Source organism: Erythrolamprus reginae, chromosome 1 (assembly GCF_031021105.1).
Source record: "Erythrolamprus reginae isolate rEryReg1 chromosome 1, rEryReg1.hap1, whole genome shotgun sequence".
NCBI classification, from domain to species: domain Eukaryota; kingdom Metazoa; phylum Chordata; class Lepidosauria; order Squamata; family Dipsadidae; genus Erythrolamprus; species Erythrolamprus reginae.
The window spans coordinates 140,553,229-140,617,715 of NC_091950.1; the positions used below are offsets into that span (position 1 = coordinate 140,553,229).

The 64,487-nt window shown below is 41.2% G+C and overlaps 3 protein-coding genes across 3 annotated transcripts; all 3 read right to left on the reverse strand.

The window, feature by feature from the left end:
* Positions 1–14,905: 14,905 nt before the first annotated feature.
* Positions 14,906–20,413, reverse strand: CCDC86 (coiled-coil domain containing 86). The gene is made up of 4 exons (XM_070735956.1): positions 20,127–20,413; positions 19,396–19,525; positions 16,831–16,905; positions 14,906–15,355 (listed from the first exon to the last, which is right to left on the reverse strand). The coding sequence occupies exons 1-4, from the start codon at positions 20,348–20,350 to the stop codon at positions 15,236–15,238; spliced, it is 549 nt and encodes a 182-aa protein (XP_070592057.1). The 5' UTR covers positions 20,351–20,413; the 3' UTR covers positions 14,906–15,235.
* Positions 20,414–23,894: 3,481 nt separating this feature from the next.
* On the reverse strand, positions 23,895–37,746 carry LOC139175965 (membrane-spanning 4-domains subfamily A member 6A-like). Its single transcript, XM_070767391.1, has 7 exons — positions 37,537–37,746; positions 35,180–35,361; positions 33,974–34,090; positions 32,982–33,038; positions 31,270–31,416; positions 27,925–28,041; positions 23,895–26,695 (listed from the first exon to the last, which is right to left on the reverse strand). Exons 2-7 carry the CDS (start codon positions 35,357–35,359, stop codon positions 26,687–26,689), a joined length of 627 nt encoding a protein of 208 aa, XP_070623492.1. The 5' UTR covers positions 35,360–35,361; positions 37,537–37,746; the 3' UTR covers positions 23,895–26,686.
* A 19,812-nt stretch (positions 37,747–57,558) lies between these two features.
* Positions 57,559–58,500, reverse strand: LOC139158640 (olfactory receptor 9G4-like). Its single transcript, XM_070735966.1, has one exon. The coding sequence runs from the start codon at positions 58,498–58,500 to the stop codon at positions 57,559–57,561; it is 942 nt and encodes a 313-aa protein (XP_070592067.1).
* Between the last annotated feature and the right edge of the window lie 5,987 nt (positions 58,501–64,487).

Genomic DNA, 64,487 nt, shown 5'->3' on the forward strand with positions numbered 1-64,487 from the left:
CAGGTCAGTCAGTCCCCCTGGGTAAACCAGACAGGAAACCTGACCAGACAAGCCACCTATAGTTTATTGTAAAGCTATATTAACAGAAACCTGAAATTCTAAAAGTACAAATCCCCTTACTATTTGTTTGTTTAGACAGTCAGATTAATTTAAGGTGTGTCCTTCCTAAGTTTATTTGTGTGACTGTTCAACAGCTTTTATCTGATATGGGTTTTGGCAGCCTTTCTTCCCCTCCTCCCTCAAATTCATTCCCACATACCATTATAACATGAAATACAAGAACAATGATGCTGAAATAAAAGATTGTTCTTATTGTGTAAGAGCCAATTTGGTATAGTGGTGAAGGTGTTGGCCTGGGAGACTCTTAACTCTAATCCAGCTTTAGGCATAAAATCCAGCTGGGTAACTTTGGGCTACTTACTCTGTCAGCCTACCCACTTCACGGAGTTGCTGTTGTGGGGAAAATAGGAGGCATGTCTTAGATGGGCTTGCTGGGCTTGATCTCAACTGGGTCTATAATTACGGTAACCTGATAAAACAAATCTTAGCAGCGGAGTTGCCAACTGAAAAACTATGTGTAGAAAGCAATTACTGTTAAGACTGGGAGAGCCAATGGTAACAAGGTCAGTCAATGAATAGGCATAGCAAGTAAGTCAGCCAATGGGAGCTGAACACATCTTAGTCTGTGCAGAGAACCGAAACTGAAAATTTAAGCTTAAGGCTGGGCATGACTCAGTCTACTGTGTATTCTCTGTCCACTCAGCCCACTTTGTGTCTGTCTGCTCTGCTGAAATTAAACTAACTATCCTGCTAGTATTTACTTGAAGAAATAATCTACTTGTGGTATTGTATATATATTACTGTTTATAAATAAGTTTATGAATCCAGCTGAATCAGTTATCTGTGTGCTTCTGGAATTGATTTTTCTGCAACGAACTCTGATAATTACTTCTTTTTCCTAATTAAAGGGGTATTCTTGTTCTTGTTATGACAACATATTAAAAAATCTTAATATGAAAAGAAGCAAGAAGTTAAACCGGTTATCACTTGTACCTAATAGATTGTGTGAACTGGTGCCAGGTTTCCAGACCATATTTTTTAAAAGTCTGAAAGGTACAATTAGCATTTGCTTCCATGCAAGAACAACTTCTTATTTTATCAGGGAAACAGTTCAATAATCTGCATTTTTATATTCTCATTATCTTTCATTCTTCTACCGGTAGTAAAAAAAGGTGCTACACTTCTAGAACATGTTATATATGTATGAATTCATTCATATATAGCTTGGCCATTCTCAGACAACAATCCAATCTTTGTGCAACATCTTCAGATACTCAAAGAAATCGCCTTCACATTGCACCCTCTGTTTGTATGAAACTTTGGCCCAGTAGATAACATTGTCACAAAGAGATATAACTTTATTCTGAATAATGTTCTACCATACAGGTAATCCTTGATTTATAATTACAATGGAATCCAAAATTTCCATTGCTAAGCAAGACAGTTGAGTTTTGTCTCATTTTACTTTTCTTGCCACAAAGTGAATCATTGCTGTAAAGTTAGTAACCGAGTTATTAAGTGAATCTGCCTTTCCATTGACTTTGCTTGTCAGAAGATCACAAAAGGTGAACACATGACCCTGGGATATTGCAAGTGTCATAAATACATGCCAGTTTCCAAGTTTCTGAATTTTGATAATGTGACCATCGGGTTGGTACTATGCAGTGATGGGCTACCATAATTTTTACTACCACACTCTGGCCGTGGCTTATGCATTTTGTTTCAATGTCTTTCAGTGCAAATTGGGTGCTCTGGGGTGGAGCTCCAAATTTTGCTACCGGAACTGCATTCCTGACCATTCCCGTAGGAGCCCATCACTGGTACTATGGATCATAACTGTGGAAAACAGTCACACACCATTTTTTTCAATGCGGTTGTAACTTCGAACAGTCACTGAATGAATGGTTGTAAGTAGAGGACTACCTCTAAAAGGAACAATCCTGAAAGTAATTATTTTAGTATTCTGTCTCAAGAACTTGCAGGGAAATTTCAAATGCTGTGTATCTCATTGGCAAAACCAGAAGAAACATCACAATATGCTTTATATACATAGATTCAAATTAATATTAAGCAATATAACCATAATTACTTTTTATTTTTTTTAAATAAAAACAGGCGTATACTTCTACCTTTATACAGCAATGGTAATAATCCAGTATATATTTTGCTGTAGATCTGCTTCTTTGGTGAATAGCTAATAAGGAAGTGCAGGATTAAAAAAAGAAGAATGTGATCTGGATTACATCTTCTCACAATACTCAAATGTCTAGTCTTTAGAAAAAGATTCATTTGCAAATGTATTTCTATATCAGATTTCCCTTATGTATACATTCTTCATATTTTGTTATACCTGCTATAGAGCAGAAAATGTTGAAAAACATTCAAATTTGTATATAAATGCGACCAAAAGCCTCAACTTTCCCCCTAGACTCCCAGTGTGCCAGGCTACTGATCGTCAAGGATCCAGGTAACATCTGAACCAAATCAGGATCAGAGTCGAAGTACTCCTCAAAATTCCAATTTATTTCCAGAGCCATCCTGACACCTACACGTGGAAACCTGGATCTGAGTTTCCCACTCAATTGAAAGTTCACATCCCTTGTCCCCCACCCACAAACCTGTCACGTTGTCCACTCAGTTTGTGACAGCGTGGCAAGCTCTCCTTCCGCTTCCAGCCCTGGTGGGTGGGCATAAGGTGTCCTTGAACCACTCGAAATAATTCTTTGTGGCTGCATCTGTTCCCTCCTGAAACCCCCCTCCTAAGTTCCCATAAACATCAGATCTTCTATAGATAATATGGCAAGCTGTTAATTTATCACCAATGTCTGCACTGGCTTGACAGTGAGACAAGTGACATATACCATTCTCCATTGCTTCTGGAAGGAGAGTCCAACATGGGTTAAATCCAATCCTATTGGTAGAGACTGAGTTATTCTCCAATGCACTGGCAAGGAGAGTCCAATGTGGGTAGTATTCTCTAGTCTTATTGGTAGGGACTGAGTTCGATTTAAATATTAGGCAGGCCCCGCCCCCTGGCCCCTCAGTCAAAAAAACTCAGTCGCAGTATAGGGACTTAGAGTTTTCTTCTCTCATACACAATGTGTATTTCTATGTGTATTTCAACTAATAAAAATTTTCTTTTTCATGTATTTGCAGGTAAGATATTCTACAATCAAGATATATGGTAGTATAGGGCTGACACCCTCCGTGGGGGTCGCCTTCCAGACTACCGCTCCTCCCCCCATTAGGCCCTCAACTCACGGAGGAAAAGAAGTGGGAGAGAGCCACCGGGTTCTGCACCTCAGTGGTCACGCTCGGTTATGAACATCATGGTTGGCATCGGAGGGGTGCGCTCCTCCGTTGTACACACCGTCATCAAGATTTCGATCAAAGAGTCGTTTCGGAGCGATTTAAAGTGGAAATCATTGGGAAAAGAAAAGGAGGAGATAGCAGATCGGAGACACTCGGTTGCCGATAGCAGATGGCCACTCGGTTGCCTAGGCGACGGGACGCCAGTTTGAAGGCAAAAGGGCATGCTCTCGGAATTCACCCGGTTACCACGGTAACCGTGTCGGGCGCCATTTTGGTGACTCGAATACTCGATCTGCATAGGCAACACGCACGCGCGTGATTGCCTGCCTGTCATTTAGCCGTTTCTGAGGTAAAGATCGGCTGTTAGACAGAGAGTTATTCAACTGTTCTCCAAGCGTGAGTTAAAGAAGTTTTAAGATAAAACAACATGGCAGAACCTATAATGCCTGTAACAGAGGGATCATCATCCTCTAAGCCTGATACCCCTAAGGGGAAAATTCCTTCAGACAAAGGAAAGGCAAAGCCATCACAAATGGCTTCATTGAAGGAGGCAGAAAAAAAGATTAGAGCCTTAGAAAAACAATTAGAGGCACAGAAACAGCTTTTGCCTCCAGCATCAATTGCAGGATCATTTCTTTCACCAGCCTCCCCCATGAACACTGAAGGGGTAGCAGGCTCAGCTAATGAGAAAGATTGGTCCCCAGAGAGAGCTGTTAGATCAACACCTGTGACAAGCTCAGAGCCACAGGATATTCTAAAACAGGCACAAACATGGCCCAATTACTATTCTAATATACAGATGGGACAACTACCACAATATGGACATTCATCAGCAGCTACATTTACCCCTGCAGCTGCTGGTTTGCGTGGAGCCCAAGATACATGGCAAAGTATGCCTCCAGCACTTCAAGATTTAATAACTAGTGCATATTCGCAGGGCATGATGGAGGGAACACAGCAATATTCCACACAGCAGTATGCCCCACAACAATATATTCCACCACAATATGGGTCTCAAGTAGCCACTAATAAAAGGTCTAGAGACCTGTGGTCAGTTCCATCTCCTCATTCAAGGCCAGAGTCTTTAGAAGAGGACAGGCCTTATAGAGAGGAGGACAGTGAGGCAGAGAACGACCTATCAGGGGATGAGCGACCACCTGAACCACCAGTTTTTGCAGGCCTTTTTAAGAATTCATTATTTAGAGTTCTCCTTAACAAAGCAAAGTTAACTATTGAACAGGCTGGAGAGGGAAAACAAGCTGAAGTGTGTACATGTATATGGCGATTTTTCAACCCAGAAGTACAAACACCATCTGCGCATGCGCGCCCTTTTTTCTATGGCCACGCATGCGTAGATGGCGCCGGGCAGATCAGCTGCTGGGCGGCTTCCCTGGGTCTTCCCCCTCTTGCTGGCGGGAGGGCGAGAAGCCCCCCCAGCACCCGTTCGCCCGCCGTTCGCCCGGCCACCCGTTCGCCGCTCGCCCGCCCTTCGCCCGGCCACCCGTTCGCTCGCTGCTTGCCCGGCCACCCGGGTTCGTTTGGCTTCGGGACATGCCGGCGGCGACGTTTTAAAACAACCGTGCGGCTTCCCAACTGAGTCCCGAAGTCAAAGGCGAACTTCCGCGTTTGTTGGGAAGCCGCACGGCTGTTTTAAAACATCGCCGGCTCTAAAAATTTATATTCGTAGAACTCATCCATTCAGAAAGTCTGAGTCGTTGTTTGTGTCGTTTTCTCCTCGAAACATGGGTTCCAGAGTGTCGTCCCAATCCATCAGCAGATGGATTCGTGACTGTATTACAGAAGCTTATAGGGTCAAGGGTCATCAGATCCCACAAGGGATAACCGGACACTCGACACGTAGCTCTGCAATATCAGCAGCATGGGCTACTCAAGCTTCACTTGAAGGCATATGCAAAGCGGCTACGTGGGCTTCTCCGTCCACTTTTATAAAACATTACCGCATTGATTCATTTGCCTCTTCAGAAGCGGCCTTTGGGAGGTGGGTATTACAGAGGGTGTGCTCATCTAAAGCACCCATGGTCCAGCCTGATCCCTCCCGATAGATGAAACTTGGGTATATCCCACATTGGACTCTCCTTGCCAGTGCATTGGAGAAGAACCGTTGAAACTTACCTGAACGGTCTTCTCAATGTACGGCAAGGAGAACCCAAATCCACCCAGGCATGGGAAGGACCACTTGGGTTTCCTGTTGGGTTAAAAAGTTCTTTTTCAAGTTATCTGATGTTTACTTTGATGATTCAATAAAAATAGGTTGTATGATACTGCTCCTTCGTTTTGTCTTTGACTGAGGGGCCAGGGGGCGGGGCCTGCCTAATATTTAAATCGAACTCAGTCCCTACCAATAAGACTAGAAAATACTACCCACATTGGACTCTCCTTGCCGTACATTGAGAAGACCGTTCAGGTAAGTTTCAACGGTTCATTTAAATAATTAGCAGGCACCGCCCCCTAGTAACCCCCAAGAGCTCAGTTTTAAAAACTCAGTCCAAGTGTAGAGACTGTAGTTTTTTCTACTGAGTTTAAAATGTGTCTAAAATGTGTTTTAAATGGTTTAAAATGTATTTTAAAGTTAATAAATTGTACCTGTTTAATTTTTTTCTTTTTTTGTCTTTGCTACAGGTTATGAAGATTCTTCAGGGGGTCTCTGCCCTCCATGGGCACCACCCCATTGAGATCTCCTCGGGAGCCTCTTCCCTCAGAGGGTACCGTTCCGATCGAGGAGCAACACAGCCTGGGGTCCCTGGCCTCCGAGGTCATACCCGGCTGCGAGCTGAAGGTGGGGGGGTCCGTCCCCCCCACTGGGAGGCTCGGTGAGCGCTTGGAGCCGCGGAAAGAGACTGCTGGCAAGTTGCCAGCAACTCTCAGCTGTTTGGCGGCTGTGCCGCCGCTGCCGCCGCCACCGATTTTGCCGCTTTTTTGCTTGCTGTCAGCGATGCCTTGTGAGCCGGATTCCAAGGGCCATGGGAGACCTGGAAGAAGCGAGAGGCTCATTTTTTTCTTCACTGTGGAAAGGTAAAGCGGGCAAATGGCTAATGCCTCAGGGCGACGCCATTTTTGGGTGGTCTCTTTTGCGAGCCGCTGTCATTTAAAGGCGGGAAAGTTCCTCTCTGCCCAAATGGGCGCGAATGAACATTGGGCTATTCTGCGCTTGCGCAAGCCCCTGTGGTGACAGCAACCATTTTTTTGAGCTGAGTGCGAGGAGAGAACGGTTGCTGGCTTATTCTGTTGGTTGGACAATTAATCTGTGAGTACAATGGAGGATCACGCCGCTCCGGAGGCAGTGTCTTCTCCTGCTGCAAGTTCCAAAGAAAAGGTCAAGGCCAAGGCCAAAGATAAGGCCAAGACATCTCACGCCCCCTCATCTTCTTCCCTTAAAGAGGCGGAGAGGCGTATCAAGGCCTTGGAACAGAAGTTGGAGGCTGCATTCCATGTTACTCCACCCATCCCTTCACTGTCCTTGCAGCATTTGGGCCTGGTCAGAAAGCCCTCAATTCCTCAGATCATCTCCAGACCTTCAGAGGCCTTATCTGAGAGGGATTGGTCTCCAGACAGGCAGGCATCATCCATGCCTCAGGTTCTTCCTTCTCCAGGCCTCAGCATACCTAGGCCAGGATCTACATCTCACTCAGTGAGGAGCATGCAAGGCCCTACAGCAACTTTCACACCTACAGTGGCAGGGCTCCGTGTACAGCCAGAGGCCTGGCAGCAAATGTCCCCCACGCTACAGGACATTATCACAAACGCCTATTCGCAAGGAATGGCAGCTGGGATGAATCAACATAGTCAACCAACTCGCCCAATACAATCTAGGAACTTGTGGTCTGTTCCGCCCCCCTCGGGTTTGGAGTCTTGGACTGAAGAGTCTCCCTTTGAGGAAATTGAAAAGGAATACGACTTATCTGATGATGAAACGGCCCCTGAACAGCCTGTTACTGCGGGGTTGTTCAAAGCATCAGTTTTTAGAGTCCTGCTCCCTAAGGCCAAACAGGCAGTAGACTTACCTGGACCTTCTAAACCAGCTGAGACCACTGGCGAGGCCAAACCTTCTGTTGTCCTATTTAAGGAGCCTCAACCCGAGTCAGACCACATTCCTTCCTCGGAGATTTTCTTGTCAAAGCATAAAACACCCCTGGCAATACCCAGCGGCTGCACAGGGCCCCTCAGCCATGGAGAGGAAATTTTATACCTTTGATGAGGAGGTGGAAAAACTTTTAGAATTTCCCCCCATAGATCAACCAGTGATGCAACTGATTTCCAAGGCCTTAGTACCTTCTGAGACAGGTGATAGCCTTAATCCGGAAGACAAGAAAGCTGAGGTTCTATTGCACAAAACGCATCAGATGGCGAGCTGGGGGTTTCGAGCAGCGGCGACTGCATCGTTTTTCAACAGGGCGTCAATAGTGTGGTTGCAGGAAATGCAATCCCGCCTAGGACCGGAAGATGGCCGTCTACGTCAGGACCTAGGGAAACTGTTGGCAGCAGCGGAATTTTTAGCCGATGCCACCCTCCATACGGCCAAGTTTTCTGCGAGGAGTATGGCGACCACGCTCTCTTCCAGGCGTCTCCTCTGGCTGAGGAACTGGCCGGCAGATTTGAAATCGAAATGGAATCTGGCCTCATCGCCCTTCCAGGGAGACAAGCTTTTTGGGGAAGCCTTAGAACCAGTCCTCATTGAGGACAAGGACAAGAGGAAGACGCTCCCCAAAGCTTACAGATGCCAAGAGCGTAGGGCAGCCCCTTATGCGCGCAGGCAGCCCTTTCGGTGGGACACCTCGTCAAACGCAGGTCAGAATACAAGACCTTACCCTCAGAACCAGTACAACCAAAATATGTTCAGAGGGGACCGTGCTTTCTCTCAGGATAGAAAAAGAGGGTTTCAACAGAAGCGTCCCTTTAGAGGCGGTCAGAGGGGCTTCAAGCGTACCAAATGACTTTGCTCCCCAACCCTTAGGAGGCAAACTCCAAAATTTCAGTGCCTCCTGGTGGACCACGTCCTCCGACAGATGGGCGTTGGCCACCATATCTCAAGGGCTGCGCTTGGAGTTCCTTCAGCCCCCACCAGCAAGATTTATTCAGTGCCCAATTCTTTGGGATCCACAGAAGAAAATTCAATTGCATCAAGAGATCGCTCATCTTCTAGATATTCAAGCGATAGAAAAGGTGCCAACACCAGAGGAAGGTACAGGTTTCTACTCGATAGTATTCCTGGTACCAAAATGATCAGGAGGTTTCAGAGTGATCCTGAACCTGAAACATCTAAATACTTATATCAAGTACAGAAGGTTCAGGATGCATTCTCTCCAAACCATTCTGGCCTCTATCCATCATCAGGATCTTCTGACATCAGTAGACTTAAAAGAGGCTTATTTGCATGTGTCAATTCTTCCAGCTCATCGCAGATTCCTTCGCTTTTTCCTGAATGGATCTCATTATCAATACCGAGCCATGCCGTTTGGCCTATCATCGGCTCCTCGAACATTTAGGAAGCTGCTGGACATCTTGACAGCCCATCTGAGGTCTCGATCCATCAGGCTGCTGGCGTACCTGGACGATATTATCATCCTGTCCAGGTCCCACTCCAAGGCACTAGAGGATCTAGCAATGACCAGACAAATATTGGAGTTCCATGGCTTCACCATAAATGAAGAGAAAAGTAATCTTCTCCCCACAACGAGACTGCTTCATCTGGGGTCTATCATAGATACAACCGAAGGTATCGTAACCTTATCCCCAGAGAGGATAGCAAACATCCAGTTGTTGGTCTCCAACATCCAACACCAAAATCGAGTGTCTCTGGCCCTTCTCTCAAAGGTGTTAGAGACCTTGGTGTCGTCCATTGGCATAGTGCCTTGGGCTCGACATCATATCAGGCCCCTCCAATGGTTCCTTCTTCCTTCGCAACGGGCCAGAGTGAGTCACTCAAACAGACGGGTAAGGATTCCACGAATAGTCAAGCAATCGCTGAAATGGTGGACCTCCCCAGCCTTTCTTCGGGGTTTGCTTTTTCGCGACCAAGACCGCCTTATTCTCACCACGGAAGTGAGTCTGTCGGGCTGGGGGGCCCACATGGGCTCTCACTTGGCCCAGGGACTCTGGACACCAGAGGATTTGAGTCCGGTCAATATCAACTACCTCGAACTCAAGGCAGTTTTCCTGGCCCTGCAAACATTTGCACGTTGGGTTCAGGGCAGACATGTCCTGGTATTGACCGACAACGTGGCTACCAGGACTCACCTAAACCATCAGGGAGGAACAAAGTCTCGATGTCTCATGGCCGAGACTATGGCCTTGTTCAACTGGGCTGAACACCGCTTAGCCTCGCTGACCGTGGAACACATTGTGGGGACCAGCAACATCCAGGCGGACTGGTTGAGCAGATCGGTTCTGGATCCTTCGGAATGGAGACTGGACCCTGAACTATTCCAACAAATAGTTCGTCGCTTCGGGTCTCCATTGGTGGACCTCTTTGCGACCAACGTCAATACACAACTGGTGAGATTTTACTCCCGTTTTCCGACACCGGGAGCAGAAGGAGTCAATGCTCTTTTGTCACTCTGGCCTCAAGGTCTGCTATATGCCTTCCCTCCAACATGCCTCATTCAGAGGGTGTTGGACAAGATAATTCAGGAGCGGGCAGAAGTGATCGTGGTGGCACCTCACTGGCCTCAACAACCATGGTTCGCAGACCTGACGGCCCTATCGCTGACCTCTCCTTGGAGGATTCCAGATCAAGACATTTCTCTCAGCCAGGGGTCCATACAACATCCGGACCCTCAATGGTTCCAGCTAGCCGCCTGGCATGTGAGAGGGATAGACTGAGACAGCAGTTATTAACCAGATACAGTCATCAGCACAATGCAGGCAGCCTGTCGCCCTTCAACGACGAGAGTTTATCAAGCAACATGGACAGCGTTTTGTAGGTTCTGTTCAGACCATCATGAGGATCCGAAAGAGGCGTCCATAATTTTAGTGTTGGAATTCTTACAATCAGGCCTTGACCGGGGCCTAGCTCCTAACACACTGAAGAGGCAGGTTGCCGCTCTTTCAACTATCATTCAATTGTCAGAAACCTGCTCCCTGGCTCAACATCCGTGGGTAAGGGATTTCATTAAGGGTGCCATCAACACACATTCACCTCCGATACAGAGATTTCCAAGCACTTACCGGACCTCCCTTTGAGCCCATGAGGTCAATTCCTTTGCGATTACTCTCACTTAAGACATTGTTCCTAGTGGCAATAACATCGGCCCCCCGAGTTTCTGAACTATCCGCTCTGTCTATTCGGCAAGATTTGTGTATTTTCCATCCGGATAGGGTTGTGTTAAGGTTGGATCCAGCTTTTATTCCAAAAGTGAATTCTGGGTTTCACAGGAAACAGGGGCTTGTCCTCCTGGATTTCTGCACACATGGTCAATACCCTTTGGAGCTCAGGTGGCACAAAATTGATGTCAGGAGAGCCTTGAAGCTCTACGTTAGAAGGACAGCATCATTCAGGAAAACTGAGATGCTATTTATCTCTTTTGCCCAACATAAGATGGGCCTGGGAGTTTCTTCACAATCCCTCAGTCGTTGGCTTAGAGATTGCATCGAGGAGGCTTATAGAACAAAGTCCCTACCACCTCCGGTTGGAGTGACAGCGCATTCGACCAGGAGTGCGTCCACTTCGGCGGCCTGGTCGACACAAGCCTCCATAGAGGACATTTGCCGAGCAGCGACTTGGGCTTCTCCTTCCACATTTATCCGCCACTATAAACTGGACTCCCTAGCTTTGGCGGAGGCTTCATTTGGCAGACGTGTCTTACAGAGAGTGTGTACCACTCCAACGACCTTGGCACAGCCTTTTCCCACCCAGGGGATTTGATCTTTGGTATATCCTATGTTGGACTCTCCTTCCAGAAGCAATGGAGAAGAACCGTTGTACATACCTGAACGGTCTTCTCAGTGCTCTGGAAGGAGAGTCCAAACCCACCAGGCATGGTTTCTGGGCCAGGTCGCCGGAGTATTTGGGTTGTTTTAAGTTATATATTATTAATGTTCTAATAAATTCTTGTTGTTCTTACTTTATCTTCATTTTTAAAACTGAGCTCTTGGGGGCTACTAGGGGGCGGTGCCTGCTAATTATTTAAATTAACTCAGTCTCTACCAATAGGATTGGATTTAACCCATGTTGGACTCTCCTTCCAAAGCACTGAGAAGACCGTTCAGGTATGTACAACGGTTCTTCTCTATGCAGGTAGTCCTTGACTTACTATTCAGTGACCGTTATAGCACTGAAAAATGTATGTTTTTCAGACTTACAATTATTGCAGCATCCCTAAAGTCACATAATCAAAATTTGGATGCTTGGCAGACTATATCCATATTTTGTTTTTGTAGGTCTAGCAGTATGTTTTCTATTAATAGGTGAGTTTAATCCATTAATGTTGACTGAGAGTTAATTTCTTGTTCCTCAGTTTTATTGTTTGATGTTTGCTTTTGAGTTTCCTTTTGAGCGTACCTGTTTGTGCTCTTATTCTTGCTCTTTCCCTTTCACATTTTTCTTTCTCTTTTCTATCGCCAATTCCCTGTTCCTCATAGTGCTTTCCAGACATTAGATCTTCTTGGCTCTTACTGGTTATCTCGTTACTGTCTTTCTCCTCGTCCCTGGTAAGGAAATGCTCATGGAACTGCTGTGCTTTTTCTATTGTGTCAACTTTAAATTTCTTGTCCCTCCAGGTTACAAACATCAATTCAGGATGAGCCATCTAAACTTATTTTTGTGTCTGATTAGTTGAGCTGACAAGAAGTTACAGTTCTTTCCTTTCCCCCTTATCCTTCAGGAGATCTTAGTATTAAGATTTCCTTCCCTTTATATATCAACAGATCATCTCTTGTAGAGCTAAAGATCTCGTCTATCATTGTTCGCCTTAAGAACCTAATCTGTATTTCCCTGGGGTGTTTGTTTCTGTATATTTCATCAAATTCTCTTAAAATCTCCTCCATTTCTGTCTAGAATTTGTCCTAATATTTCTGCCATTACTTCCAATAAATTGTCATCTTTTGTTTCAGTGACATTTTGGAAGCTATATAAATAAATATGTAAATGTTTGTTTATGACCTAAAATATCTGAAAATTCATTAATTGCTTTGAACTTTTGCTCTAAGAATAGGTTTGGCTACAAACCGTGGGGTTTGCCTCCTAAGTATTGTATACTTGGGTGGAACCAAGAACCCTGTCAGTTAGGCCGGTCTCATCGTATCAACAAAGCTCAGGGCCAATCTTTAGAATTGTGTGGTTTAGATCTACACACAGATTGCTTCACACATGAACAATTACATGCTCTAGAGTCGGCAAACCAGACAATCTCTGTGTCTCTACAGTGGAACAACAAAAAATATTGTATACCAACAAGCATTGGGAAATTAAACATATTACAAACATGCACTTTCTCTTTTCTTTCTTTTCCAGTTAACCACACTGAGCCACAGCAACGCGTGGCTGGGTACGCTGGTCGTAAATAAAACATTAATTTCTCCATCTTGAGATAAGAGATAGCTTCTTCAAGACTTTTATTCATTTCCTCTAGTTTGTTGCCAGTTCTATGTAATCTTTTTTCCGTCAGATCTGTTCTTTCTGCCACTTCTATTTGCTGTTCTTTTTTTACTAGGGCTGCTTGAATTGTTCCCATTATTTCCATATTCCATATTGTTTTTAACCTCCATCATTTCATTTTTCACATTAAGCCCTTTGTAATTGTTTCCTGCAACTAATTTAGATGATTGTAACATTTGCATATTTGCACCTGAACTTCTCTCTGCTTAGCATACTCTCTATCGATCTCTGATCCACTAGGGCAGTGATTTTCAACCTTTTTTGAGCCGCGGCACGTTTTTTACACTTACAAAACCATGGGGCACATTGAGGGGGGGGGGGGGCGGCTAAAAAAAGTTTGGACAAAAAAATTCTCTCTTCCTCCCTTTCGCTCTATTTCTCTCTCCCTCTTTCTCTCCCTCTTTTTTTTCTCTCTCCATCCCTCTTTCTCTCTTCCTTCTTTCCTCTTTTTTGCTCTCTTTCTCTCCCCCACCCTACTTCCCTCTATGTCTTTCTCTCTCCCACCTTCCCTCCTTCTCTCTCTTGCTCTCTCTCTTGCTTTCTTTCTCTTGTTCTCTTTCTCTCTTTCTTTCTCTTGCTTGCTTTCTCTCGTTTTCTTTCTCTCTCTCTTGCTTGCTTTCTCTCTCTTGCTCTTTCTTTCTTTCTCTCTTTCTTTCTCTCTCTCTTGTTTTCTTTCTCTCTCTCTTGCTTGCTTTCTCTCTCTCTTGCTCTTTCTTTCTTTCTTTCTCTCTCGTTTTCTTTCTCTCTCTGAGCTTCGCGGCACACCTGACCATGTCTCGCGGCACACTAGTGTGCCACGGCACACTGGTTGAAAAACACTGCGCTAGGGAGGTTGTAAAAATTATTTGCTTTTTACCACCATTAGTTATTGTTGAGGTCATAGTTGTCATTTGAAGTATCTTAAGTATGTTATTCCACTTTATCATATATTTACCACTATAACTAATATCTAATCTAATTATATATATATCTATATCTATGTGATTAGATATTGTTATAGTGGTAAATAAATCAGTGTAAAAGCAAATAATGTGTGCAAACCCATTAGGAAAGAAATAAAAGCTTGGAATTTGGGTGGGAGGAGGAGGAAGAAGAGGACAGTCATTGCTGAAGGAAGAAGGTGAGGTGAGGAGAATCAAAAAAAATATCCAAAACTTTAAGGCTTAAAAAAAAATAGGGACTCTGAGGTGGCGAGGAAGAGCACGCACTTCCCATATACCCAGGGGGAATTGCAGGAAACTGGCCGGGCCTTTGTGCCGCTCTAATTTCCTGGGGAATTTTTTCCAGGCAACTTGCAAAAAACTGATAAAGGAATAAAGGGAGACCAGTATAGATCTCTTTCAAGCTTTTTAGCTTTCGTCAGGCAGTCATACCCTTCTAGGATTCCAACTTGGGCTGCTTATGCCTTGCTAGGCAGTGGTTTTTCCTCTAAGCCACAGGCTCTCCTCCCTTTTATCAGCTGAGCCAGGGAAAGATGACATGATTTTCTGTCGAGTCACCTGGCATACCAAATATGGGAGGGAGCTCACTGCTCCCTTTTGCCTTTCAGCCCCACTCCAGGGGCCATCCACAGTGCCAGGCTGCAAGTTGAAGCTGACATAAGTGACATCCACCATTCTCTATGCAGGTAGTCCTTGACTTACTATTCAGTGACCGTTCAGTTACAGCACTGAAAAAAGTGACTTGTTCTTCAGACTCACAACCACTGCAGCATGGTCACGTGATCAAAATTCAGACCCTTGGCAACTGACTCATATTTATGATGGCTGCAGTGTCCTGGGATCTTGTGATCATGTTTTGCAATCTTCTGACAAGCAAAGTTAATGGGGAAGCCAGATTCACTTAACCGTGTTTCTAATTTAACAACTGTAGTGATTCAATAAACAATTACGGCAAAAAAGATTGTAAATGGGGGCAAAATTCACTTAACAAATTTAATATTATTTTCTTTTCATGGTTAAAGAAGAAAGGTAATTACAAATTATCCGGAAGCTGTAGATTTTACAATAATTCCTCTAGGGCTTTCTCTCATTTTCAAACAAATATTCCAGCTGTCCTTTTTCATTTAATACCAAAATATGAGAAATTATTGGGGTAGATATTTTGCAAGGAAGGTCCTATTGCTGATTGCAAGAGAAGCCAAATAAAAAGTTGTAATACAGCAACGTCTCTTCGTACACCGGATCCAGTCTCTCAACTTTTGCATTTCAAGAAGTCTTTCAATGTGCTACAAAAGAGATTTCTGCTCTCTTATTGCTTGGCTGCTTTACGTTGTGCCTGGGAGTTCTGCAGCAAGGCCAGTGTGTCTCGCTTCTCAATGCGCCGCAAATGTTTCTTTTTTGCACGCTTCAGTTTCAAGGGATTTCGAATCTTTTAAAAAAGAGAGAGAAATATGGTCTTATCTCATGGTCATCTAAGACTTAAAAACTTTCTGAACAGCAATCAACCAAGCTAGAGGCTTCCAGAGCGTTATTGCTATTAGTTTACAAAACTCCCACAACAGAACCAAACACAGCTTTTCCACAGAAAGGAATTACTAAACTTTGCCAAAGGAGCTTAAATCTAAAGAAAGCAATAGATTAAACTCTATACATGCAAGAGGAAGACAAAGAAAATGTAGAAGTTGGATTGGCACATGGCCTGCACCAGCACAAACAAGCTTTGTTGTTTTGTTATCTGGCTATAACATATTATCAACAGTAAATGGAATAACAAGAAAAACAGCCAGCCCATCATCTCCAGTTCTTTTCCTGAAATGAACTCCCAAAAAAGCTATTATAAGACTTTGTAAATAAAAAGCAGGTCTTCTTTCTTTTACTTCTAACCTTTTATGCAGAAAACAAGAGACAAATCATTTAAATATATATGACCCTTAATAAAAACTGAAATAGATTTACAATCCTGTTCATACGGTAACAGTATATGACAATCCACTTGTACTGCTATCTGATTTCCCATGTTTGTATGCCTCTGTGTCCATGTTTGCAAAGTTGATATTTATGATCTTCCAATAGTATGGAACTTGGTAGTGAAGTATTAACAATGAAACAGAGCTGCTGGCTTGGACTCTGGAACTAGCTTTTACTTGGATTGGAGCCCAGGGCCAGGTGAACTCCAGTGACACAATATCATTACCAATTAAATTCAATTTGAGAAGCAGATGTTCTATATAATGGATCTTATCAAATGCCCTTGAAACTCCCCTATTCATGGTTTGGTCCAAAACCTAGCATGCATCTCTCACCTTGGCTCATTCTCAAAAGAAATCTCTGTGGCAGAAATGTGAACTTGGCTCATTTACATGCAAAGTTAACAAGTCATGTTTCCATTTAAATTCAGGCCAGAGGATAAACCTATCCTCCAGGATCCTATCTACCTTCCTAATGCTTTAGGCTGGAAGGGAGAGAGGCAAAGTCCTTCAATCATGACTGCCAAAACCCACCAGCACTTCAATATCTTGAATCCAAACCGGAAGATCTATTTACATACAACTATTGTAAAATTTTACTTGTTTTGGATTGTCAGGGCTTTGTACTGAGGCACTTGTGCTCTCCTTCCACAAGAAAAACTAAATGCAGTTCCATTTCACCAAAAGATTTCCCATCTGAGGCAACAGTGATATAAAATGTGTGTAGTTACACAATCAATAATTCAGCCTCCAATTCTCAAAATGCTCCTCCTTAATGGCAATGAAGCATAACTTATTATATATTGCTGTTGACTCAAACATTTTATAATGTACTAGCAAGTTAAGTAAAACATTAATTATGAAACACACTCCACTCTTTTTCAACCAAGGACGTAGATTTTCTTTCTAGATGAAAATAACTTGATCCAAAACTCACCACTTGCACAACCTCCGCTTTCCTCTCATTTTCTAGCCTTCTTTTTAAATTATCCCTCCTTCGTTGTTTTTTCTCCTGAAAGGGGAAAAAAAACATTTATGCACGCTATCTTATATGTCACAGTCCAGCCAAAAAAATATGACTGAATAATTCCATAAAAATACATGAATACAAATACTGACAGAAAAAGCAGCATATGCAAACAGCTATATGAACCCAAAAGCTGAATTTATTAATAATTCTCAAAAATTAGTAGTGAAGTATGTAACACCAGAAAAATGTTTCATTGAGTTGCTTATCACTTTAAAAGTTCTCGCTCATCAAACTTTTCCAGACTGATAAGCTGTAATGAAAGTTATCATTTTATGAGGTCGTCTCAAAAGTTTCTTTTAAGCAGAACATGATGTGACATTAGAATCTATGTGCTGAGGCCTTTACTAAAATGAACAGAATACTTGTGGGGTTTATGTAAGACAAAGGCATCTCAAACCAGCAACAATTTTTGAACAAAGTATTTGTAAATTGGCTCTGATTATTTTTTTGAATTGACTGAATTTGAGTCAATTGGGGGTGGGGAGATTTTTCACACTGGTTCACAAGAACATCTGAGTAGCAGCAATATCAAATGCAAAAATTATGGCTGGCATCTAATGCAAGTGTCATCATTTGTCTATCTCAGGGGTCTGCAACCTAAACAGGCAAAGAGCTCTTTCCCACCGGGGGGGGGGGCGGGGGGGGGAGGAGAGGGAGGCACACACTGGGAGCCGCGAAACCTGTGTGGGCATGGTTAACTTGATGTCACTCCCACCCAGCTACATTACCCCCTAGCCATGACTAAGCACCCACAAAACCACTCTATGTCTCTCTCCTGCCTTCTCCCTCCATCCCCTTTTTCTGTATGTCCCTCTCCCCATCTTTCCCTCTCCCGACTCTATTTCTCCCCCTCTCTCTCCCTCTGTATCTCTCCCCCTCTATCAATGTGTCTTTCTTTCTCACCCCCTCTGTGTATCACTTCGTGGGTCCCTATGTCTCTTTTTCTCTCTTCCCCCTCCTGGCGACCATCCCCCTGCTACCCCCCCTCTTTCTGACGCCAAGGCAAGTACAGGGCTACTTCACTCCTGCACTCTCTGGTGACCCTTCTCCCCCTTCTCTCATGACCCCCTTGGCAGCTATGACTGAACCAGGAGCATGCGCACACGTGGGGAGACCCTCCTCAAGCAAGCTCCAAAGCCAAGAAAAGCGTGCCCATGGTGGATGCAATAGGATGCGGCTTCTCTCCTGCACTAAGGCTCCATCCATCACCTTGCTGTGACATCCCCTCAGCTTTTCAGCTGAGCACAACGAGTACGAACTCCAGCCTGAAGTGATAGGAACTGAAGGCTGCCTTACGCAGAAATGTGGCACAAAGGCAGGCACAGGGCCACTTTGCTCCTGCACTGCCTGGTGACTCTCCGCCTCTTGTGAGCCCCTGGCCAGCTATGGTTGAGCTGGATGTGTGCGCACAGGCAGAGACCCCTCAAGTGAGCAGCTGCCCACTTCATGTACGCCCCTCCTGCACTTTGGCGCTTGCTTGAGGAGGGTCTCTCCATGCGTGTGCATGCTCCCAGCTTAGCCACAGCTGGCCAGGGAGTCACGAGAGGAGGATCATCAGAGAGGGCATGAACAAAGCGGCCCTGTACTTGCCTTCGCGTTACATTTGCACGTAGGGCAACCTTTGCTTCCTATCGCTTAAGGCTGGAGTACGTACCAGCTGCGCTCAGCCAAAGAGCTGCCAGGGGTGGGGAGATGACACAGCAAGGTGATGGAAAGAGCCTTTGTGCAGGAAAACGTCCTGTTGTGTTCTGTTAAGACCTTTCTTAAGCAAGCGGCTGCCCACCTTTTGTGCACCTTTCCTGCACTTTGGCACTTGCTTGAGGGTCTTCCTGCCTGTGCGCATGCTTCTGGCTCAGCCACAGCCAGCCAGAAGGTCATGAGAGGAGGTGGGTCTCCTGAAGGGAAGCCTTTGCCATAGCTGGCGATCATTCCTCAGCCAGTGCGAATTTCCAAAAATATCCAAAAAAGAAATAAAAGGGGCAAGGGGCAGGGCCAACCAGTGATGGGACAGGGAGCCACAACAGAGTATCCAAAAAGCCACATGCAGCTCTAGAGCTAAGCTGCGGAGAAATGTCAGTAGCCGAGGAAGCAAGTTGTTGCCACAGTCATGCTCATTTTTGCTTGACTCTGCCAGGCAGCGCAATCTGTTGGGGGTTGTTTTTTTACATGATTTTTCCCTGACTATTAAACATTTTAATAGAGTTTGGGCTTTTTCTCTGATTTATTTCGGTTTTTTTACAAATTCCCTGATAGTTCCCTGATATTTCCTGAACCACAGATTTCCCTGATAATTCCCTGAGTTCCCTGTTTTCCAGGTTTGCTGGACACCCAGAATTTAGTCCATAACTTAATTAGTGACAAAAAATATAAGTGAAGATGGTATCTGGGCAGACATGCTTAGGCATACATTATAGTTAATTAATAATATTATGGATATATTGCTTGCATTTGAGCCAAACATATTTTACTTACCTCACGTTCCCTTTGTTTTTGTTGTTTTAGCTCCTGGGCAAAATCTTTTATCAACTTCTTTTCCTGACGTATTTTCATTTTTTGTTCCCAGGATGTATGTAAAGGTTTATCTTGGGTCATGTGGGAAAACCTGGAGAGATGGGGAAATGTACATCTTCAGTCAGCACTAGATGATATCAATTTAGGAGACAGCTATAATTTGCCTTAATAAAACCTTACTGAATAACTAATAGTAAAATAGAATAGAATATGCATCAAGACCAATCTCACTTGGCCAATAAAAATTTCTATTCTATTCTATTCATTACCCTAACAAATAAGAATGATATTAAAAGCACCCTATGATTTTAATTCAAAGGTTGGGTATTCAATAAAAACCCTCTGAAATTTACACTCAACTTGAATTAATATTATTATTATATTATATTATTAACATTTTACTTTTTGTGAGTCACATTTTAGTGCACACACTAGATAGGCATGAAGTGCATAAAATAAACTCTATCTAGGAGATCTGACCAATACACAGTCGGTCTAACAAAAAAGGTATAAAATACACATAAACGGCAGCCCTTTTCTCTTTAACTCAAAGCAGCTTTAAGATGAATGGACTTCAACTCCCAAAGAATCCTTGCTGGGGATTACTGGGAGTTTGGAAGTGCATATAATCTAAAAGTTGCTAACGTGAAGAAAACTTCTATCCAAGATGCTGCGTCCCATCGCATTCTTACCGCTTTTTGCCGGGATCTTTCCATACCCGCCCAGATTTAGGCTTTCCTTTGGGGATAGATGGCGCCTCCTTCCGCTTCTTACCCAAAGCAGTTACTTGCAGCTTCCCAGATCCAGCTTCCACAGCCCCTTCTTCGTTCCCCAGCTGCTGAAGTTTCTCACCCCGTTCCGGCTCTGGAGACAGTCGGTCGGCTTGCAGGTGCTCCTCGGGGATAAGCGCTGCCATTTCCTTCCCTCGCTACTAGGGAAAAAACATGTGCTCCCTCCCTCCTCCCACCCCACGAGAAAGACTCCAGAAGGGCCCTTTCGGATGACGTCTCATATGCGACGGACGCGGATGCGCAGAACGATAAGCGGATCACGTTCTTTGTGGTAGTCCTCCGCGAATGCAGAATTCATTGGCAGTGACGTAAGCTAGAGCGGTTCCTTGGCTAGAAAGATGATACGTTTCATTTGTTTTTGAATACAACTTCCGGCACCCTCTGCTTTTAGTGGAATCCATAGGCGGGGCAAGAGTGGTAAATGTTCTGTACGATAGTCTTCTCCATATAATAAAAAAATATTTTGGGAACGGCAAGGCCAGAATTCCGAAATGCATGGTGGCTGGGCAGCCTGGGCTTTATACCATTAGATACTCAATTAAAACTGATAGTTTATTTTATTTTTATTTATTTATTTGTGAAAATGTGTACTAGATGATAGGTATGGTATAAACATAAACAACTTTCCATTAGCAGAAATGGAGATGCACACGCATCTCGGTGCCTCCGAGGTGTGCTCGTGTGTGCCTGCGTGAGATTTGGCTTTTGCACATGCACCAGAAGTGAAATCTCATGCAAGGACACTCGTGCATTAAATTTATTGCTTCTGCGCATGAGTAGAAGCAAAAATATTGTCAAAAATTGCTGAAATCTCATTCTCGTGTGTGTCCTCACACGAGATTTGGCTTCTGGCGCATGCACAGAAGTTGAATCTTGTGAGGATGCACCCACCCATCCACCCACCAGATGCGTGTGTGCCTACTCCAGGAGCATTCTGGGAGAGGCGAAAGCAGGGGTGGGCTACTGCCCGGATTGGGGGGGGGGGGTGTCGACGTAGTGGGGTAGCGAAAATGGAGCTCCACGTCAGAGCACCAAATTTGCACTGAAAGATGTTGAAAGAAAATGCAGGGCGTCCTGCATAAGCCATGCCCACAGTGTGGTAGTAAAATTTTTGATAGCCCTTTGCTGAGCAAAATGTAGGAAACCCTGCCTGATTATGATGGTTTATATGATGGATTATGATGGCAGTTCAATAAATGAATAAAATTGTAGCTCTAAGGCAGTATAGAATACATGCATATCTTTAATTTATGTATTGTATGATACTAGTTGTACCTGGTATTCATTAGAAACCTGCTGGCCAAGCTTCTACATCAACTGCAATTTCTGGATGCTTTTCAAAGTACAGTAGTTGAGATGTATTGTAACAAAGCTAAGTAAAAACAGACTCAAGAAGAGTCAGCTGACACACTGGCTGTAGTTACATAAATTTGGTCTTCGATGTCACTATGGCCTCTAAATTCAGTTACAGGACAGTAATTGACCACCTTTAATCTTGCTCTGACAAAGGGAATCTTCAGAAATTTGTTTCTCATTGATTTAAGTAATTGATCAGATTAATTAATAGGAGAGGCAATTGCCTGAATAATGAGTAATTGAAGGGTACTGGGCCTAAGAAGAAACTTTGCGATACTTCACTACTTACTTTCCTCCAGATGCACCATAGTATCATTAATACCTACTTGTTGAGTACGGTTTGTTGGCCAGTTACAACTCCATATAATAGCGATGGTGTCTGCCCCACATTTTTCTAGCTTACCAAGAAGCAGGTTGTGGTCTACTTTGTTGAATGCCTTACTGAAATCTAAGTATAGAATGTCCTCAGCATTTCACTGGTCCACTAATTAAGTCACTGGGTCAAAGAATGAAATAAGATTAGTTCAGCATGATTTGTTTTTAACAAAGCTATAGTGGCTTCTAGTCATAACTGTTTCTAGATGTTTGGGGACCTGTTTTTGATTCTCATTTCCAGTTATCTTCCCAGGTATTGATGTTGGGCTGTACGTAGTTTCCAGGGCCTGTAGTTTTTCCTTTTTTGGATTTGGGAACCACATCAGCTGTTTTACAATCCTCAGGTAGTTCTTTGGTGCTCCAGGATGTTTGAAAGATATGGTATAATGGTTCTGAGATAACTGCCCCGAGTCTATGGAGAGGGGCGGCATACAAATCCAATAAATAAATAAATAAATAAATAAAACATCTTTCAGCTCCTTCTGAACTCTGCAATGTAATCTGTCAGGTCCGTGTTTTATATTCATCAAGATCAGACAAGTGTTTTCTTACCATTTTCTTGCTTATTTTAATTTTTATTTCCAATCTGTGGTTTACAATTATGTTTTTGGTAGGTTGGGCTATAGTTTTTTTGTGTGTGTGAAGAATGATGCAAATAATGAATTAAGCAACTCTGCTTTCTATCTGCCATCTGTAATGTCCTTGCAATCTCTCTTTAGTGGACCAACTGTTTCTTGACTTTTTTCTTCTTATTTATATGTTGAAATAAACTGTTTTATTATTAATTTTGACTTTTGATGCAAGTCTTTATTCATTCTGAGCCTTTGCTTTCCTGACTTCATCTCTGCAGATTCAGGCTAATGCAGATTCAGGCTATCTGCTGCTTTTTTGCCTTAGTTATGAGTCCCTCTTTCCATTAATATAAGTTAATGATTGAGTTAATACAAGATGTGTCTCATCCCATTAAAGCTAATTTAATGGCTACAGATTGCATTCTTGGGGTAGGGAATCAGCAAATTTCTCTAACATAATGAATGTTTTCATAAGGCATTTTAAAGGACAACACAGAATTTTGAAGCACCATGGATCAATCATCTAGGTCAGCAGTCCCCAACTTTTGCAGCCTGGCGGCCTGGCTGGGCAGGAAGCAATTTCAGGGGCATACTCTAAATACACCTCTTACTGAATTTGCTCTGAAAATCAGTTTCATTCAAGAGTATCTGGATCTTCAGGGCTCCAGCAGTCTCAATTATCATACCCAAGAATAGAATATTTTAAAAGGGCCTATAATTATTATAAGAAAAACTTTTTCTCACATATTTTCGTATTCCTATAGCTACCTCCCTTGAGCAGCTAGGAACACATTACACATTCTGAGACATTGGTTGCCTGTCTTAATCATGATGGGCAATTAGGAAGGAAAAGGGTTAAACAAATTGATGAGCGCCTTGTCTATTTATACCCTCTCCATGTCCTGAAAAGCTGCAAGCTATATGAACCAGGCAACCAGTTGTCAAACTTACTGTGATCTAGAATGCAAATTGAGATAAATCCAGTTGTTTTAGCTTGCAAATCCAGATGAAAATTGTTTACAATTAGTCTCTAAAGTTCTAGCTCTTTTCCCCTTACATCTTGCTGGAGATGTTGTGCAGTGTGAAAAAATACCAGTGGCCTGTTTTTCTATACATTATGGAGGCAAGTATTCTGGGTTGGGTGTTCAAATGGGCTTAGAATAGGATACATTCTCTATTCAATTTGATTCATTACAAGAATCCCTCATGCAGTAACAATCTACATGCTCTTTTATATTTGAGCTATTATGATTAATATGGTTGAGTCTTCTGAGAGGGGCGGCATACAAATCTAATAAATTGAATTGAATTGAATTGATATTATATAACTTAAAGCTGTACCAATGAAGAAACTAGAGAATATGGATTGCATTTTAAGATTTATTACGTGGTTTGAATTTTGTACCACCAGATTTCATCATATTATGGATCCGCTGGCTATAACAGGAATTATTGGAACATGAGCTTGTATAAAAGGAGGAAACAAATCCTCAGGAAGTTTCTACCTTACATTTATTAGCATATTTACTCACACCAAGAAATTTGGCTTTGTAATCTGAATACAAAAAAAAAAATCAAGTGAACACTTAATGTAATACAGTACAATTATTAAAATAGTATATAGTATATAGTGTATAGAAACAGGACTTTACAGTACAGAGATCCTGATTCAAAAATGCCCTGGAAATTACTGTATGTAGCATGTACGGAATACCTGCTAGGAACTGTATCTTTTGTTGGGTCCTGGTCCATAACTGATACACCAGGTTAATTTACAGTATTCCCAGCAACTACTATAGAAACTAAGCACATATTCCAAAAGCCATGTTTTCCTTTCAGAGCTGGACGTTTACATAATCCCAAAGGACTAGAAAATTGACTTACATTAAGTACAAGCAATATTTCTGATAATTACATAAATGTTAATATACATTCTCCAAGGTAGTATTAATGCAATTGTTAAGAAAACTTATTTCAATGCAAGTCATATTTACATTGTTTAGAAATCTAAAGGTATTTGTTTCCTTTTTTACCATTACAATAAGCACCCAATACTCTATTTAAAAAAAGCAACATTAGAAATGGAAATACCCATAATGTTTGCACAAACACTGCATGCATATATGCAGTCACTCTGGGACCTGTCTTATTACAAAAAAGATCTAGGTAAACTCCCTAAAATTCATGATAATTTTGAGTTGAAACATAGATTACTTGGTAAAATGGCTCTTTGTTTCACAGCTTTTCATGTAAAGCTGTAAACATAATACAGTGCAATGTCATTTTATTTACATCAAACTGCTTTTAATAGATGTCATGAAATCTAGGAGGGAAAGGATGCAGTCCAGAGGTGTTAAGAAGCAAATGGGTTCAAATGTTATAAGTTTTAGGCTTGATATCACCTCTGTTTTATCACCTGTGAAATTTAATCATGGGTGGGCACTTCTAAGAAGCAGAGTGGGCACAAAGATTTCTCTAAAATGGATAAATTAAACTGTAAACATTTCATATGGAAATAGTTTGAAGGAAAAATGAGCATGATCCCTTAAAACAGCAGAAAAATTGATCTGATAATATAGACGTTATCAACCTGAGTGGATAAATTGGATCTATAAAGCTGTGAAACACATTTAATTCTAATTAAATGTTCTTTAGAATTAAATGTTAAGCCTTTGCTACAGAAAGTGGAGAAACTAAGGTAAATGCTGGACCAAGATAGGATATTTAGACTATTCTTTATTTGCTGAATGTAAAAGCTGGCCAATAACTATTTGTCTCTTTTGCCTTCAGAAATAATTCTGTATCATATCACAGCGTGATCAAGGTTTAAGAAATTTGGTCCAAGTTCCTGATAGGTTTCTTCTCTGTCATGAATTGAACAATTTATCCTTTGGCAGGGGTAGTTTCCTTTTTCCCTAAAGGCAGCACATCCCTGGTAATCAGTTGGTAACATATCTCCCATTTTCTTTTACTACTGTATCTTTAATAAAATAAAATAAAACTCAACTGCAGGGCAACAGTCTAATTTAGCAAAACAACTCTCTCTGCTTTCAGTACAAACCACCTTTCTGATTCCTAATCAATGCATTTCTTATAGTAAATCCAGGGCTGACTGGAAACGTCTATGGACTTTTAATGTGGAAAAAAAAATGAAATTACCATACTTGGTTTGGATCATTAGAAGATAAAATAATTATTTAAAAAATGTAAACAGTGTTGTAACTATAGTGTAAAAGCTTAATATACGTTTATGCTTATAACTGCTATAAAGATATAAATAGCAACAGCACTTAGACTTATATACTGTACCATTTTATAGTGCTTTACAGTCCTTTCTATTGCCCTCCACAATGTGGGTCCTCATTTTACTGACCTTGGAAGGATGGAAGGCTGAGTCAATCCTGAGCTATTCAGAATCTAACTCCTGGAGTGAGGAGTGAGTTAGACCTGCAATACAGCACCACTACAATTCTATAAAATCAGAAATCATTTCTTTATATTTCTTTTCTGCAATTTTTCTGTGCTTTTCTTATTTCTTTTCTTTCTTCCTTTTTATTCGAAACATTAGTTCTTGATAGTTTCTGCCGTCTTAAAATTTTAATAAGGTAAAGGTATAAAAGTGTAGTTGAACAAACTCAGAAAGCCTATTTAGAAAAAGCTCTCTCTGGTACAAACACACAGAGGAAAATACAAATTGAAGGCAAATCCAAACAGATGGCCTCTTATGGTGGGGGACAGGAAAGTACTTGCAGATTATCTGTCTTCTTCATGAAGACCCCAAAGAGTTACAAATGGAAGGGAGTGATGGTAGAGCCCTTGTATTACAAAATTTAGAACTGCCAGCACACATCATGATTGGTGCTTTCCGGGATATGAACATTGATGAAACTACAGAGGATGTTTCATAACGCAGGGAATGTGACAGACCTTGCATTAAGGATAAACATGTGGCTGCTCTATATAGAAGCAGCTCATAATAAACAAATACAAAAGTTATTTTCAATTTCTAAGTTGGGATTTTGGGGGATTTAGCCAGGGAAGGAAAGGTTTACTGGAAAGGTAAAGATAGGAAGCTCACGCTCGTATAGCTTCAAGCCAGGGAAGCACCTAGAGTAAATATTCAGCATTGGGTGATGGGCGAAGAGAAATCACTTGTCTTCATGTTGCCTGGAAAACACACACACAAAATAAAGATTAATCTAACATCCATAAAGGCTTTTAACCACTTAATTGCTCAGGAATAACAAGTTCATTTTTCTGCATAATTCCCAAAATAGTAGAATCAAAATGCCTGGAGAACATTAAACATGATCTAAGTATTGCCCACAAGATCATATGCTGCAACATCCTGCCTGTCAATGACTACTTCAGCTTCAATCGCAATAACACAAGAGGACGCAACAGGTTCAAACTTAATATCAACCGCTCCAAACTTGACTGTAAAAAATATGACTTTAGCAATCGAGTTGTTGAAGCATGGAACTTATTACCAGACTCCGTGGTGTCAACCCCCAACATTTTTCCCTTAGACTTTCCACGGTTGACCTCTCCAGATTCCTTAGAGGTCAGTAAGGGGCGAGCATAAGTGCACTAGTGTGCCTTCCGTCCCCCGTCCAATTGTCTCTCCTATATTTTATATATCTTTTCTCCCATTCATATATCCTTTCCTCTACTCTTCATTGATGTATTCTATTCTCATATCTCTTCTTCTATCCCTTTCCTGATATTTACTACTACATGTTTTTATTCTCTTTAACTTTCAATTTGTATTGGACAAAATAAACAAATAAAATAAAATAAAATAAATAAATCTCTAAATGGTAACAGAAAGAAGTTCAGGATTTGAGAGTACCCAGAGCCTGAAAACCAGAAGGAAATTCTGGTGCACATTTTCCAACTAACATATTTTATCACAAGGCATATGTTTTCATGATGTGTGGCTTACTTCAGCATGTAGATAGAGTGATGTGGATTTAATAATATTTGTTAGGTGGGAAACGTACTATCGTACTTTTCTGATTTTTGGGTGTTATTTTTGTTATTATGGATTACAGTATTCAGAATTCCAACAGAGTTGGAAGGGACCTTGGAAGTCTTCTTATCAAAACCCCCTGCTCAAGCAGAAAACCCTATACTATTTCAAACAAATGGCTATCCAACCTTTTCTTAATAACCTGCAGTGCTGGGGTATCCACAATTTCTGGAGGCAGGCTGTTCCACTGATTAATTATTCTGACACGAAATTTCTCTTTAGTTTTTAGGTTGACTTTCGCCTTGATAACACAGTTTAGCTCACTGATTACTTTGGCTCTCCTCCTTTATAATTCTTAAAACTGCGGGTTAAAGACTACATTTGCTACATTAGTAACCCAGACCCCCCAAAAAAATATTCTCACCATTGGTTGATAGCTGTCTTCCTTTTGAGACTTGAGCTTCAACATGGCTGTGATAGCTAAGGATACTTCAAGAAACACAAAGATGAGGAACACGGAGTTCAGGCCAAATGACAGAATCTGAGGGCAAAATCACATGAAATTGTGCTGATTACCACCACTCCACCTGACTCTAAATTTTGCTATTATATAAACCATAAAATTGAAAACCTCATTCATGCTTGGAACTACAGGAATTCATATCTCAGTGAAGAAGAGCAGTTAATTAACTTAAACCCCAAACATTACTCCATTATTTAATTTAGTTACACTTGATATAAACTTAGCTTAATTTAGCATATGTTGATAACTTGGAGCTTATTTGCTCTTTTGGTATCACCTCACTCAGGAGTCAAAGTTCCCTCTAAGCTGAGCAGTGAGCAATCACTCACTTAAAAATCATCATCAACTCAGAGTTTTCCAAACCTGCCCAGAAGCCGAGAGGGAAAGAGTGAGAGGGAAGGAGAGAGAGAGAAAGAGAGGAAGAGAGAGGAAGGAAAAAAGAAAAAGAATGGGAGTAAGGAAGAGAGAAAGAAAATCAAAATCTAGTTTGAAACTAGCTCAACTATTTAAGTGGCATTTTGATATTGATAGAGTTGCCCTATTATGAGCTCACTGTTATAGACACACAGTACAGTATTTTATTTTGAAATTCTCTGAGGCCAAACAGGGTGGGTTTTTTGTTTGTTTGTTTGTTTGTTTGTTTGCTTATTTATTTATTTATTTCTGTGCCGCCCAGTCCCGAAGGGACTGCCGCTCAGACACTATACTTTTCTGCCCACCCCCCCAAAAAATTAGAGGGAACACTGTCAGGAGTATTGCCTGAGCCCCTCTGAAATAATTTTTTTTAAAAAGGCGGGTGGCGGGGTACAGGTGAAGACTACAGGAGTCACCTACTGTGATCCTTAGTCACGAAGTCAGAAGGGATGGGCCTCTACTTGCCTCAGCTTCAGCCTTCTCATGCAAGAAAAGAGACTTTTGCAGACTTTTGCCTAAGGTACCACCTTGTTTGAATAGCCAAGATGGGAATGGAACGAAATGGCTTCCTTCACTCAGGCTTTATGCTTCCCATGTGAAATAACGCAGGTGGTGACATTAGGCATCTTGGCTTCTTCAGGGTTTTTAGATTTATTTATTTTATTTTATTTTATTTTATTTTATTATTTTATTTTATTTTATTTATTTTATTTTATTTTATTTTTATTTGTATGCCGCCCTTCTCCGAGGACTCGGGGCGGCTAACAGCATATAATATAATAATACAATACAACGGCAAATCTAATTAAATTTAAAATTACAATCTAAAAATCCAATATTTAAAAACAATCATACCAGTTCAATCATGCAACATATATCTCATTTCATTGGCCAGGGGGCTGAGACCTAATTGCCCCAAGTCTGGTGACATAGGTGAGTCTTAAGACTCTTACAGAAGGCAAGGAGGGTGGGGGCAGTGCGAATCTCCAGGGGGAGCTGATTCCAGAGGGCCAGGCCCCCACAGGGACCCGCCAAGCGACATTGGCTGATGGGACCTGGAGAAGGCTAACTCTGTGGGACCTAATCGGTTGCTGGGATTCATACGGCAGAAGGCGGTCCCACAAGTAATCTGGCCCGATGTCATGTAGGGCTTTATAGGTCATTGCCAACACTTTGAATTGTGTCCGGAAAGCAATCGGCAATCAATGCAGTCCGCGTAGTTTTGGACAAATATGGGCATGCCTAGGGAGGCCCATGACCGCTCTCGCGGCTGCATTTTGCACGATTTGAAGTTTCCAAACACTCTTCAGAGGTAGCCCCATGTAGAGAGTATTGCAGTAGTCGAGCCTCAAAGTGATAAGGGCATGAGCAAGTTATGTTAACTTCTTCCTTGTATTTTTAGTTTTTTAGTTTTCCTATTTTTTTCTGGCTACAAATCTATTGAGCAAATTTTGATGATAAATATGAAGACTGACAAAGCAGTAAGCTGTCAGGGTGCAAGTTCCTCCCTTCAAATGAGATCCTTTCTTTAAGCTAGCAACTGAACAGCGAAGGCAGCAAAGAGTAGCATAGAACGTGCACGGTTTATACTCATAATAATTACTGATGTATTCAGGGCGGTTATAAGCAGTTAAGCTTTGCTAAAAAATAAATACTAAGATGGGAAGGTTGAATGAATCAAAATTCAAGAAATGATATTGTGAGTTTCTCAATCAATATAGAAAGAATACAGAAATTGGATTTAGACACTATACTCAGAAATAATGTTTAGTTTTGATTGTGTGAACTCAACCACTATGGATCGTTAACACTAATTTGTGTTTTAGGATGCTGTATGTATTTAGTTATTTGCAGTTTACTTATCAAATCATGGGAAATCATTAAGGAAATCATGGCTTAATGTAGCTGAATCAGTGCGTTTGTTTCCAGTTAAAAAATAGCTCTGTAGCACAATTTACTTATAGTTCTGCAAGTGAGACAAAAACAGTACAAAACAAAATACAGTAATACCTCATGATACGAACTTAATTGGTGCAAGGAGGAGGCTCGTAAGACGAAAGGTTCGTAAGACGAAACATTGTTTCCCATAGGAAACAATGTAAAGTCAATTAATCCGTGCAACCAAACCCCCCCCCCCGCAAAAAAACGGCTTTCGGCGACTGCTGGGAAGCGGCGCGGCTGTTTTAAAAGGTGACAGCGGCCTGGGGGGCTTCCCAGCACCCCCCGAACCCAGGTTTGGGGTTCGGGGGGGTGCTGGGAAGCCCCCCAGGCCGGCTGCGACCTTTTAAAACAGTCGCGCCGCTTCCCAGCTGTCTCCCGAAGCCGAACGCGGAAGTTCGGCTTTGGCGTTCGGCTTCAGGAGACAGCTGGGAAGCGGCGCGGCTGTTTTAAAAGGTGACAGCCGGACCGGGGGGCTTCCCAGCAACTTCCCGAACCGAACCCGGGGTTCAGAAAAATTTGGCCTCTTCTTACGAACTTTGTTCGAGTTACGAACCGGCGTTCGGGAGGCTTCTGGGAAGCCCCGCCGCCCGGCTGTCACCTTTTAAAACAGCCGCGCGTCTTCCCAGCAGTCTCCGAACGCCGGTTCGTAACTCGAAAAAAGTTTGTAAGAAGAGGCAAAATTTTTCTGAACCCCGGGTTCGTATCACGAGTTGTTCGTAAGACGAGGGGTTCGTATCTTGAGGTACCACTGTAAATCTCATAGTAGAGAACAGGACTCATATCTGTACCAAATTTAGACAAGTTGAAGAGTCTTGAAAATGTCTGAATCTTACTATGTCAGAATCATTTCAATTGCTGTTACATGCATATGAAGGTAGTTCAGGAATTTACCTGATGATAATTTCGGCAGGAATAACTGGGGTTCGCAAGACATGGATTTCCTTCTTTAACAGTTTGTGCGATCTCAATACCATGTAGGATTATTGCAACCAGTCCAGCTACACATAATAGCACGTTCGCAAGGAAAGCATATTTCACCTATATCAATATATTAGATAAAGGTTAGTTGTTGCACATCTTGTGTAACTCTTAGAAGCATCTGTCTATGTACTACTAAAACTCTTGTCATGATCTTTAACCAGGGAAGATGGTGCATTGACAGGGCGACAATTTTTGAACTGCGGTACCTCAAACTTACAGAATGAATCCAAAATACAGGAGTCATGACTCCCGAATGAAATTTGAGAAAGGTTGTAGCTGCTTCGTGGTGCTGGCTGCTGCTGTAATGATTGGCTGTTGCTCCGGTCACATGATCCTTATTTTCAACATTCTGTGAGTTTCCCAGACAGACAGACTCACAATCCTTTGTTCCCTCCCCCTCCCCTGGCAGCATCCATTTACCTGTCTGGTGAAATGGGAAAGGAAAGCAACAAGGGAGGGAGGGAGGGGAGGGAGGGAGGAGGAGGAAGAAGAAAGCCCCACCTACCTTCCCCAGACCACCCACCTGTATCTTTCCTGAGCTGAGCTGCCTACTCAACACCTTCCATGACCTACACCATCCTTCTTCCTCCTCCACCTGTCATTCGGCTCCTTTTCTCCCACATATTGTCTCTTCTTTTATTATTAATTATTATTTATTAGACCTGTATGCCACCCCTCTTCAAGGACCCATAGCGGTCCTTCTTCCCTCTTACAAGCTAAGATAGTGAAATGATAGCATGATTCTGATTTCTACTAATAGGAAGACATTTTACCTTCCATAAGCTCATTGGAGCAACCATAATTTAAAGGGAGAAAGCAGTTTTGCTCCAGTTTCAACTAAAACAATGCAGAGCGAGGGAGATTACCTAGTACCCCAACACAGGTTGGCATAGGATCAAATGTCCAGAGCTGATTCTAAACGGGTGCAAACTCTTCATGCAGACATTCCTTTAGTTATCCTGGTGAAGTGCACGTCTTTTCCTGTTTGAGTCTAATTGCAGCACAATGGCACCAGTCAATTTCCCCATCCACCCATGATATTGCTTTCAAATAACTCCATCTCAGATGTGAGGCAGCCTTGAGTTTTCTCTAACTGTATTGGTATTAAAATAGTGTCCCTTCCCTTAATCCAATGCAGATTTCACCGTAGATACAATCTAACATGTGTCACTACCATTCCTTTGGGTGCATATTCAGATAATTCCTTGAATTTGATTAGACACTTTATACTAGTGTGGGCAAGCGTCTTTCTCTCTGTTCTCAGGCACTGTCTTCCAAGATTATTTTGCTTTGGGCCGCAGGATGATTCAGTTCTTTCAAGGGGCCTTTCTTCAATATTTATAATAATAATAATAATTTAATTATTATTATTATTATTATTATTAATAATAATAATAATAATAATAATAATAATAATAATAATAATAACAACTAAATCTTTAAGTCAATCCCCATCCCAGAGACCTGAATCAGCCCAAACTGGAATTTTTTAGCGGGCTGCAAGGGTGGATGAGAGCAGTGAAGTAGTGAAGCCATCTCTCTCTTTATTACTTCATGCTAAGGTGGATTTACCTGAGGGAGAAAAAACAAAGCCAGACTGATAAATCTGGTGACATACTCACTAGCTGATCAGACTGTCTTTTCTCAACTTCTATCAACAAGGACCCAGTGACTAAGAGCTGCAAAGGCAAAGAAAAACAAACAGGAGGTATAAGGGTGAGCTTATTTAACATTGCAGAACCATTGCTCCTAGAATCAAGCTGTTCCTACTAGACATTTATTAATTAACTTGATTTAAATCCTTCTTCCTTATTCAAGCACTAAGTGCTAAAGGCAAATAAAAGATGAGAAAAAGCCTATTCCCGTCACAACACTACGAAATTTGGAACACATTTTACGATTGGCTTGAAAAGAGGAAACAAAATAAATTTGTAAACATTTAATTTAGTGGTATATGTATTACTCTTAACTATTTTAAGTTAATATAACCGTACTGTTGAAGTAAAAAATGAAAAATGTTAACAAAAAATATTATAGAATTATGTTAATTATAGAAATGATATAAGCAGGAATGTCCATCAGTATAAATGGCTGTATGATAACCCTAAAGGTGTAATTGTATGTATGTTAATGTGTTGTTTCATTTTGTTTATTATCTGTATATATATGTTTTCTTTTGTGTTATTTTTAAATGTAAATAACTAAATAAAAATATTTTTTTAATAAAGAGAAAAAGCCTATTCCAGTTTCTCTTATGGGTGGTCAAGGCATGCAAGTTGAATTTGTGTGAAATATGCTCAGAAATTTAATAGTAATCTATATGAAAGAATTTGTCCCTTAATCTGATGTCTTTGGCTTGCATTGGATTTTATCTTCACTGCTTTCTAACCAGCACTGATATTATGGGAACTCAATTCTAAGATATCTGGAAAGCACCAAGTTGGGGGGGGGAGGATGTGTTAAGGAAAAGTTTGTGTTGAGCAAACATATTGTTTACTGGTGGAGGGGGTGGTGTCTAGATCTCTTATTGATTCTGAAACTATACAGAACCCCACAGAAGCTTCTACAGACTGAAGATGGGTAAACCTTTGTGTCTCTCAAAAAGTTTGCTTACCAGGATCCCCATCCAGAAGTAAACACCACTTTGCACAGTGATGGTGAAGCTTTCTTGAGCTGCTGTCAGGGCAATGCCAAAGCTCACCTGGGTAACTCCAAAAGCAATCTGTATGATCTGAAGGAAAAAAGAAAAGAGGGTGCCAGTAATAGATTTCTAATCCATTAACATCATCATCTAACAGTGTTTCCCAACCTTGGCAACTTGAAGATATTTGGACTTCAACTCTCAGAATTCCCCAGCCAGCATTCAGTGGGAAACACTGATCTAACAAACCCAAGGAGCATTTTGTGCTATGCAATCCCAAATATGTCAAAGGTTTTCATGATAAATTTCCTACAAAATCAATTTTTTCCCTCTATTAGAAAGAGTATTTTGGATAAGACAGCAATATTAAAAAGGGAGTTATATCAGAATTATATATTAAAACCAGTACCATCGTTTCAACTAAATGGTTAATGATTAATTCCTTAAATATGTTCTTGGGATTTCAGCACAGATCATTTGCAGGGGCTGTAGCTGGAGAAAGAACATCCAGTACCCTCCTTGGGTTGCCTCCTCCACCTCCTCCTCCTCTGGGCTCTCCTTTCCTTTTTAAATATAATGCTCACTTAAAAAAAGAAAAAAAAATATAGAATGGACTTTAAGCATTGGCTAGGAAAAACCAAGCCATTAAGAGGGGTCTAGCAATACCAACTCCTTTAGGGATGCCATGCTAAAAAGTAGAAGTTTGCCTCCAAAAACAAAAATCTTTCTAGGTTTGCAAGGAGTCCAAAGTTATTCTTACATATTTGATTACCAACAATCCCAATAGTATAGAATAATATCAAAAATATCTGCTAAAACCATATTAACGCAAAAATAACTGTAATGTCTTTCAGGTATAAGCATCTTATTTAGGGATTATGTAAAAAATGTAGGTGTAGCAGTCCAAGTAGCAGGTTCTACTAGAACAGATCTCAGGAATGGGGAGAGGAAGGATTAAACCATGTTCTCCCTCTATATAAGAAACTCCCAATAAAAATTTAGTGTACCTTTCAGTCGCTAGCATAATCACATAAACACCAAATTCTGTGATTCTACTTATAATTCAATTCGTTAACAAGTCTTTCTTGAATGGTCTTGAAGACCTGAGTTGTCTCACACAGAAAAAGAAGCAGAGGCCTTCACCAAATATAGGCTTAATTGGACAAATCTAGGCCTTACCCCAATCACATTGAGCAGAGTATTCTTGATCTTTTTGTTATAGGTTAGTAGGAACTGAGATGCGGCAGAAGGAGAGTCAACCACTCTGACTGTAGCTGCCGGTGTTGGCAGAGAGCCTGTCTGTGGGACCGTTTGAGTGATGATCCTCACATTTCCATGCTCTGTCATAGTGCTGGCCATTTCTGAAGAAAACCAAACGCATAATTAGAAAGAGCCAAAATGAATATGTTCCAGTTTTATTAATTTATAATAATAAAATAATAAAATAATTTATTAACACTTTTTTCTTTTCCACAATGGTGAGGTCTGCGGTATTGTGTTTCAAAACCCTGTCAGTTTAAATTCAAAAGTCCCATAGTATTTTGGCACGTTTGTTTTCAATTACCTTCTCAGGTTTTATGATCCCACCAGTTCTTTACCACTGGTAGCTGGTACAGTGGTACCTCAAGATACGAATCCCACGTCTTACGAACAACTCAAGATACGAACCCGGGGTTCAGAAAAAATTTGCCTCTTCTTACGAACTTTTTTCGTGTTACGAACGCCAAACCCGAATTTCCGGGTTTGGTGTTCGGAGGCTGCTGGGAAGCCACGCGGCTGTTTTAAAAGGTGACAGCTGGGCTGGGGGGCTTCCCAACAACCCCCCCAGCCCGGCTGTGACCTTTTAAAACAGCCGCGCGGCTTCCCAGCCGTCTCCCGAAGCCGAACGCCAAACCCAAACTTCCGCGTTTGGCGTTCGGAGGCTGCTGGGAAGCCGCACGGCTGTTTGAAAAGGTGACAGCCGGGCTGGGGGGCTTCCCAGCAACCCCCCCAGCCCGGCTGTGACCTTTTAAAACAGCCACGCGGCTTCCCAGCCGTCTCCCGAAGCCGAACGCCAAACCCAAACTTCCGTGTTCGGCGTTTGGAGGCTGCTGGGAAGCCCCGCCGCCCGGCTGTTACCTTTTAAAACAGCCTGGGGGCTTCTCGGCGGCCTCCCGAATGCCGAACCCGGAAGTTCGGGTTTGGCGTTCAGCATTCGGGAGGTCGCTGAGAAGACCCCAGGCTGTTTTAAAAGGTGACAGCCGGGCGGCAGCGTTTTTTTTGCGGGTTTTTTTTTGGTTGCACGGATTAATTGACTTTACATTGTTTCCTATGGGAAACAATGTTTCATCTTACGAACCTTTCGTCTTACGAACCTCCCCCTGGAACCAATTAGGTTCGTAAGACGAGGTATGACTGTATTTGGAAACAATAAACATGGACAAAATCACGATCTGCGGACATCATACGAAAATACATCACACAGTCCTAGACACTTGGGAAATGTTCGACTTGTGATATTGTGATAGGAAAGCCAGCATATAAATCTTGTTTGCTGTGTATTACTTTTTTGTGTGAAAAAAATATAATAATAATAATAATAATAATAATAATAATAATAATAATAATAATGGTGATGATGATATAAAAAACTGACAAGGTTTTAGAACACAATATATCGGACCTCACGATTGTGGAAAAGAAAAAAGTGTGGATCATTGATGTTGCCATACTAGGTGAAAGCCGAATTGATGAAAAACAACAAGAAAAACTTAGCCGATATCAGGATCTTAAAATCGAACTACAATGATTCTGGTATAAACCCATGCAGCTGGTCCCAGTGGTAATCAGCACAGTGGATGCTGTGCCAAAAGACCTCAGCCGGCATTTGAAAACAATAAACATTGACAGAATCACGATCTGCGCGCATCCTACAAAAATACATCACACAGTCCTAGGCTCTTGGGAAGTGTTCGACTTGTTATATTGTGATACGAAATCCAGCATATAAATGTTGTTTGCTGTATATTACTGGGGGGTTTTGTGTGTGAATAAAATATTATAATAATAATAATAATAATAATAATAATAATAACAACAACAACAACAACTGTGGCATAAACCAGTGAAAGTGGTCCCAGTGGTCCACTATGCTGGGCGCAGTGCCAAAGGATCTCAGCAGACATTTGAAAACCATCGGAATTGACAAAATCTCCATCTGTCAATTGCAAAAGGCAATTTTGGCTTTACTGGGATCTAATTCGCCACTATATCACACAGTCCGGGGTGCTTGGGAAGCGCCCGACTGGTGATAAAATACGAAATCCAGCATAACGATCTCGTTTGCTGTGTTGTGATGATGATGATAATTATGATGACGACAACAACAACAACAACAATAATAGTTGAGTATTTAGGCCTATCCTCTGACTTATATTTGCCTCCGGGAAGCAACACGGTTCTCTGATCTCCCGCAGTTCCTTGTTTTCACCGCGCCCGCTCCTTCCTCCTACCGAAAAACGCAAAGCCCATCTATAAAGTGCCGGGGAGACACTCACCCGCGAGAGAGCCGCTTCTTCTCTAAGCTTGCAATCCTTGGGCGGCAGACCCGAAACTCTTGCGCTCCCCGCGTCGGCTTCCCAATCCCGAGAACAGGCGGATGCAGTCGGTACCCCTCGCTGACAGTTTCGCTCGCATCGCTTTTCCGGGAAAGAAAACGGAATCGGAGGTCAGCCCGGGTGGCGAAACACTGAATCTCGGCTCTGCGCGTGCGCAAAGAAGTTCCTGTTGCTTCCCAGCCCCGAGTTCTTCGGTAGCGGCTAATTCGGGGACGTTTCTCAGAATGGTCGCTAATGTGGCGTCGCCACATACCGGTAGGAGAGGAGGAGGAGAATGCGGGAAGCAGCTGCCCCGATTGAGAAATGACTTTATTCCTAATAAAAGTGTATATGCTATTTTAGGGAAATGTTGCTTTAATTTTTTTGATTATGTATGTATGTATGTATGTATGTATGTATGTATGTATGTATGTATGTATTTATTTATTTATTTATTTATTTATTTATTTATTTATTTATGTATGTAGCTGTCTGCCTGCCTGCCTGCCTGCCTGCCTGCCTGCCTGCCTATCTATCTATCTATATCATCATCATCATCATCATCATCTCTTTCATTCATATCTCTCATTCATCTATCAATCTATCTATCTATATCATCATCATCATCATCATCATCTCTTTCATTCATATCTCTCATTCATCTATCTATCTATCTATCTATCTATCTATCTATCTATCTATCTATATCATCATCATCATCATCATCATCTCTTTCATTCATATCTCTCATTCATCTATCGATCTATCTATCTGTATCATCATCATCTCTCATTCACTCTATCATCTCATTCATCTCTCTCTCTCTCCATCCATCCATCCATCCATCCATCCACCCATCCATCCATCATCTCTCTCTCACACACACACATACATACTATAATCTCTCTCATTCATCTCTCTATATCTATATATCATCATCTCTCTATCATCCATCCATCTATCTATCATTCCTTCCTCTCTCCTCCCCCCCTAATTTTCTAATTTTTAACCACCATCTCTTTGCAGGGGCTGTAGACAGTGTACAATATAATTAATAAAATTAATTAAATCAGACTTGATTTACGATTTTAAATTTTTAAAATTACAAAAATAATGTTACATTCCAAGATTGGGGGCTAGGGGGTTTAACAGTTGTTAATATAGGTGGAGGGAGGGAGTAGTTCTGCTGGGGTCAGCCAGCTCCATGGTTGTATCGGCCTCTGTATCCCTCAAGCAAGGCCCTCCAGCCAAGTTTTCTTCCCTTCGCATTTAATGTCATCTAATGGGGTGAAAATTGATTTTTGTAATTTTTTTTTCAGTGAGGGGTTCTAAAAAGATGCTTTTTTACACCAATGATTAAAATTTGTTGTTGTTTTTGCAATTGGACAACTTTTAGCTTGGTATGGTAAATCCATGTACCCCACAAATGCTGTTAAGTTTCTTGCGCTACAAAAATCAAAGTTATTTTTCTGCATGAATCTTATCTACCTAAGCAAAAAATAACCCATGCAATCATAAACTAACATCAGAAAGCAATTATCAGAGTTGCAAAAATGTTTAAGTGAGTTTCATCAAGTCTTGTTTTGATTCATTTGGCATCAACCGTTGATTCGCTTCTTGACCTCTGATATAACCTTCACATTTCTCACATGTACACCAGAGGTGGGTTCGGACAGGTTCACCCAAACCAGTAGCAACCTGTTGGTTGACATTACGATGACATCACGGAACCGGTTCTGTCGGTACCGGTCTGTAGATGCTGCCATCTTTTAAAAATTTGTTTGGAATTTTGGGGGGAGGGAAATTTGGGGAGGAGATTTTGCAGGATCCTTCCCCTGCCATATCCGCCATGCCAAGCTGACTAAGCCACGCCCACAGAACCGGTAGTAAAAAAAAACCTTGAACCCCACCACTATAAGACTGAGTGATGGGGTAGCTGTAGGATGGAGAGAGAGAGACTTGCCCAAGGATTTCCCAACAAGATGCATCGCTGAGCTAGGTTCTGCCTTCCTGCTCAGAAACATTGTTTCTTCACTTTGTAAGCTATCACAATCAGGTAAGTCAGGGTTTCTCAATCTTGACAGATTTCAAAAATGTGTTTAAAAAGCTGAAAAATACTGATCAATGTGACTAAGTTGAATACAATACATTAAAGCAATGAAATAAGTTGAAAGCAACAACAACAGCCAATGTCTGTTTGCAGCAGAGGCGGAGTAACAACACAGACAAAGAGAGCTGGATTTAAAACTGGGTCATTTTATTAATTAAATTTGCATAATTAATTAATTAAATTAGCATAAATTTAACTAAACCTAACAAGGACCCACAGGGTCAAACAATTACTTCCGGGGCGGAAATGACATCAGAAAAACTTCCGGGGCAACTATGGGCGTAGCTCCATGCTGATCCAGGTGAAGGGCCCCGCCCTCACCTGGATCCCAGCCATGCACCTGCATTTGGGAGGTCTCGCCGTCTAACCCCTACAAGGGGATAGAAATGGGCGGGACCCAAAGACAGGTTCCCCCAATTGCTCAAATCGAACTAAAGGCACCATGAGCCTTTGGAGAGAACCTGTCAATCATCCCCAAAGATGCCCAACTGAGAACACGCAGTTGCTAAACACCACCCAATTTCCGCCCCTAACCTGCCTACCCAAATGACCAAAGGTAAGCCGATTTAGACTAATCGGGGAGCGACGCACCCCCTAACCATCCATCTGTCACCACAGTGTGGAATAGGCGAAACAACGGTCACAGAAAATACTGAGACCGCCAAAAATTCCTATTCGGCCCCCTAAGGGCGACCCACAGTGGCACACTGAAAGATAGGGAGGGTGGGCGGGTGTTCGCTTGCTCGTCGTCGGGGCGACAAGGAGGCCCCAAACCTGCACAGCCTCTTTTATAGGGCTGGCAGGCTCCGCCCCCGATGACATTATCGGCCTGGGCCGATGACAAAATGGCCGGGATCTCGCGAAATCTCGTGAGATCCTGGCCCTCCAAAATGGCGGCTATGCCGAGGGCCGTGTCTCCCTGGCCCTGCGGCAAATCCGGGCCGGGGATGACTCACCGGCCGCGCATTATCAGGGAAGGAAATAAAAAGCAGCAAGGAACAAAATCCAAAATCACTGTAGCAAAAGGCCTGCTGGGGAGAAAAAAAAAAGCTTCTAAAAGCTTTTAAAAACGGGGAAGAAACTATTTAGATTTTGGAGAAGATGCAATCTCGTATAGAGCAGTAGGAGTAGGGCCCACAAACAAAGGGCCCATCTCCAAGGTCCACAAAATGACATGTTGCAGTGAGGGTATGTGGAAATGGAAGATGGGCCTTCAGAGATGTTGCCTTGGGAAAGGTCAGCTAAGAGAGGGCAGAGCCAGTATCACGTTGCTACCAGTACAGATAATGATGCTGCACTGGTAGCGAAAATTGAGCTGCGTGTCCAGCTTCGTGTCTCTGGTGTGTGGGTGGGCGTGTCTGAGCGAGATTTTGCTTCTGCGCATGTGCAGGAAGAAAAATCTAGCGAGGGGACGAGCCCTTGTGTGAGATTTTGGCAATTTTTTGCTTCTGCGCATGCACGGAAATCTCACACGCATCCCCTTGTGAGATTTTGCTTCCTGCGCATGCACAGAAGCAAAATCTCGTTCGGGTGTGCATGCGCACATGCCAGATACACGAAGCTGCACATGCAGCGCACCTATAGAATAGCATAGCATAGAATAGGATAGGATAGGATAGGATAGAATTTTATTGGCCAAGTGTGATTGAACACACAAGGAATTTGTCTTGGTGCATATGTTCTCAGCGTACATAAAAGAAAAAGATACATTTGTCAAGAATCATGTGGTACAACACCTAATGATTGTCATAGGGGTCAAATAAGCAATGAAGAAACAATCAATATTAATACAAATCTTAGGATACCAGCAACAAGTTACAGTCATACAGTCCTAAGTGGGAGGAAAAGGATGATAGGAATGATGAGAAAAAGTAGTAGAATAGAAGTGCAGATTTAGGAAAAAGTCTGACAGTGTTGAGGGAATTATTTGTTTAGTAGAGTGATGACGTTCGGGGGGAAACTGTTCTTGTGTCTTGGTGTGCAGTGCTCTGTAGCGACGTTTTGAGGGTAGGAGTTGAAACAGTTTGTGTCCAGGATACGAGGGGTCAGTAAATATTTCCCCCGCCCTCTTTTTGACTCGTGCAGTATACAGGTCCTCAATGGAAGGCAGGTTGGCAGCAATTGTTTTTTCTGCAGTTCTGATTATCCTCTGAAGTCTGTGTCGTTCTTGTTGGGTTGCAGCACCAAACCAGACAGTTATAGAGGTGCAGATGACAGACTCAATGATTCCTCTGTAGTGGGGGGAGCGGCAACCCCTGCCTGGACAGAGTCCATAGTCACATAAGAAATGGACAATCAGGCTCAATTCCCCCCTACTTCCAAGGCTGTGAAGGAGATGTGGAGAGATTGTACAGGTGGTCCTCGACGTACGGCCACAATTGAGCCCCAAATTTCTGTTGCTAAGTGAGACATTTGCTAAGTGAGCTTTGCCCCATTTTGCAAACTTTCTTGTCACAGTTGTTAAGTGAATTGTTGCAGCTGTTGAGTTAGTAACATGATTAAGTGAATCTGACTTCCCCGTTGACTTTGCTTGTACTATGCTTAGGTCAGACTATAGGTGGCGTAGTTCTGGATTGCCCAAGCCCAAAATTTCAAGCCTGGCGGCATAAGGTACTCTATATAAATATCTACATGTTCATATAAATTGTCCTTTCATACTTTCATGGTTCCCTTTAAAAAGGCAAACGGTGGAAATGAAGTTTGGAAAACGTCAGTCCAAATACTATATTCTTGGGTGAAAAGACCTGACATTTCTCACTACTGGTTGGTTAGAGTGGGGGTGAAAGGAGTTGAACCCAACTGAGCCTCAGGTGCTCCAAGCTGCTTCTTTCAACAGCAGAGATCTCTGAGAGGAGGAAGACGGGGGGAGGGAGAGTAGAAATTAAGTGGTTGCACAAATAATGAACGTACTGTACATGAAAAAGGGGAAGGGAAAAATCAGCAGATTTCTATTCCTCTTTCCGAAAAGGATCCAAGTAAATAGAAACATAGAAACATAGAAGACTGACGGCAGAGAAAGACCTCATGGTCCATCTAGTCTGCCCTTATACTATTTTCTGTATTTTATCTTAGGATGGATATATGTTTATCCCAGGCATGTTTAAATTCAGTTACTGTGGATTTATCTACCACGTCTGCTGGAAGTTTGTTCTAAGGATCTACTACTCTTTCAGTAAAATAATATTTTCTCATGTTGCTTTTGATCTTTCCCCCAACTAACTTCAGATTGTGTCCCCTTGTTCTTGTGTTCACTTTCCTATTAAAAACACTTCCCTCCTGGACCTTATTTAACACTTTAACATATTTAAATGTTTCGATCATGTCCCTCCTTTTCCTTCTGTCCTCCAGACTATACAGATTGAGTTCATTAAGTCTTTCCTGATACGTTTTATGCTTAAGACCTCCCACCATTCTTGTAGCCCGTCTTTGGACCCGTTCAATTTTGTAGGTGAGGTCTCCAGAACTGAACGCAGTATTCCAAATGTGGTCTCACCAGCACTCTATATAGCGGGATCATAATCTCCCTCTTCCTGCTTGTTATACCTCTAGCTATGCAGCCAAGCATCCTACTTGCTTTCCCTACCGCCTGACTGCACTGTTCACCCATTTTGAGACTGTCAGAAATCACTACCCCTAAATCCTTTTCTTCTGAAGTTTTTGCTAACGCAGAACTGCCAATACAATAGTCAGATTGAGGATTCCTTTTCCCCAAGTACATTATTTTACATTTGGAAACATTAAACTGCAGTTTCCATTGCTTTGACCATTTATCTAGTAAAGCTAAATCATTTACCATATTACAGACGCCTCCAGGAATATCAACCCTATTGCACACTTTAGAGTCATCGGCAAATAGGCAAACCTTCCCTACCACACCTTCCCCTATGTCACTCACAAACATATTAAAAAGAATAGGACCCAGAACAGACCCTTGTGGCACACCGCTTGTAACCTGTCTCTGCTCAGAATACTCGCCATTAACAATAACTCTCTGATGTCTACGCTTCAGCCAGCTTAAAATCCACTGAACTATCAAGGGATTAAGTCCAATCTTCACTAATTTATCTATCAGCTTTTTATGTGGAACTGTATCAAAGGCTTTGCTGAAGTCCAGGTAGGCAATATCCACCGCAACACCTTGATCCAACACCTTTGTGACATAGTCAAAGAAATCAATGAGATTAGTCTGACATAATTTGCCTTCAGTAAAGCCATGCTGATTTGGGTCCAACAAGTTATTGTTTTTTAGGTGCTGATTTATCCTCTTTTTGAGTAGAGTCTCCATCATTTTAACTACAACTGATGTCAAGCTAACTGGCCTGTAGTTACCAGCTTCTTCTCTACTGCCCTTCTTGTGGATAGGCACAACACTGGCCATTCTCCAATCCTCAGGAACATCTCCTGTTAACAGGGATTGGTTAAACAAATCAACAAGTAAAGCTATTGTCCAACTTACCGTACCCTCTTGTGAAGGTCTTCAGGAAACCTCTCGCTACATAGAGAGAAGTTTCCTTAATCCTGAGTCTGCTCTACTATTAATCTTCCCATCACCCATCTCTTCCCACTAATGACTGTAACTTTGTTGCTTGCATCCTTACAATTTATATTGACTGGTTTCTAATATGATTTAATTGCTAATTTGTACCTGGACTATCATTAAGTGTTGTACCTTATGATTCTTGATGATCTTATCTTTTCTTTTATGTACACAGATCATGTGCACCAAAACAAATTCCTTGTGTGTCCAATCACACTTGGCCAATAAAAAAATTCTATTCTATTCTATTCTATTCTATTCCATTCCATTCCATTCCATTCCATTCGAGCAACTATGGCTATCATACTTTGAGATGTTCTGTGTGGATCGTCAGATCCCACCAGGAGGATTTAGAGAAAAGTCGTATTAAAACCAAAAACAATAAAGCTGACCAAGCTTGCAGAGGCAAATGGAGAGCACTGCTAAAATCTGTGCTTGGTTTCCTACTTTGCAAAGCAGCTAGAACAATGGCTCCCAACATGGGACTCACGCCCCACGGGGAGGCAATTTGCTTTTTAATGAGGGCAATTGGAACCTTCTTTAAACCAAGTTAATGGCCATTTAGGCTTCCTCTGCATGAGTAGGAGTTCACTTTTTGAATAGTAAGAATTATATGTCACTGGGGAGGGCATCAGGATTTTAAAGATGTTTAGGTGGGGCATGGCCAAAATAAGGTTGGGAACCACTGAGCTAGAGCCTTCCCAGGCAAGCAGGAAGTGACTTTTAAAAGCATTCTTACTTTGCCTGTGCAAGGCCCATTGAGCATCAGCAGAACCACCAAACTTTATTTTATTTATTTATTTATTTATTTATTCATTCATTCATTCATTCATTCATTCATTCATTCATTTATTTATTTATTTATTTTGTCCAATACACAATGAGGGTTTTAGTGGGTATATATCAATATACACATAGTAAAATACATGATGAAGGTTATAGAGGAGATACTCATAGTAAAATATATCTAAGAAATAATAGAAAAGAAGATATAGGAATAGAGTATATCAATGAAAGAATAGAAGAAGAGATATAGGAATAGAGGAAAGGTATAGGAGATATAGGAGAGCAATAGGACAGGGGACGGAAGGCACTCTAGTGCACTTGCACTCGCCCCTTACTGACCTCTTAGGAATCTGGATAGGTCAACCGTAGATAATCTAAGGGTAAATTGTTGGGGGTTTGGGGATGACACTATGGAGTCTGGTAATGAGTTCCACGCTTCGACAACTCGGTTACTGAAGTCATATTTTTTACAGTCAAGTTTGGAGCGGTTAATATTAAGTTTAAATCTGTTGTGTGCTCTTGTGTTGTTGTGGTTGAAGCTGAAGTAGTCGCCGACAGGCAGGACGTTGCAGCATATGATCTTGTGGGCAATACTTAGATCTTGTTTAAGGCGTCTTAGTTCTAAACTTTCTAGGCCCAGGATTGAAAGTCTAGTCTCATAGGGTATTCTATTTCTAGTGGAGGAGTGAAGGGCTCTTCTGGTGAAGTATCTTTGGACATTTTCAAGGGTGTTAATGTCTGAGATGCGATATGGGTTCCAAACAGATGAGCTGTATTCGAGGATGGGTCTGGCAAAAGTTTTGTAAGCTCTGGTAAGTAGTGTGAGATTGCCAGAGCAGAAGCTACGTAGGATTAGGTTTACAACTCTTGAAGCCTTCTTGGCTATATTGTTGCAGTGGGCTTTGGCACTTAAATCTTTTGTTATTAGTATACCAAGGTCTTTAACCGAATGGGGATTATCTGTGATAATTTGATTATTCAGTTCGTATTTGGAGTTCAGATTCTTCTTCCCAATGTGTAGGACAGAGCATTTGCTAGTTGATATTTGGAATTGCCATGTGTTAGACCACTCAGAAACAGCATCAAGGTCTTTTTGGAGAGTAGTTGTGTTATCGGTGGTGTTGAAGAGTTTTACATCATCGGTGAAGAGGACACAGTTGCTTGTGATGTAATTGCAAAGGTCATTGATGTAGAGAATGAAGAGCGTTGGTCCCAGTACACTACCTTGGGGAACACCGCTTTTAACTGGGACGGGGGTGGATATGGTGCTTCCTATTTTGAAAACTTGTCTGTTTGACAGGAATGCTGTAATCCATCTGTGGAGGGATCCTGAGATGCCATAGGATTTGAGTTTTAGGAGTAGTTTGTCGTGGACCACTGAATCAAAGGCTTTGCAGAAGTCAATATAAATTGCATCTGTAGATTTCCCTTGATCTAGATGAGTTGTCCATATATTTTTGCAGTGGAGGAGCTGCAGGTTGCAGGATAGTTTTTTTCTGAAACCAAATTGTTTGTTAGAGAGCAAATTATTAGTTTCTAAATGGAGAGTAATTGATTTGTTTATAATTGATTCCATGACTTTGCATGGGACGCAGCATAGTGAAATTGGTCTGTAGTTATCTACAAGAGAGGGGTCTCCTTTTTTGAAGATGGGGATGACCATTGCTTTCGACCATAGCTTAGGAAGTGTGCTGGTTCTGAAGGATTTTTCAAAAATTATGCTTAGTGGTTCAGCTATGGCAGAAGAGAGCTTTTTTAGGAAGTATGCACATAGACCATCTGGTCCGACTGATAGAGAAGGTTTAAGGTCACGTAATGCTTTTTCAACTTGGTCTTCAGTGAAGTCTACTTGGGTTAAGTCGTTGAGGAGTTTGAGGTGCGATTGATGAAATTGGGGGATGAGCCATTGCTGTTAACAAAGACAGAGCTGGAGAACTGGAGAACTCTGTCACAGATACTTAGTAAGTCAAGGATAAAAAGTAGCCAGCTCATTTATTACTTCCCTAACTCTATCTCCAATACACCAGGGTTGGTTTTTTTGCTGAGTTTGACAGTTCTTTTACCACCCCCCTCCGCATGTGACTTTCTCTTCCTTTCCTACAAACTGAGAACTATGACTCAGACTGAGCTTCAGAGGGCTCTACTGCTGCTTAGGCTGGGAGTACTGATGAGAAGGAGGCAAAGAACCTGGGAGAAGTTTAAGGAAGCTCTAGCAGTTAGGAGGCAGCCTTCAGCGGACACAGCACTGCAACAGATTTGCAAGCTCCACTTTAAAATGCAACGCAATATCTAATTTATGCCGTCAAACATACCTTTTGCTGTCTTTTCTCCTAAACATATGCTTCTTGCTTAAATAATGCAGGGCTGTTTGAGCATAGGGGATGGCAACTAAGATGTAAGGGGCGTACATAAGCGCATTAGACTGCCTTCCCTCCCCTGTCCTATAGTCTCTCCTATATCTCCTATATCTTCTCTCCTATATCTCTATAAGCTTCATTGTATATTATTGTGTATTGGACAAAATAAATAAATAAATAAATATTACAAATATTTATAAATAAATAAATATTACTGGTGTGTGCAATAGCATCGGCAAAAACTATTATATAGGCTTCTATCACCAGCTGGACACAGAATTTCTTGGGCATGGCAGTGGCATAAGGAATGGGTCACAGATGGCTACAAAGAGGTCTTGGCCAATAGGAAACATTCACTCCAACCCACTCCAGCAACAAAGAAAAACTGGGCTGCGTAACCACAAGGAACATGTGGTTGTGCTCAAATACACCGTCAAATACCTCTGACCTCCTTCTGCTGCACGAATCCCAGCGACCGATTAGGTCCCACAGAGTGGGCTTTCCCCGGGTCCCGTCAACTAAACAATGTCAGTTGGCGGGCCCCAGGGGAAGAGCCTTCTCTGTGGCAGCCCCGACTCTCTGGAACCAGCTCGCCCCAGAGATTAGAACTGCCCCTACCCTCCTTGCCTTTCGCAAATTCCTCAAAACCCACTTTTGTCGTCAGGCATGGAGGAATTGAGATATCTCCCCTGGGCCTATATAATTTATGTATGGTATGTTTGTAGGTATGTCTGCTTAAAAATGGGGTTTTCTTAACTACTTTAAATTTTAAATTGTAAATTATTAGATTTGTTATGAATTGTTTTATTATGTTGTGAGCCGCCCCGAGTCTACGGAAAGGGGCGGCATACAAATCTAACAAACAAACAAACAAACAAACAAACAAACAAACAAATAAATAATATAAAATCTGAGGAGTGTAGACAGAGGTATTCCAAATATCCAGGAAGGCAAGGCTGCCCACAAATAAGTACATGGGTGTGTGCAAGTGGGAATCTAGGTAGATCAGGGCTATAAGGTCCACATTCAGTCAGTGTTAGGATATAGATCAGGGGTGTCAAACTTGTGTTGTCACGGTGTCTTTTTAAAAAAACTTTGAATTGATTTTAAAATATAAAACACACACCCAACATACAACAAGTGCTCAGTGATTTGTGCCCACCACCAGACAACATTCGCACCCCTCCACCAAAATGAGGGCATATTTTATATATACCATTTTCACTCAAGAGCAATATATCTATTTACATATTATAAAGTGATTCCAATTTATTCCTTGTAGCTTGGTCTCAAATTCTACTAACCATATGCAGTGTCCCCTCTATTTTTTTTTTTGTGGCGGGCGGAAAAGTATAGTGTCTGAGCGGCAGTCCCTTCGGGACTGGGCGGCACAGAAATAATAAATAAATAAATAAACAAACAAACAAACAAACAAAAAACCCACCCTGTATTGCCTCAGAGAATTTCAAAATAAAATACTGTACTGTGTGTCTATAACAGTGAGCTCATAATAGGACAACTCTATCAATATCAAAATGCCACTTAAATAGTTGAGCTAGTTTCAAACTAGATTTTGATTTTCTTTCTCTCTTCCTTACTCCCATTCTTTTTCTTTCTCTTTTCCTTCCTCTCTTTTTTCTATCTGTTTCTCTCTCTTCCTCTCTCTCTCCTTCCCTCTCACTCTTTCCCTCTCGGCTTCTGGGCAGGTTTGGAAAACTCTGAGTTGATTATGATTTTTAAGTGAGCGATTGCTCACTGCTCAGCTTAGAGGGAACTATGACCATATGTCCTCTTACTTTGTCCCATTGTCCCATCAGTTCTCGCAAATTAGTTTCATTAGCCGAATTCATCCTCTTGTCCGTAATCTCAAATTGAATATGATCCACCATGTACCGGTACCAATTTTTTATTGGTGTTGTCATGGTGTCGTCATGTGATATATACTTCCCCCGACCCTTTGCTAAACTGGGTGGGACCTGCACATGGCGCATCCAGGCCACGAGTCTGATACCCCTGATGTAGATGATCAAGAACACCACAAACAAGATTAGGTGTAGAAATGGGTTGGTTGTAACTCCACCCAAGGCAAAATCAGGAACCAATTTCTGATTGTCTCCCACTTCCATAATTTTCATAAACATTACATGTTTAGAAAGGAAAGAAATAAGAATGTTACCGTTAAGAACGTAATAACCTAAGAAGAGCCATGCTGAATCGGGCCAAAGCCCATCGAGTCCAGCATCTCTGTCACATAGTGGCCTACCAATTGTCCATGGGGATCTTGAGCAGAAAGAGAAGGCAAAACCCTCCCTTTCCCTTGACTCAATGGTACAAATGGTACTCAAAGGAATCCTGCCTGCCTCAACCAACATAGAGGCGGCACATGGGCACCCATTTCAATAACCACCCAAACATAGCAAGTTTGGGCCTGCTCTGATTTTGAAAGATGTCTTAGAAATGCTGTGTCATATTTGATATGCAGTTGCTAGTTTTGCCCCCAAATGATTTTTCTTCTGGTTTTATTTATTCGATTTCTATGCCTCCCAATCCCTAAGGACTCAGGTTTCTGAGCATTCTGTGAATTTTTCTTGGATATATATTTTACATGAAAATAGGAACATTAGTTCTTCCTTGTATTAAATGCTCTGGAGTCTATTTGTTTTGAAAACCCTTTCGAAAACAGATTTCAGCATATAAAAATCAATCAATCAATGAAACAAACAAATATTTTTGTTGATCAAATGGCATACAAGTTTAATAAATGATAATTTTATCAACTAAGAGAAACCTACCCCAGTGATTCATTATTACCCTTATTTCTTGTCAGTGCTATGATCCCACATCCAATGTTTTGAAGAAAACAAATTTTTGCCATCAAATGCCTTGGTGGCAAAGTGATTAAAGTGCAGTACTGCAGGCTACTTGTGTTGACTGCCAGATACGGCAATTTGGCAGTTCAAATCCCAAATGAAGACCCAAATTGTTGGGGGCAATATGCTGAGTGTAAAAGAGAGGGCTGTAAAGTGGTACCGTATATACTCGAGTATAAGTCGAGTTTTTTAGCCCAAAAAATGGGCTGAAAAACCCGACCTCGACTTATACTCGGGTGACTGACAGGTCACCACAAGAGGGCGCAAGCGGTTTAGGGAAAGACAGCTGTCTTTCAGCTTGAAAGAAGCGGCAACTGCCCGGTTAAGAAGGGAGAATCCACCCCCTAGCCAAACGGCTTTTTTTCTGTTTAGCGCAGCGTTTGAGCGCTAAACAGCAAAAAAGCTGTTTGGCTAGGGGGTGGATTCTCCCTTCTAAACCGGGCAGTTGCCGCTTCTTTCTGTTTAGCGCAGCGTTCGAGCGCTAAACAACAAAAAAGCCGTTTGGCTAGGGGGTGGATTCTCCCTTCTTAACCGGGCAGTTGCCGCTTTTTTGCTGTTTAGCGCTCGAACGCTGCGCTAAACAGAAAGAAGCGGCAACTGCCCGGTTAAGAAGGGAGAATCCACCCCCTAGCCAAACGGCTTTTTTGCTGTTTAGCGCAGCGTTCGAGCGCTAAACAGGAAAAAAGCCATTTGGCTAGGGGGTGGATTCTTGCTTCTTAACCGGGAGCAGTTGCCCCCTCTCCCAAAGCGATGTTCCAAAGCGGTCTCCGGGAAGTGACTGAGGGAAAGGCAGTCGTCTGCTTTTCCTTCAGCTCGAAAGAGGAGGCAAATGCCCCGCCTTCCCCCAGCCTGTTAACTTGAAGCGCTCGGTTAACCGGCTGGGGGAAGGCAGGGCAGTTGCTGCTTCTTTAGAGCTGAAGGAAAGGCAGATGACTGCCTTTCCCTCGATCGCTTCCCGGAGACTGCTTTGGAACATTGCTTTGGTTGCGCCTGCCTCTCGTACAGCGGAGAGAGGCGGCAAATGGCCAGCCGTTCCCCCAGCCACTTAGCTGAGTGCTTCGGGAAGGTGCCGCCTGTCTTCGCTGTAGGAGAGGCAGGAACATCCGAAGCGCGTGGGGAAGTGGCTGTGGGAGGCAACGATGTTCCTAAGCCAGTGAGGTGGGGGTGGGTGGCGAGAAGATAGAAGCAAGAATCCACCCCCCCCCACTTTACCAACGTTTTCCCCCTCTCCCCGCAAGCAAAAGAGCCAGCCAACCACTCCAATGTCGTGCTAGAGGGAAAAAAAGCCGGTGTGTGTGTGGGGGGTGGGGTGGATTCTTGCTTCTGTCTTCTCAATACCCCCCCACCCCACCTCTCGGGAAGAGAGCGACAGGAAAGGACGCGGTTTTCTTCTGCCGGGTCGAGGACAAAGCGGGTGTTGAGGGCGGCGGGCGAACAATTTGTCAGTGGCGAGAGAAACATTTCAGTGGGGAGAAAACCCCAAGCTGAGAGTGCCTTTTAAAATCACTCTCCTCTCAGCCTCGGCAAGCTGCCGAGAAGTGGGATTTTCGGAGTGGGGAGGCAAAAACGCTCAGAATGTCACCACCGAGGCATTTCTCCAAGGGGCGGGGATCCCTAAACTTTCCTTTAACCCCAGCGGACACAAAGATGGGAATGCGTGGTCCTCGCCAGCCACTCATCTGCGGGGGCTGCCCCGCGCCAAGGCAGAATTAAATTCAACAACCAAAATATTATATTTTTAAAAAACATACTTTTTTGACAGTTTGTTTGCCTTTTAAGACATCTGTCTGCTTGTGCCTAATGTCAACAATATAAAGTTTTGCCAGGTGAAAAATCTTTTGCCAGATTAGCTATGGATCCCACTGAAGAAATTTTAAAGAATACTCAAAATGATTCTTCATTTGCTTTGTAACCTTAAATAAAAAAACAATACAGTATTGACTCTGTAATTTACCCGGGGAGGGGGGAGGAGGGGGGCACAGACAGACAGGAAAGGAAGACAGACAGACAGACAGAGACCTATGACCACAATTGAGCTCAAAATTTGTTGTTAAGCAAAAGCATTGTTAAGTGAGAATCACCACATTTTACTCAATCCATGACATTTTCTAGCTCTAACAGTGATGTGCAAGCTAGGGAAGTACCGATACATCTGAAGACATGTGTAATGTTCTGGTTATGGTTAACTGTGTGGCAGAAAGTGGACTCTGGGTTTGTTTTTCCTATTACAGTAAGTGAGGTTGAATGTACCATATACAGTGATCCCCCGATCATTGCGAGGGTTCCGTTCCAGGACCCCTAGCAATGATCGGGTTTTCGCGAAGTAGCGCTGCGGAAGTAAAAACACCATCTTCGCATGCGCAGATGGTGTTTTTACTTCCGCCGCAGCAGCGAGGAGCCGAAGATTGGGGTTTCCCCGCCGCCCACGCAAACTCCTCGCTGCTGCCGCGCCCGCCGCTTGTCCGCCGCCTGCCTGCCCGCGCGCCCGCCCTTCGCCCGGCCACCCGCCATTCGCTCGCTGCTCGCCTGGCCACCCAGGTTCGTTTGGCTTCGGGACATGCCGGCGGCGACGTTTTAAAACAGCCGCGCGGCTTCCCAACTGAGTCCCGAAGTCAAAGGCGAACTTCCGCGTTTGGCTTCGGGACTCAGTTGGGAAGCCGCGCAGCTGTTTTAAAACGTTGCCGCCGGCATGTCCCGAAGCCAAACGAACCCGGGTGGCCGGGTGAGCAGCGAGCGAACGGCGGGTGGCCGGGCGAAGGGCGGGCGAGCGGCGAACGGCGGGCGAGCAGCGAGCGAACGGCGGGTGGCCGGGCGAAGGGCGGGTGAGCGGCGAACGGCGGGCGAGCCGGGCGCTGGGGGGGCTTCTCGCCCTCCCGCCAGCAAGAGGAGACCCAGGGAAGCCGCCCAGCAGCTGATCTGCCCGGCGCCATCTACGCATGCGTGCCCATAGAAAAAAGGGCGCGCATGCGCAGATGGTGTTTGTACTTCCGGGTTTAAAAATCGCCATATAGCCGTTTCGCAATGATCGGGATCGCAATACCCGGGGGATCACTGTATAATTTTACAAGAGCTCTCTCTCTTTCTCTCTCTGTATATACACATACAGTTTATATAGTAGATAATGTACAGTATATTTTTGTGTGCCTGTGTGTAATATTTATTTACACATATGGCATATATACATAGAATTAAGTATATTTTGGATGTTCAGTAATAGTAAATATAGAGGGAAATTGTATCTCTTTGAGGCAAGGAGAGGTCAAGTACCCTAACCCTAACCCAAACCAGCAGGAGCAGGGGATTGAGGTAAGTACCTAGGTACTTGCATTTTTTTTGCCTATACCTGCCTTGGGGGGATATATACCTGTTTACCCTATTTTAAACTTACAGAGCTAGTTTACTGGCTTTCTTTGAAATAAATATTCTAAAACATTTAATCTACTGATGCCTGAATTGATGTAATTTTATTGGTTTCCATTTTTATAAGTTACCAGTAGCCGCTGCAATTTCCACCCTCGACTTATACAGGGGTTTATAAATTTTCCCAGTTTTTGTGGCAAAAGTAGGCGCCTCGACTTATAGTCGGAGCGACTTATACTCGAGTATATACGGTATATATTTACTTATTTAATTTGACTTCTATACCGCCCAATCCTGAAGGACTCAGTGCTAAGTCTAAGTGCTATTGCTATTGCTAAATAGCAAAACCTCTAATAAAATATCACACTTGCTTTATAGGGATGAACTGAATCTTTATGGAAAATGGAAAACCCAGTCATTGGCAAACATTATTAAGAATTTTTAGTATAAATATAGCAATGGTGTTTGGTCTAAAGAAGTATGTTATAGTATATCACCCTGCAACCTTTTGGGCACAAGGGATTGGTTCTGTAGATGGGAGGGGGTATGGTTTTGTGTGCTGTCTGCTTCCTGAAGATGGTGCTTTGCTTGTTTGTGTGGCCCTGTTTCTGGTATGCCATGGACTGCTCCAGGTCCATGGACCAGGGGTTGGGGACCTCTGCTATAGTAGCAATAAACATTTAATTAAACATTTCAAAAAAGGACAGTGAAAAGTTCCCTGTCCCTTTCTCAGAGCTACACTTGATCATTGTCTTGTGTGTGTGTGTGTTTGTGTAATCAGAAGTCAGAAAGGTGAAACACTACTGAACACCTTCTCCTCTTTCTTAGGTTATCTTTTGACCTTTAAGTTTGTTCTAGGAAATCAATGTGATAGATGTGGAGGTCCCTCTTCACTTTATCCCAGCAACAAGCAGTCCTAACAGTAGGTTAAATAGAGATTGACTAGATTCAAGCCACCAAGGGAGTTGCATAATATTAACTTTTCCCTGTCCCTTCCATATCTTTAATAATTGCATCACTGTGCCCCATGTGTCAATATTTCCAGGAATAAAAATGAAAGGTGCCCATCAAAATGAGGGGAGAAAATCAATGATTTCTTTTAAGCTGGGATTGATAATCTATTTCTACATTCTACATTCCCCCAAAAGGTTCAAACAATAAAAAAGGTCCTCTGATTGCTCGTTGGCTGTAAAGTAGTTTAAAAATAATTCCTGCAATGTAAATTTCAGGGGCTTAAAAAAGCAGAATGCCCTTTATCATGGCAAGAAACATATACCACACTAATTCATAAAGAAGGATCAGACCCTGATCAAATACGCAATTATAGACCAATATCATTATTAAATACTGACTACAAGATATACATGTCAATAATAGCAGGAAGGATTAAAAAAAATCTTAAACAAAATTATACACTCAGACCAAAAAGGGTTTCTCCCCTTTAAAAAAGTAAGACATAACACCTGAATAACATTAAAATATTGGAGTATTACGAGAACCACAGTGACAAAGAATTAGCCATGATTTTTTTAGATGCAGAAAAGGCTTTCGACAATCTAAATTGGAATTTTTTAAAGTAGGTGACAGAAACTATGAAATTTGGAAATAACTTTGGAAATATGATTAACACTATTTACTCTAAACAAAAAGCTAGGACACAAATAAATGGAGACCTGACAGGATCATTTGAAATAGGCAAAGGAGTGAGACAAGGCTGCCTGCTCTCTCTCTTGATATTCATACTGTCAGTAGAATTACTATTGAATCAAATTAGGAGGAACAATTATATACGAGGGACTAGAGCAAAAAAACAAATATATAAAACGCAAGCATTTGCAGACGATTTAGTTTTTTTCCTAGAAGAGCCAACCAATTTGGCCATTTATTTATTGAAGGAAATAGAGGAATATGGAAGGGCAGCTGGCCTAAAAATTAATAAAAATAAGGCTAAAATTTATTTATTTATTTATTGGATTTGTATGTCGCCCCTCTCCGGAGATACTAACAAAGAACTGTAAGCAGGAAAAGATTAAAGAAATAGCAGAAAAAACAGGTCTGCAAACAGAAAAAAAGATTGAATACATAGGAATTCGGATAACAGCCAGATATTCATAATGAAATAATTGAACTATGATAACCTTTTGGATAAAACAAAGGAAGATTTAGAAAAATGGACAAAATTAAATTTATCACTAATTGGAAGAATCAATCTCATAAAGTCAAATATATTACCAAGGTGGTTATATCTCTTCCAGACAGCCCAAGTCAAATTAAATAAGAAATTTTTTACAAATTTAAATTTAAATAAAATACTGCCTAAATGTATATGAAACAGGAAAAAAGTGAGAATTAGGTTCAAAGCATTATAAGATTCCAGAATGAGAGGAGGATTTGGACCCCCTAATTTCGAGCTTTACTGTCAAACCACAATGTTACTGTGTACAAAAGAATGGATCGACTTAAACATGTACCATCAGAGGATATATTAGTTAAGAAAATATTGGATTGCGCAAAATGGAGTAAACTTACCTTAGAGTTACAGAATAAACAGAACAAAGAATACTATACGGTACCTTGTGGAGTAAATTCTATAATTGGATTGAGAGGGGGGGGGAGAAAAGAAAGAAAATAGAACATCTGTGAATTTAAAGGAAGATATGGAAACCAAAGAATAGGAATTGTAAATGTAATTATGTACTTTACATGTGATGTTTTTGTCATATTTTATTTTGATGTCTTGCTGTTTTTGTCTTTTGTTTTTTTAAAAAAATCCAATAAAAATATTAATATTATTAATAACAACAACAACAACAGCAACAGCAACAGCAACAGCAACAACAACATTTATTTATGATGCCCTTTTAGCAAAGGGCATAACAACAAGCCATATACAATTGATAAAGACAGACAATAACACTTCTTAGACAATATATACACTTAGCAAAATCATAGCTAATAAAAACTGTTAACTTACTAAAACATTCCCAACCACTCCAATGTCTTCCCCTCTTACTGATCCCCAAACAAGGAGGTTTCAGTCTGGTGAATCAAAAAGGAATGTTTATAATGCTTTACGAAAATGGTGTAAATTCTCCTCTACATGGGGCTAGATCTCGAAAGGCCCCGCAGTTTTGATGTTGATATATATGTCTGTGGAACATACAACAGACCCTTCCCTGCTGAACGTAGGTCCCTCGATGGTGTATACCAAAAAATACCATAGAGAGACTTAAAGGAACAAGTTCAAAAGTCCAAATTTTGAGGAGATTTGTATAAATGAGAGTTAAAGAAAGTGAAAAAGAAAAGAATAAGAATGAAAAGAAAACATATATAATTTACAAGTGGATTTAAAATATGGAGTTTCTTATTAAAGAAGAAAAAAGAAGGGGGAGAAGAGAAGTGTTGGGAAGCAACATTGCCATCTATTGGTTAAAAGAAATATTGCAACAGACTGAGGAAAATAAGGAAGGAAGGAAGGAAGGGAGGGAGGGAGGGAGGGAGGGAGGGAGGGAGGGAGGAAGGAAGGAAGGAAGGAAGGAAGGAAGGAAGGAAGGAAGGATCTTAGACTTAGACATGGGGTGTAAAACTGATGGCCCAGAGGCTGGTTGTGTCACATGCGAGTCACACCTATGCCAACTCCGTTAAGGGAAAAAACAATGATGGCAATGTGATGGGGTGAGTTTGACATCCATGACTTAAACTTAGAATAGCTTTATTGTCACTTTGAATGTACACTAATTGGCATACATTAAAATGAAATTTCATTGCATACAGCTCTCAAATGGTCACCACTTCCAATATACACTACATAAACATGACAAAACAAACAAACATATACAAAAACTATGCATATACCCAAATATATTATATGACATGAGAAGGAAGGAAGGACAGAAGGAAAGGAGGAAGGGAGGGCTTAAATTTTCTGCCATCCAGTCTGGAGAAATACAGTATTGATAACATTTATTTGTGTGCCAGAAATCTCCTCCAGACTTTCTTGAAGGCTGCCTTCACATCTTTGTTGCGTAAGCTATAAATTAATGGGTTGACCAGAGGGTTGATTACCGTATAAAACAATGCATTTGCCTTGTCTGAATTTGGGGTGTGTTGAGAGGGGGGTCTACAATACATGATTAGAATGGAACCATAGAAGAGAGTGACTGACACCAAGTGAGCGGAGCAAGTGAAGAAGGCTTTGCGTCTCCCTGCAGCCGAGCGGATACGCACTATGGCTGCCCCAATACCAATATAGGAACCCAGGATCACAACTGTGGTTGCTAACATGTTACTACCAATAAGAGCAGAAAGAATGATTTCATAGACTTGTGTGTCATTGCAGGCCATCTTCACAAGTGGCACCACATCACAAAAATAGTGGTTGATGACATTTTCCCCACAAAAACGCAGTCGAAAGGTGTTACCAGCATGTGCAATGGCATTGGCAAAACCAGCTATATAGGAACCGACCACCAGTTGGACGCAGAGTTTCTTGGGCATGGCAACGGCATAAAGGAGTGGGTTGCAGATGGCCACAAAGCGGTCATAGGCCATGAAGGCCAGTAAGAAGCATTCACTGAAGCTTAATCCAGCAGAGAAGAAGAACTGGGCAGTGCAGCCAGCAAGGGACATGTGATTTTCCATCGTCACACAGTCAGACAAGATCCGAGGAGTGTAGACTGAGGAGTACCAGATATCCAGGAAGGAGAGACTGCCCACAAAGAAATACATGGGTGTGTGCAAGCGGAAGTCCAAGTAGATCAGAGCCATGAGACCCAGATTTCCAATCAGTGTTAATGCGTAGGATGCCAAGAACAACACAAAGAAGATTATGCGTAGAAATGGATCTGTTGTAAATCCAACCAAGACAAAATCAGTTACCAATGTCTGATTGCTTTTCACTTCCATTGTTTTCATAAGCACAACCTGTTTACAGAGGAAAGAGGACTAAGAATTTGGCAAATGTCACTCAAGGAATACAGAATTCATTCAAATTTTTGAGGGATGTGTTGAACTCCCAAAGGCTTTGGTACAATTTTGTCAATGTTGCCCCAAACTGATTTTACTTCTGCTTTTTAACAGTTTATATCCACTTACAGGATGTGGGTGAGAATCATACACAGTCTGAGAGGTTTTCCAACTCTTTCTGAATGTAGATCTCAGCATACTTCAGTATTTGAGTGATGTTATTGTCTGTCTGACCTTTAGGTGGCTTAGGGCTAAGTAGAATTTTGAGGAAGACCAATCTTTCGAATTAGAGCTATATCTTAGGACAGATAACGTGTAGCCACTTTTACATATTTGCCAAGATAACTAGATAGACTTGCTCATATAAACATGAGGAGTCAACCTGGACTTGAAAGAAACATTGGTTTCTATTGCTCATAACAAGACTCTGCAGAGAGGGGCGGCATACAAATCTAATAAATAATAATAATAATAATAATAATAATAATAGTAATAATAATAGTAATAATAATAATAAAATCATAGGTAAGCAGGAAATAAGGATATATTATGTTTGCAACTACAAAAAACTACATTTTTAAAAAGAGAGTGGCTTAAATTATAAAATCACTTTTAATACTATGTAACCCAGATCTTTTAAATAATCTATTTGCTATGGGCACATGTAGGAAAAAAGAAAGAAAAGGACAAGAGATTAAAAAGATGCAAAATCTACCATCCCAAATTAAAATTAACAAAAGCATCCTGATCTTATTGAGTTGAGATGACAAAGTCTTTTGATCACTTGGCAGAAGAAACAGCAAAGCCTAGAAATATTCTCACTGCAATGTAGATCAGGTGAGGGGTGGGCTTCATAGTTAGGAGAGCAGGAATAACACTGTTTAAAGTTTGGACCCCAGACAGAATTGTATTATAACGGGGGAAGAGTACATATAGTAGAGCTACATACTTTTAACATGAATTACAAGTGAAGAAAGGTCCTACAAAATACCCGAGAATCTGAAGTTTTTGCACATGGAATTTTGAGCCTGTGGATTTTACATGCATTTTCAGTCTGTAAAAATAAAAGAAGGGAAAATGAGGTATAGTTTTTGATATCAAGTCCTCATAGAGGGGCCTAGAATAATTCAAATCTAGTCAAAATATTTAAAATGTTTCAAAAATAATTCAATGCTACCCACTCAGTCAAATGACCATAATCATAATTGTCAAAGAATTGCTGCATCCATGGTGTAACTTTTTAAACAGATAATACCTTTTTTTTAAAAAAATCTGCATCTTGCTAAATTTACTTGTATGGCTCATCATGCTAACTGGGAATTACTTTCTATAATTTATCTGCTGTTAATGGCTTTTCAATCTGGGAAGAACTGGTCTTTCCCCATAGCAAAGATGCTATGAAGAAACATATGAATTGTTTTACATTCAACATAATTGGCTGGAGAGCAATTCCTCCAAAGCAGAATTATTTCAAAATTGAAGAGGGAGAAAGCTTAGACTGGCTGGAGCTGTAAATCTGAAACATATACCAGAAAGTCCAAATAGGGAAAGAAAGAATGAATGAATTTCAAGAACACAGAGTGATATTAGGGGTCATGATTAATACTTGCACTGTGTTAATGGCTGCTTCTCTATTGTGCTATTGAAATACAGATTGTCCTCAACTTACGACAACAACTGAACCCAAAATTTATGTTGCTATGTGAGAAATGTGTTAAGTAGGGTTTTTTTACAATGTTTCTAGCCACATTTCTTAAGCGAATCACTGCAGTTGTAAAGTTAATAACACGGTTGTTAAATGAATCTGGTTTCCCCATTGACTTTGCTGGTCAGAAGGTTGAAAATGGTGTTTCTGTAACCCTAGAACTGTCATAAATTGAGTCAGGTGCCAAGCACCCGAATGCAAATCTTATGACCATGGGGATGTGCAACGGTCATAAGTGAGAAAAATGGGCATAAGTCACTTTTTTCAGTGCCATTGAAACTTCAAATGATCCCTGTGAACTGTTGGAAGTTGAGGACTACCTGTGCACTGCTTTATTCTGTGACATCTACAGTGTCCAGCCTTTTACAGCTTCCTTGCTTAATGAATTCAGATTCCCTATTCAAAATATTCTGATCTCTAAATTACCTCATAGGATGCAACTCTTTATTGACCTTTAAATCCTCCTTCAGAAAATTGGACCACTCAAACATTTCTTGTATCTTTTCTATAGATCCTCTGTGAGGAAAACAGATGGGTAAGAAGTTTGATAGAGATAAATAGATGGGTGGATAGGCAGACAGACAGACAGATAAATCTTTTTCTCTGCCTAGCTTTCCACAGCACTGATAACTCAATTTCACTATTGTACAATGCTCTGTGTCTTCAAATTTCATAAAACTAAGTTTCTACCAACTTAGATTCAGTTGTTCTCTCGGAGGTACATTTTCTTTGACCAAATTTCATCAGAATAACCAGGCACACACGCAGGAGAAATTAAAAAAATTTTCCCCAAGTTTTGGAAAAAGAAAAAAGCAGAAAGATTTTGTCGCTTTTTAATGGGAATCCCAAGTTCGCTGCCTGAAGTTGGTCGCTCCAATTTGACAAAGTAAAGGTAGGGCTCTCCTTAAAAGCTGTCCTTAAAATAGCATCACTTAAGTACAAGCAACGAACAAAGGAGTGTAGGGGCAGTGTTATGTTACCTGCGTGCACCTGCATTTTTATGTATCTGAAAGAACATAAGCACTTGTCTTCCTGGTGTCAGTGAGTGATCTCATTTTCAGCCAGTTGGGCAGCAGAAAATAGCTGCCTCTTTCCTCACATTTTTCAGCCAAGATTCTTCCTGAAACTCATCTCAACAGGGCTGCATGTTCTGCTTAGATCCAGATTAGTGTTCTGTTTCCTCAAAGGAGTAAGCAGTTCTCTTTCCACTTCACAGAAGTCAGCAATTTAGGCAATTAAACGTTCTAAAGGTGTGATGTGAAAAGCTTTCTCTGTCTTTTCTCAGAACTGTACCCAGATTTTGTTTTTCAAATTTCAAATCCTGTTTTTAGGTATGTGTCAGAGGCAGATTTGACTCCTACTTTTTGTTAGAGAAAGTGTGGATAAATTGAAGGGTCACCATGCATGGACCTACTTCTGGAGTGAATAAGAAGTCAGAAAAGTAATTTGCCTTGGAACACCTGGAAATTAGTTAAGTTCCAGCTGGAAAAATTAACATCTTGATGGGAATCTCCCTAAAATAAACCTGGAGATGCCAAACTTACCCGAATGAAGTGGAGTACACCTTCCCACTAAGTCTGTTTGGACAAGCTAAAAGATCACCATACCTGGGAGCCATGTGTTTTCCTAAATAGGATGAGCACAATATTCCTTCAAATTAAGTAGCCTCAGTTCCCTGTGGAAGTACTTAGATGGTGTCTTTCCTCTGATGATTTGAAGGTGGAACATTAAATATCATGCCAAAAGTTTTTTTCTTAATTGTCCCAAAGGGAATTTCATCTAAGAAAAGAGGGAGGGAGAACCATTCCCTACCTCAGATCTTCAAGTAAACAAACATCTTCTACATTGTAAGCTCAGTCATTTTATGTATTTATTTAGTATTCTACTTTATATCGCTTGTCTCAGGGTCCTTTCTGGAAGAAACAGTGGTGTTTACACTTGATAATTATCTGCCTTTTTATTATTATAATAAAAACTATTTATTTAATGGGCAATCTTTGGCTGGGAAGGGAGGGAAGCTGAAGGAATATACCATTTGTTGCTTTTAAATTATCCCATATGAAACCAGCAAAGGCTGTCCAGCCAGATTGCTGGGGCATGATAGGACTTGGTTTGGGTGCAATGTGATTAAAGCTGTATACTCTTTAAAATAATCCTGAGTAGAGGAACATTTCCACTCCAGCTCCCCCCACCCAGTAATTTTAAATAGTGAGTAGTGTTTGGCAGACAATTAAGCACACTTTAATCCATAAATGTACCTCCTCCTCAGCATTCACACTTTTTTTTAAAAAAAAATGACACCAGTGATTTCATTGAAAATTATACTTCAAAGTTTCAAATAACACCCCAGAGGTTAATTTGTTATCATTTCCTCTCAGAAATAATTTCATAACTTTAACACAAAAATAACATCTATATTTAATCTTAATCACACGTACCAATTTCATAATCCTTTCTTTTTCTTTCAATCCATAGATTATCAGATTATCATTTTTTCTGTAAATTCAACAACAACAAAATTTGTTCTTTCCATATCTTATAGATAAACAAATCATTAAAGTCCCGTAATTTAGTCCAGATTGAACATTTAACATATTATGGGCTACCAGTACTAGAAAGTTCATAATGTATTGCCTTCCACTTCTGTCATTTTTATTAGCATAACCTGTTTAGAAAGAAAAGCGAAGTAATGATTCTGCAGTTCTCAGCTCAGGAATAGAGAATTCATTGCAATTTTCGAAAGATTGGTTGAACTCCCAAGACCTTTGGTATACTTCCTCTCAGAAATAATTTCATAAATTTAACAGAAAAATAACATCTATATTTAATCTTAATCACACGTACCAATTTCATAATCCTTTCTTTTTCTTTCAATCCATAGATTATCAGATTATCATTTTTTCTGTAAATTCAACAACAACAAAATTTGTTCTTTCCATATCTTATAGATAAACAAATCATTAAAGTCCCGTAATTTAGTCCAGATTGAACATTTAACATATTACGGGCTACCAGTACTAGAAAGTTCATAATGTATTGCCTTCCACTTCTGTCATTTTTATTAGCATAACCTGTTTAGAAAGAAAAGCGAAGTAATGATTCTGCAGTTCTCAGCTCAGGAATAGAGAATTCATTGCAATTTTCGAAAGATTGGTAGAACTCCCAAGACCTTTGGTATACTTCCTCTCAGAAATAATTTCATAAATTTAACAGAAAAATAACATCTATATTTAATCTTAATCACACGTACCAATTTCATAATCCTTTCTTTTTCTTTCAATCCATAGATTATCAGATTATCATTTTTCCTGTAAATTCAACAACAAAAAAATTTTTCTTTCCATATCTTATAGATAAACAAATCATTAAAGTCCCGTAATTTAGTCCAGATTGAACATTTAACATATTACGGGCTACCAGTACTAGAAAGTTCATAATGTATTGCCTTCCACTTCTGTCATTTTTATTAGCATAACCTGTTTAGAAAGAAAAGTGAAGTAATGATTCTGCAATTCTCAGCTCAGGAATAAAGAATTCATTGCAATTTTCGAAAGATTGGTAGAACTCCCAAGACCTTTGGTATACTTCCTCTCAGAAATAATTTCATAAATTTAACAGAAAAATAACATCTATATTTAATCTTAATCACACGTACCAATTTCATAATCCTTTCTTTTTCTTTCAATCCATAGATTATCAGATTATCATTTTTTCTGTAAATTCAACAACAACAAAATTTGTTCTTTCCATATCTTATAGATAAACAAATCATTAAAGTCCCGTAATTTAGTCCAGATTGAACATTTAACATATTACGGGCTACCAGTACTAGAAAGTTCATAATGAATTGCCTTCCACTTCTGTCATTTTTATTAGCATAACCTGTTTAGAAAGAAAAGTGAAGTAATGATTCTGCAATTCTCAGCTCAGGAATAGAGAATTCATTGCAATTTTCGAAAGATTGGTTGAACTCCCAAGACCTTTGGTATACTTCCTCTCAGAAATAATTTCATAAATTTAACACAAAAATAACATCTATATTTAATCTTAATCACACGTACCAATTTCATAATCCTTTCTTTTTCTTTCAATCCATAGATTATCAGATTATCATTTTTTCTGTAAATTCAACAACAACAAAATTTGTTCTTTCCATATCTTATAGATAAACAAATCATTAAAGTCCCGTAATTTAGTCCAGATTGAACATTTAACATATTAC

Coding starts and splice junctions, on each gene's coding strand:
- CCDC86 (XM_070735956.1), bottom strand. CDS start 20,350: ATGGCAGCGCTTATCCCCGAGGAGCACCTGCAAGCCGACCGACTGTCT. Junction 19,526..20,126: donor AAAGATCCCGGCAAAAAGCG/GTAAGAATGCGA, acceptor CCATCTCTCCAG/GTTTTCCCACATGACCCAAG. Junction 16,906..19,395: donor AAAAACAAAGGGAACGTGAG/GTAAGTAAAATA, acceptor TTCCCCTTTCAG/GAGAAAAAACAACGAAGGAG.
- LOC139175965 (XM_070767391.1), bottom strand. CDS start 35,359: ATGGCCAGCACTATGACAGAGCATGGAAATGTGAGGATCATCACTCAA. Junction 31,417..32,981: donor AAAGACAGTCTGATCAGCTA/GTGAGTATGTCA, acceptor ATATTGATATAG/GTGAAATATGCTTTCCTTGC. Junction 28,042..31,269: donor CCTGCCGAAATTATCATCAG/GTAAATTCCTGA, acceptor TTTTGCCCTCAG/ATTCTGTCATTTGGCCTGAA.
- LOC139158640 (XM_070735966.1), bottom strand. CDS start 58,500: ATGGAAGTGAAAAGCAATCAGACATTGGTAACTGATTTTGTCTTGGTT.